The 72,089-nt window shown below is 38.5% G+C and overlaps 1 protein-coding gene across 2 annotated transcripts; it reads left to right on the top strand.

The window, feature by feature from the left end:
- The first annotated feature begins 13,987 nt into the window (after window positions 1-13,987).
- On the top strand, window positions 13,988-62,700 carry LOC105034138 (uncharacterized). 2 transcript variants are annotated; one of them, XM_029261512.2, is made up of 5 exons: window positions 13,988-14,227; window positions 31,279-31,372; window positions 31,460-31,564; window positions 42,562-42,588; window positions 62,119-62,700. In XM_029261512.2, exons 1-5 carry the CDS (start codon window positions 14,082-14,084, stop codon window positions 62,386-62,388), a joined length of 642 nt encoding a protein of 213 aa, XP_029117345.1. In that variant the 5' UTR covers window positions 13,988-14,081; the 3' UTR covers window positions 62,389-62,700. The 2 variants fall into 2 exon arrangements, with proteins under 2 accessions (XP_029117345.1, XP_010907489.1); XM_010909187.4 differs by lacking the exon at window positions 42,562-42,588 and having other exon boundaries at window positions 14,011-14,227.
- Window positions 62,701-72,089: the final 9,389 nt, after the last annotated feature.

The raw sequence follows: 72,089 nt of genomic DNA, 5'->3' as shown, positions 1-72,089 counted from the left end.
TGAGGTACAATCTCTTATTTCTTTAAAAATCTTGCTAATAGTCCTAATCATTGTCCCGTCTCAGTATATCTACCATAGTACTCACCACCTCTATCGAATCTGACTATTTTAATCATTTTTTTATTATTTCTCTATCTCTATTTTAAATTTTTTAAAGGCTTTAAAAACATCAATCTTATCAAACAAAAGGTATAAATAAATATATCGTAAATAGTCATCAATGAATGTAATGAAATACTTTTTACCCATCAGATATACGAAAAAAGGTCCGCATATATCAGTGTGAATGATTTCTATTTTTCACTCCTGGAACCCTTTTTGGATGTGTGTGTCTGTTTTGCTTTTATACAGTCAACATAGGTCTCAAAATTAGTAAAGTTTAATGATCCTAAGATTTCATCCTTCACTAATCTTTTGACCCTCTCTTCGAAGATATGTCCCAATCTCTGATGCCAAACATAAAGGAGTTCTCATTAATTCTACCTCTTTCATTACAAAAAGAATTAGCAAAGAAAGATTGCTTAAAAGAATGATGTAAAGATAACTTATAAAGGCCATCACATAATAAACCAAAACCAACAACTTTAGAGTCTTTTATTAGATCAAATTTAGAATTTTCAAAAGAAAAATGAAAACCAACTTTATCCAAAACTAGAACAGAAACTAAATTTTTAAAAAAAAAAGGAATATAAAAAGTCCTATCCAAAATCTAAGACAAACCTAGAAGTCAAGACTATTCTATAGCATCCAACTATCTTAACATGTGAACATGCTTGATTCTGGTGACAATAGATCATTCGGTTTTAGTTGGAGGCCTTTTTAATAAGAAGTCCTACAGGTTGTTGGTGATGTGCATAGATGCACTAGAGTTAATCCACCATGTAAAAGTAGGAACATTCACTAAATTGGATTCAAAACACACAAAAGAACAAAGGGTATCCTTTTTTGCAGCTATTTTTGATACTTTATGCAGCTTTTCATCGGGTGTCCCTTCTTTCTATAAAAGAAGCATTTAACGACTTTATTAATAGCTTCACCTCATGCCACAGCTAATGCCTTCTTTCCTTTTGTCTTGAGTCTATCTTTTTGTTATCTATTTTCCCACTTATCTGATGTGAAGCTAAGTTCACGTTCTTTGTCTTCTCCCCTCTTAATCTCTCCTCCTCTTGCACACATATGATCAGTAATTTGTTAACTGTCCAATCCTCATTGTGTGTATTATTGAAGACCTTAAAGAGATCATATTCTGATGGAAGAGAAGTGAGAATAAAATGGACCAGGAATGCATATGATATAGAAACATTAATATCATTTAACTGCACTGTAATGTCCCTTATCTCCATAATATGTTCATATATACTAGATTTGCCTGTATATTTTGTAGAGACTAATCTCGTCATCAGGATGCTAGCCTTTGCTTTATCAGAGCTTATAAATTGCTGCTCCATAGCATTTAAAAAATCTTGTGCCTTTTTACATGAAGAGATGATCCCTTAATGTGCTTAGCTACATTGGGTTTCATTAGGAGCAAACTTAGGCAATTGGAATGCTCCCATTTTTCATGAGAACTCTTCTGTTCAAATATACTTTCATCCATAAGTGGTGAAGGTTCATCCACTCAGAACACTAAATCAAGATCAATACATCCTAATGTGAGCATTATTCTCTCTTTCTATTCCAAGAAATTTGATCCATTAAGAAAAAAAATTTTTCCTATACTGTTATCAATCATTGTGGAAATTAATGCTGTAAAAAATTACATGCTCACATTATCATCAAATAATGAGATCAATAAACTTTATTCAAAGTAAATAATTTTTTTAATATTTAATTTTGATGGACAATCGGATGCATCATTATGTCTCTCTTTTGGGTGAGTGCTATAACATGCTAATGGTTATACCCGTTTAGTGATATATTATATCACCAGTGAATCTAACTGGATATATACATTGGGTACAAGAAAATACTATATTTTTGAATATAAAAATATTACTCGATCCAACATACAATCCTACTATTTCATCCATCTAAAACTCAAATATGAAGATACTCTTTTGGAAGCAAATCAACATTTCAGTAGCTGAGACGCAATTATGACACTATTAAAAATTTATTGGATCAATTAAATTTATTCAGAATTATATTTTATAAAATATTTTTAATTTTTAAAAGTTCGTGGTCACTTTGATGATCGCACCAAAACAATCAAATCAAAAACCTTCAATTTTTAATAAATAATATCAATAAACTTTACATACTAAATACAGCATGAATATATTATCAAAAATATGATAATAGACCTAAAATACAATATTTACATATAAATAATTTAAATAGCATAAAAATATATATAAAATATAACTTTTTGGATTTTTATGCCATACAACTAGATGGCAAAAACTATATCATGATTATTGAGAGATTTTTATGTACTAAATTTTATTACAGAAACTAAATAATAATCTAGAGATCTTTATATAATAAAATCTATATAAGAATTAAATACAATTTTAGAAGGGCTCTTATGTGATATATTCTTTGTCAAGGGTTTTTATGCAAAAGTGTCAAGGGTCTTCTTCCTCCCATTTTCCCGATCAAAACCCCGAAACCCCATGGCCGGCCGGTCAATTCCTTAATTCACTTCCACCGGTGGGTCACCGGCCCTTCCCAACCACCGACGGCCATCACCCGGCCACTGGCATGCCGGCAATAAGCCAGTTTTCATGAAAATCGGTGGAGAGGGATCAAAATCCCAGAGCTCCTCCCCCAAAGACCGGTCGGCGGCCGCCAGAAAAGCTTGGATCGGCAGACCGCCGCCCCCCAGAGGCTCTCAGTTGATTTTCGTCGGGGATCAAGAGGTGGGACCCCGGATTAGCAAGATCCGGTGTCTTTCCTATCCTTTCCCCTTTTTTATTTTGTTTTATGGGTGGCGCTGGCTGGCCGGAGGTCCGGCCATCCTAGTCGAAAGACCGGTGAGTACATGGAAGCCCGGCCACCCACCGTGTGAGGAGCAGGACACACGATCGGCCCTATTCCTCCCCTTTTTTTATTGCTTCAACGGAGGAGATTTCCCCGACGCCGTGACTTCATGGGACTCGCCGTCGGCCTGTGCCCCCAGCAGCAGGAGTTCAATCGAAGTCCGATCACCGTGATGGGAGGAGGAGGGCCTCGGGCTTCTCCTTCTTTCTTTAATTATTTATTTATTTATTCAAACAATATATTAACCTTTTTAAAAAATAAACAAATATGTTGTAGATCTTTAAAATAAAAAACATAAATTCTTAATGAAACCTTAGAACGGATCTGGACTCTAATATCATAATATAAAAATTTTATGAGATAATAAAATTTATAGAAAGGTGAAGCCATTGAAGATTGTTCAAAATCTCTCTTTCAATCTACAACAATTTGCAGCTAATCAGCCTGCAACAATCTACAATTTGAAATCAGTAAAGAATCAAGCTGGAGACCAAGTAAGAGGTGTCCTTTTATAATGTGTCTCATCTATCAAAGATAGTATCTGAATCAATCGCAAAAGACTGAAAGATGGACGTTATCCATAATAGTTGTATAGAGTTCAATTTTATCAAATCATCAAAAATATCTTTATTATTTTATCAGAGATTTATCTTTAGTCAAAATTCAGATCAATCTAAAATATGTAAAATAAATCCCGATGCATGTTAGCGTGGGCCACCGAATAGGTTAATTGGATAAAACTCCAACATACCCAACTCCATAGTATAAAAAGAAGAAATTATAAAATTATGAAAAAATATATATAAATAAATAAATAACAAAATGATAAATATTCTAAAGTAAAAAAAGTATAGTTTTTAATGCACCATTCCTTTTTATGCATAGAAAATATGATTAAACTACCCATATATTTGGTGATTCCACCATCTTTCTCTATCATCCGATTCTTACGTGCAGCTTCTGATTTATCCTTCTACTTTAAAGAATTCTAGATATTAATTAATTTATTTCAAATATCCGATGCAAACCAAATAGGCTCATAACCTTTGGCCTCAAAAGTATCCTCTCTGTCTCCAGCTTTCTTTAAAGCATCCTTTCTTGTTTGAATAAGCATATAGAAAATTATCTCTTAGAAGTCTACTCCCATACATGCTTAACCTTTAAAGTTGAGTCCTTAAGCCATGTACGTTTGTTCTGGCAAAACTCAAAAAGATTTAACTTTAGAAAAATTACCATGAAAAAAACTAAATGATTACTTTATCCAAATCTAAATTGACTAAGTGATCCATTGTTTCATGAAATTCTAAGAGAACCTCTCCTAAAATATAAATATTTATCCAAATTTTAAACTTACATTACAATTAACATAATACTTTCAAATTAATTTTTCAAACACAACATAATTTTACTAACCCAAAGATTATACATTCATATCCTAAAGATTACACATTCACATCATATAGGTCATCTTCCAAATCAAAATGAAAGACTTCTCCTAATATACAATTATTTAGAGATATTACCAAATTCCATCAATATTTTTTCATTTCTTTTTCTTCTTCTTCTTCTACGCCGTCTTTTTCTTTTGCTCTTAAATTGTAAAAGATTATCTAAATTTGTTGCATAAAAGGTCACGAATCTTTATTAGCACCATCATTCATTTCTCTTAAGATTGTGAGAAGTACTGCTTCATCATAACAACAATGGTATAAGTCATCGAAGGATCAATAAAGCTGTGAGAAATAGAGTTAATTATGAAATATAGTTTAAGATACATAAATTTATATATTAATATAATATATACATATATATATAACCAAATTTTAAAAATACATTCCATTCATCATTTCTAATGGTTGTGTGTTTGCAAAATTGATAGGTACTTGGGTCCTCTGATTTATACCTCTTGTTCTAGATAAGATCGATGGAATATTATCACCATCAACATGTTCCTCATATTGATCTGGAGAATTGCTTCCTTTGTATTCAAATCCCTTTGCCACCCTATTATTTATATATTTTTATAAAAATTGATTATATATATCCATTATAAAAATTTAATAAAAATTTATTATATATATATCTATATTTTTAATAAATTTATTATTTATTTATAAAAATCAATAATATATATATAAATATATAAAATTGATTATATATATATATTTATTATAAAAATTTACTAAAAATTTATTATATATATATTTTAGATATATATTTTTAATAAAATTATTACTTATATAAATATATAAAATTAAATTTTGATAGGAGGTATCTAATGGATAAATCATAAATATAAATAGATTTTAATTTTAAATTTCAAACTCTTTTCAAATTTTATAGGGTACTGCTAAATGAGCTAGAAATAGAATTGAGTATGGATCGAATCAATCAATATCTATATTTATCTTATAATTAATTAAAAATTTTAAATCCATATCCATCTTGTATCCATCTTAGATCAGATCAGGTGAGACTGAGTCGGGTCAAACTGAATCAGGTTGACTCGATAAGAGGGGTTGGATCGGGTTGGATAGGATTGAATCGAGTAGAATATATTATCAAAATTTTTATAAAAAATAATAAAAATATATAATTAGATTTGAGTAGTGAGTATTTGACGGACAAATTCTAAATCATAAGTATAAATTTCAAATCCATTCCAAATCAAAATAAGTTTTAATTTTAAATTCAAAAAAATATAAAAAGATATCATAGCTTTTCTTGATATAAATGGTTTTATAATTTTAATATGATGTAAGTATATATAATTGTCTTATTAGTTAAGATAGTGATTAGGCCATCCAAGAATTTGGGATTCAAATCCTTTCTACCCTATTATTTTTATATTTTTATAAAAATTGATTTGGTATATATACTTATTTGTTTTAAAATTTTAATAAATTATAAGAATATTGAAAAAGTTTAATAAAAATTTATTATATATATTCTAGATATATATTTTTAATAAATTTATTATATATATAATTAAGTTTCTATAGGAAGTATCAATGGATAAATTTCAAATCCAAATGAATTTTAATTTTAAAGTCCAAACTCTTCTCAAATCTTATAGGATACCACTAAACGAGTTGAGGACAGTATTTAATTAGTTAAGTAAGAATAGTTTTCCTAAAATAGGCATTACTAGTGTAAATAATCATGAAAAATAAAATCCTATAGGGAATAGATCTCGACTTTTATTTTCACTTTGTCTCTAACTAGTAGCTTCACAAAATTCTTCTCACATTAGGAGATGTACCCAATCAAATCTTTCTTGAAAAAGAATGTTTTGTATTGACCATCACATCTTGAGGTCTAAATATGAAATTTGGCCCTAATTGCTGGGTGCTCTACATCTCTAAAGGTGGTATAATGTGATCCAGGAGGATCATCAAACTCAATGTGGATTACTTTAGCCACTACGAGTGAAGATGGATAGGATCCAAGAACAAGATCCGCCGTAATAAGAAGCCAAATCATGTGTCAAATTTTAGGAGGTCATAACTTGATCATACAATATTAGATTGAGATGATTTTTTTAAAACTTAGATATCCTTTTGATATCTACAACTTTGGATAAACCTTTAATTGTGTTAAATTTGGATAAAATTCTATTGTTTGGGCTTCAAAATAGATTGGTTAAATCGAAATTTTTCTTTTCGAGAATATCTTCCAATATGAGAAGAATTAGATAGAACGATAGCAGGTAAAGTTGATGTACGAGTTGAGATCTATCTCTTATAAGATGTTAATATTTTTTATGCTTTTTTATATTTATCATTTTTTTAGAAACCTAATCCTGTTCAAACTAGGAAGAGGAGTTCAACCAAATTATTCAAGGACAAACATCCTTCTAAAACCTAGAAAGGTAAATTCGACCTAAGTTATGTGTAGGTAGATCTCACTATTATAAATAGGGGCTATGAACCTTAGTTTATGTGATGTGCAAAATCAATTAAAGAAAAAAAAGGGGATTTAAGCCGTACCTTCAATTTTTTTCTTACCTCTTCTAGTTTTCTTTTGCAAGATTCGAGTTGAGCGAACTAAGAAAAATCTTCCTTCTTTCTGATTAGATCAAATCGGTATCAGAGCAAAATTTCTTTATATCTATGGGAATAAGTTGGTATCAGAGTGTCGGTCCTCTATATTTATGATGCTCTTAGTTCATGATCCAAATGTATGAACAATATAAGCAATCAAGAGAAGGGCTATCTATGCTTCAAGTACCCTGAAGGATAAAGATGAGTGTAGCTATTAGTTCCTCCTCGATGAATGAAATAAAGGGATATCTTACACTAGATGAGAAGATTATCCAACTCACAAAAATTGTCTTAAGATTAGTGATACCTTCAATGCAAGCACAAGTATTAGCAACTTTTATTGTGAAGCTATCTCTTATGTTTGGAGGTGAAAATCTTTTATCCAATGAGGATAAGCAAACTAGAGATACATAAAATATCTCTCTTCAATTGTTTAAAGTTCAAACTTGAATTAAGATCCATGTATACGATGAGACTATTGATGTAAAAAGGCTAAATAACGAGCTAGATCAGTTAAAGACCTCCTTTACTATTTATCGATACTTTAGTATTCAGAAGGTAGCTTTGCTGCTCTCAAGATTTCTATCCATGCTCTTGAATGATAAAATTTGCACATAAAAATTAAGAAATAATTTAATCCAATTGGCTATGAGGAGGATTGATAGATCGTGGCCATTGCTATGATAGAAGTATGATCAATTCATCCAAACAACACAATTAAGTTTCATAAGTAAACAATCTTCCTTGAAATCTCCATTGATGATTATCCAGTTTTCATAAAGTATGTTGGAGGTATCCAAAAGAGCATCCAAAAGAAGTTACAGCTCCTTAATATTGAAGACATCAATAAAGCTAGTATTAAAGCCATGGGGCTTGAGAAAAAGAACCAACCTAGGGAAGGCAAAAAGGGCAACAAATTTAAGAAAACAGTAGAAAATCAATCCGAAAAGGGGAGCAAAGTAGGAAGCATATTAATATAACTCAAAAAAATTATTATGATCACTGCAACTTTCACAAATATATCAAGGAGAAGTGTTGGAGGTTTCACCTCAAATCAAAGCCGAAGTGGAAGAAGCTGAAGAATGACAATTCTAAAAAAAAAGAGAAAGCAATTCTTAATGCTATAAAGATTGAGAAATTATTCAAGCTCGAGCAAGCAGACTCTAAATTAAGCTTGATAGCAAAAAAATTCAAGACAACAACTAAAACAGACCTAGAGGCATGAGAGGAGATCTTTCACTTAAAGATTCAGGTGAAGTAGAGCATCATCAAGGCTATTGTAGATCTTAAAAGTCAGAAGAATATCATGTCTAAAATTCTAGTTCAAAAGCTAGGATTGTAGACCAAACCTCATTCTTGTCCTTACCCTCTCAGTTAGATTCAGAAAAATGTTGAGTTGAAGATCACCAAGCAGTATATCTTTAAGCTTACCATTATTGAGAGGTATATTAACAAGATAACTTATAAAGTAATTTCTTTGGCTATTTGCTAGATTATCCTTAGGAGCCTATACCCTTGAGGTTAAGATATAGTCTCCTACAACATCTCAAAAAGCATCAGTTTGTAAGGGACGAGAAAAAATTTATGACCAATGCCTCCAAAGCACAAGAAAATGTAGAACTTGTGATTGCTATTTAGGCAAAGCAACTTAATAATGCCTATATCAAGTTTATGATGATGGTAATAAAAGCCAATACTACTCATGAGAGGTCAAGCTTTCATCTGTCGGTTCCATCAACCAATCAATCGAGATTAAGATCGAGGAGGACTCACCCTAGTCGCCTGGCTCATTGACCAACCCAAAAATTGCACGAGCTTAACATCCCTACATGCATCTCGGAGCAAGGCAAAAAATAAAAAAATAGAATTTCCTCTCATGCCTCACACATGAGACAGGAGTAGACTCCATCCAAGAGTTCATCTTCTTCTCATGACTCCATCGGGCATAAGGACTCTAGGGCCTGTCAGAATCCTAGATTAAGTTTATAAAAGGAACCCCTTTCTCTCCCATAGGCATCGATCCTCATCCCCGATCCACCCCAGTGAAATCTATAGCATTTCCTTTTTTACCCATTGAGCATTGCTAGTGAGGCATCATCCATTTTTGATGGGCAAGAGAACCTATGTTGCTGGAGACTAGGTCTGACCCTAAACCTCTTTTCTTTATTTTTTTGGTTCTAATGTCATTATCATCGTCTTGTTTGGAATCGGAGAATCATTAGATGGACATGGAATAGGGTATCTCCTATTTTGCTTCTCTTTTTTTGCCAAACACCACCACCAACCACCTATTAGGGTTGGTCTTCATTGCTTTCCAGAGTGCTTTGAGGCCTCATAACGAGGCAATGGTCACCTACTAATGAGTTTGCCTTGAATTGAAGTTGAAATCCCATATTTTCTTGTTTTTCTCTTCTTCTTCCTCCCATCCGACCACCCCCCACCATAGTGGGGCATTGCCAAGGAGTCACTATCAAGGGATGCCACTATTGGTTGCCACCCACTAGCTACTACAAATGTCTATGGGCCTTTTCCATGTTTTGAGAAAGAGAGATAGGAGCTTTCTCCTATTTTGAGATGGAGGGAGTTCTCCCTCTTTCTCTCTCCTCTCTCTTTTCTTTTCTCTCTCTTCTTGACTCTTTCTCTCTCTACTCTCTCTCTTCCTTTCTCTCTTTAGATACCTTATGGACTAGTGGTGGGTCCAGAGATATCTTGCGATTCAAGTCGACCCTAGGAGCAGTCCGACTGGCATTATGTGATTAGGGGTCCAAAGCTAGTGTTGTGCAACTATTTGCACTATTCTTTTATCCTAGGCATTTATAATTATTCTGATAATAAGGCTGGCTCTATAGGTGAGCGGATTGCCTGAGCAAGACAATATTAGCAAAACACCTTGTCGCCAAGTTCATAGATCGAGTTGTAGGTCAGTGATTATTGTACTTGAGTTTAAGGCCAGTAGAAGTAATGATTCCTTTACGTAATCACCTATATATATGTGTATGTTTTTCTATCACGTATGATGATTTTTGGTTTTACATTAGTTTGTTTGTTGTATAATTGCATATATGAATATATAACTTATGATTCTTAATTATGTGCATGTATCACATATTGCTTGCTTGGAATAAGATGTTGGTTGTTTTAGAATTTGGACAAGAAATATGGTATGAAGACATAAAATTTTATTTAATAAAGATAAAATTGAATGATTTGATGATTGAGTAAAAGGATCTAGACTAATTATGATATGGATTGCCAATCATAGGCTGAATTGTGACATTTTGAAATGCCAATCATGAGTCATATTATGACATCCTAGTTTGCTACAATAGATCGAAGTCCAAATATTATGATTTACCACCATAGATTGAAGCATAGTTATTATAATTTGCCACCATGAACCGAAACATGAATATTATGGTATCCCACCATGGGCCAAAGTGTGGATATTATGATTTGCCACCATAAAACAAAGCATAGGTTATTATTTATTAGTCATGGGCCAAAGTATGATCATGGTTAATTTGAAGCCGAAAATAACTATTAATGGATCCAGATCGTATTAATAAAATATAGATGATAGATCATATGGAATTACTGATAATATTTGTGATGGATTTGTGATGTTACACAATATTTGTTATATGTGTAGATCATGGTTTGAGATATATTAGATACTTAATATGAGATTTATGATCTATATTTTCACTTTGATATTGTTTATTTATTATTTTCAAATTATATTATTATTTTGGTATAGATGTGTGAGAATTCTTCTTTGGCACATTATCTTTTTCCTTTAAATTTCAAAGTCACAAGATGCGTAGTCTCAACTTGGTTGGGCATAGAGTTCAAGCGACAGAGATTAGTTAGTTAAAAAATTTATTCATCTTAGACCTCGCATGATCTTTATGATGTTACTAAGATTCATGTAACTATGTCGTATGATCAACCTAGATGACAAGTTTAGAGAGTGACATATTCTTTCAAATTCTATAATTCAAATTCTCTCACTTATTGCTTATATGTCACTTAAGTCAAGCTAACTAGATGAAAATGGAATACTCTACTTATATTCTTTTTATCTTCTAGAGCTTTTTTCCCCTCAACTATTAATTGACCACTTAACCCATGTCTCTCTATTATTGGCCCCTAACACAGGGGTGCAAATGAGTTAAGCTACTCACGCTCAACGTAGCCCAGTTATTATCGAGCTTTAGTCAAGCTCAAATAACTTAAATAATTTTTTGAGACAAGCTTGAATAGAAAGATACTTGACTCGAAAGCTCATGAGTCTATTCGAGTTTATATATATTTTTAATAATATTATTTTTATTTATAATATATATTAATATATATTTTAGTATACTAAGGCTCAAATTCAAGCTCGGACCCGAGCTCGAGTATGCTTGGTTGATATTTGAGTTGAGTTGATCTTGAATATTATTTTTTTTCATCGTGTCGAACTCGAGCTTGAGATGTTAACACTCAATCAATCTTAAGTCAAGTTTCAAGTCCAAGTATTTTGAATCAAGTTGAACTCGAGCTTTTAGGTACTCTGGTTCGGCTTGATTGCACCCTTATCCTAGCAGTCGACCCCCAAGCTACAAGTGGGCAGATTAGAGAAAAGGAGTGAGCATGAAAAGCTAGGTCTCAAGTATTTTTCATTATTAAACCAAGAGCATTTTTATCTTTCTACAACCATACTTACCTTAACTATAATGTGGTCAATAAAAAATAGTGGAAGGTCCAATTTGCACAAATAGAGAATTTTATACACAATTTTTTGTAAATATGAGAATGATGGGAGTAATGCCTAAGAAACCTATGATTTCACTGTTGTGACAATTTCCTAAGAAAAGTGGTACCCATGAGAGATAGTGGGCTACTATAGGGGAGAAATTATTGCATGCAACAGGTGCAAATGAACTAGGGCAAATCCCAGAGCATATGCACGATGGATAGCATGCAATTGGGAATTGGTGAAATACACGAGGTAGCGTAGCGTGTTGTCCATCGTGAGATTTGACGTAGTCCAATTGCACCCGGATGCAATATAGAGGCACTACAATGGGCTGTCATTTAGCCTATCCAATAGTAATGGGCTTAATCTTTTGTCAGAATAGGCTTGGATCGGCTCAAATCCCACAGAAAAATGGAGAATTGTCGACCAAAAACCAACGTCGGACCAGATCGGTACTACATCATTCCTCACCGACACCTCACTCTCTTTCTTCTTTATTTATATGATTTTTTGATTAATTCTATTAGGTTGCATTTGGTAGCTGGTAATCTATCCAAATTACTGATAATTTAAAGTGGGCACACTGGATTGTTGCATTTGGTATATTTTTTGGATGGCAATTCAAATTGCCTCCCATGAGCCAATCCAGATTGTCTTGAGGAGGTATGACTCTCCAAATTATAACATCTTTGATAATCTTGCAATAAAATTTTTAAATAAAATTATCCTTATCAAAAAAATCAAACAAAATCCAAACCCTTCTTTTTCTTTTCGTGAAGCCGTTCCTTTTCTCCCCTCAATCTCTTGCATCACAAACCCTAGTCACCCAAATCTCCACCTCTCACATCGCTTCGATCAAACCGCCACCGTTCAACTCATTGCTGGTGACCATTCTTTGGTCAGTAAGTCATCTTTTTCTTTTTTTTTTTGTCACTATAGCATGTCTTTTTTGGGGGTGGGTTGTCTCCGTGAGTCGGTGGGTAGCAGAGCTAGATCAAGTGGTGCTGGGGTTTGAGCTTGAGGAGGCCCTGATGGTGAACATGGCATTTGTGCTCTTATGGTTGGCGAACGAGAGCATCACCTCGGCGAACCCCTGCGATGAGCTCCTCCATGGTATAGCGGGTAGAGCTCGATGACGATGGAGTAGTGATTGGAGAAGTCAATGTCGGGAAGACGAGGAAAAGACCAATCGTGGCCTCTGTTCCATTGGCGATTAGGCAGTGGATGTTGGGGGCGACGGTCTTGAACTGATAGCTGAAGCAGAATCCATCGGAGAAGATGAGAATGACGATGGGGCATGGGAGCTTGGTGAGGGGTGGTTGTTGAGATGAAGGTGGGATTTTTGTATTGAAAATGGAAGAATGGCGGGTAGAGGCGAACGAGGAGGAGGTAAAGAAAAGGAAGGCGAAGGCAAAAGCAGCAGTGATAGCGAGGCAAGTGATGAGAACCAAAAAGGAGAAGAGGGGGTAGTTGGAGATCGACGAGAAGAGAAAGTGGATGAGAGATTGAAAAGGCGAGTAGTGGTGGGGTTCGTGCGGTCTTCATCCGTTCCTTTAGAGGGAGGAGGAGGAGGTGGCGGGGATGATATGGAGAAGGAAATGGAACCCATCAAAGTTCTTTTCTTTTCTTTTTTTTTTTCTTCTGCTTCTCTTATGAATCTTCTAAGTCCAAGAGGAAGGAATAGAGAGGGGGGAGAGAATAGCGGAATCTGGTTTTCAGTTTTTTTTCAACTTAGTGGAGAGGTTCAAAACTTGGTTGTATTAAGGAAGGATGACGTCTTTGATCAAGATTTGTGTTATTAGATAAGAGATGGCGAGAGAGAAGGATATGATAGGTGGTATTATTATTGAGTGTAAGTCATAGTATATGAATTTTTAATAGATTTAACTTAAAATTTTTAAAAATTTGATTTCACAATACTGATAATCTGATTGCCATACTAAATATATCAATCAGAATTTTTAATAATTTTACTGTAATATTATCTGTATATATCAAATATAATAATTAATATTATTGATAATTTAATGATAATAATTTATTTTAAAGATAATTTAATTTATCTTTTAAAATTGTACGGCGATACCAAATGCAGTCTTAGATTAGCCGGTCTGGTAATCCTTCCTCTTCTGTGATCCAAACAGGGTAAGATTATTCGCTTCAAATATTTTTGGTTCCTGAATCCGAACCCGTCCCAAGTCTAAGCAGGTCCGGGCTCAAGGTGGTCGAGGGCGGGCAATAAAATAGCCAGACCGAAAGCGAAGCCCTGCAAATAATCGGGTGGAGAGTTATCTGAAGTAGAGAGAAGAAAGGGAATGGAAGTTTGCGAGGGAGATGATGCGAGAGGCGAGGAAGCCATGGACGTCGATGGCGGCTCGAGGTCGGCGAAACTCGTCGATCTCCTTCGAAGGTTTCTCGGAATCCAGCAGAGGAGAGCAGAAGCTTACGCAAAGCTACAAAGGTACTTTTATTTTTTGATCGCTTTCATGCTCTCTTCCACCTTCTTTTTCATCTTCTTCTTTCTCTAGATGGTGAATTTGTTGTTTAATTGCTTTTTGGAAAGTTAGGAGTTTTGGTTCTTGAAGGCTGTGATAGATTTCGTTTTGGCTGTTAATATCTTCTGATTGAATCCATCGAAAAGACGCCCCTTTTTATATCTTTACTTTATCTTTGTTTAGATGTGGATTTGAATTCGATTAGCTTGATTAGCTGTCCTTGTTTCTGGAGGAGAATCTTTGTATTGGTTTTTCTTAAAACATTAATAAATTTGATGACAAGGGTGTGGATATTGGATACTATATGTTGATTTAGACACATTTAGTGTATTCTCTTTAGTGTTTTTTTCCTTTTGCTTTTTAATCACTTATGTGGTGCTCTCAACTGCTTTCTTGAAATCTATGGACATGCGTGCTGAAGGTATCGTGGGAAAATGATCCTTTCTTCGGATTCTATGTCAAAATTTATCATATTTATGATCCGAAACAAAGTAGGCAAAATTTGTATTATGATGAGATGTTGCCAATTCATATGTTAGAAGATTCATTGTATTTGCCAATTTTAAATTCTTTTAGTGCCAAGTGCACTCAAATCATTCTGTCATTTTCTAATACAACTCACAGGTCACAAATACATTGAATTCTTATATTTTTGAGGTTAAATGGCTATTTAATCATTTGCATATAATTAAAGAATGTTATTTATTCTATGTAAAAGAAGATGTCATATATTTGAAATGTCTCTTATTTAGTTGTCCAATATGGTCTTGTGAGATGCTGTAGCAAGGGCCTTTTTAGAAGCCTCATCCCATCAAGGTTGTACTCATTATCTTTTTCTTGTTTTGACTCTAGAAAAAATGAAGAATCATTAAAAATTAATATTGTATGGCCTATGCACCAAATAAATAAAAACATGATCGCAACGTGATTGTAAACACCAAAACAATACTCAAGAAAAGGCATCTATAGTTAGTTTTGGTCAGTTTTCAGTTGGAACTGGCTAAAACTACTGTTGGGTATAAAATAACCCCAGCCGAAGTTCGTAAAAGGCTGACCCTTCCAGGACTCTTCCGGCTTCCGACCTTGTGCAGCATTTTTCTGAACTCCCCCGACCGTCCGAGCTTCCATAATACTATCCGGACTTCTCCGATAGTGAGCTCCTCCATTCATCTACCAGACTGCTCCAAATGTTCTCTGATCTTCACTATCAGCCGATTTTCTACACTGATCGTCTATTCTCCGAATCTCTTCTAGACTTCTTTCGGTCACGAACGACTTTACTCCGAACTTCTTCTGGACTTCGTCAATGTCCGAACTTCTCCAACAGCAGGACTTCTGCAGTAACCAGATTTCATTCAAGTTTCTACGGCGGCCGATCGCCTTCCGAATTTCATCCGAGCTAATTTCACCTGAGCTCCTATAAAAGTCGGATCCCAGACGAACTTCTACGACGGATAGGCTCCACCGGATCTCTACTCCAAACTTCTTCTGGACTTCGTCAATGACCGAGCTTCTCTAGCAGCGGGACTTCTACAATAAGAAGTCTCCATCCGAGCTTCCACGACAGCCGGTCTTCGTCCGAGCTTCTACAATAAGAAGTCTCTATCTGAACTCCTACAAGAGCCGGACTTCGTCCGAACTTTTACGACAGAATTGAATCCCGGACTCCTCCAATGTTCGACCTTCCTTGGTGTCCTCAAGACTCCTTCAGCGGACGAATCTCCACAGCGCCATTCGAACTCCACTGTCGGACGATCCTCTGTCGGATTCCTCATGAAACTGGATCTCTCCGGCGGACAATCTACAGATGAGCTTCCACATCAGGCAAATCGCAGACGGGCTCTCCTTGCAACTGGACTCTTACCGGACTTCTCCAACAGAAAGTCTCTGTCCGAGCTTCTACAGCAGATGACTTCTACCTGCAGCATCAGCGCCCAATCAGCACCCAAGGCATCCGATAATAGTGGATTCGTCAGCAACCTCGGAAACATCTGAGCTTTTCTTAGATTGCAGAGACAGAGAGTCATTCCACTCCATCAGATGTCCCAGCCAAGCTTCAGCTGTCAGATCGAACTCTCTGGTAAGTCGCGACAATGGCCACTACCCCACTCCACTCTCTGTAACAGATTCCACGCGGCCCCACTACTCTCTGGCAAGTCGCGACAACGGATATCACTCCACTCTCCATAACAAACTCCACGTGGCCCTGAACGGCCCCCTGACGCCACTACTCTCCGTAACAAACTCCGCATGGCCCTGAACAGTCCACTACCAGGCGGTTACAGACGTCGCTGTCAATCAGTTACGCTCTCCGTCTATAAAAAGGGACCCCCAGATATGTTCTTCTCTAAGCTCTAAACTCTATCTCGAAATTCTGCTAAAATCCCATTCGAGTGCTTCATTTCTGTTGAGGCAGAGTACTGACTTGAGCGTCGGAGGGTCTTGCCGGAGCACCCCCAACTCCGGTTTAGACTTTCCTTGCAGGTTCCGGCGGCGGATGCGATCCCCTCGACTCCAGTTTCTCTGATGTCGGTGGAATTTTGCACCAACAGAATTGGTGCTAGAGGAAGGGGCTGTGTCTTCGCAGTATCCTTGTTCTTAAATGAGTACTCAACGGGATTGTCTTCGGTCATCTTCCTCGACATTTTCTCCTTCTTCTTCTGCCAGATCTCCACCTGATGCCTCCCCAAAAGGCATCCACCAGGCGATCCACGGCCTCCGCGGCCATATCTCAGTGAGACCCGCAAGCTCCGACCTCGTCTCCAGTTTCCCAGGCTCCTCTTCCTCCGGCAACGGCAGTCGGCATGGAGCAGTTCGACTTGCTGGTTCAGCAGGTCAGGAGCCTCACTGAAGCAGTGCAGGCCATGCAGCAGCAGCCGCAGGCATCGGTGCGACTGGAAAGAGCATCGCCGGAGTTCCAGAATCCGGCAACCGGGTGGGCCACTTGGGCCAGTCGTCCTGTCTTCCCCGGAAAGGGGAAGCAAAAGACGGAGAGCCCTCCATCTGATCACGATTCCACCCCCGGAAGGTTCCTATCTCCATTCCACTAGAAGATCCTCGAGACTCGCAGTCGAGAGGACCTCTTGGATCAAAGATTTTAGGAGATGAACCGACGGATCGAAGAGCTCTGTCATGCTTCCACTGCTTACGGTGAGGACATCTGTACTGACCATCCTTTCTCTCAAATGATCATGCAGGAACCAATCCCGCCAAACTTCAAGCTCTCCCAATTCGAAAGCTACGATGGGACCTCGGATCCGGTTGACCACCTGGAGGCCTTCCGGACAATGATGCTGCTCCATGGCGCGCCAGACGCCATCCTGTGCCGAGCTTTCCCATCCATCCTGAAGGGAGCAGCAAGAAATTGGTACTCGGCATTGAAGTTGGGTACCATCTTCTCCTTTGATCAGATGAGCCACCAGTTGGTGGCTCATTTCGTCAGCAGCCGACGTCACCGGAGAGGTTCGGAGTCCCTCATTAACATCAAGCAAAAGGAGGGAGAATCCATCCGAACTTACGTTAATCGTTTTAACGCCGCCGCATTGGAGGTTCGGAACTTAGACCAGTAAGTTGCAATGGCCACCCTGAAGAGCGGTCTTCAAAAGAATGATCTTATGTTTTTCCTGGAAAAGAAGTATCTCAGAAACTTCGCTGATCTGCTGGCTCGGGCCGAAGGATATGTCCGAGCAGAAAAAGCCTTCAAGCTGAAGGACGAGGAGGCCGCGAAGGAGCGGCAGGCGGGTGACTCCAGCAAGCTCGCAGTTGAAAAAGGACCGAGTGAAGCTCGATCACGTTCTCGAACTCCCCCCGGACACAAGCGTGTCCGCACTCCTCCCCGGGCTCGTAGGCAGAGAAGCTCGGACCGCAGGGTTCGACGTAGCTCTCCCCCAGGAAGATTCTACAGTTACGCCCCCCTCAATGTTCCAAAAGCTCAAGTGCTGATGGAGGTCAGGGAGCAGCTGTCAAGGCCGGAAAGGATGCGCACACATCTCGGGAAGCGCAATCCTAACAAATTTTGCCTCTATCATCGTGACTACGACCACGACACGGAGGAGTGTATTCAGCTTCGAGACGAGATCAAGGAGCTCATCAGACGAGGTCGGCTCGACAGGTTCATTCGATGTAGGCCTGAAGGTAGGAAAGATCGACCGAGGGCCCTGCCACAACCGGAGCCACCGAGGAGGGAGGAACAGCTTGAAGATCGGCCTCCAATCGGGATCATCAATACCATCTCTGGAGGACCCCGATGGAGAGTAGATCTTCCGCGACTATGGGATTCGAAAAATCTACGAATGTATTACAATAATTTTGCCTTAAATAAAAGTTTCTTTCATATTCGCATATCTTTTTTCTTGGCATGAGCTTGTGACGATAGGGAGTAGCTCCTTCAGACAATTGAAACTAAATGTGTCAGGAACAAGAGGAGGACCTCGTCCCGACACAAATGAAGGCCCGATTATTTAGAGATCGGATGGGGGGAGAGGTCTTTGCAACGGCTCTTATGCGCCCTCACAGTCATGTTAGGAATAGGAGGAAAACTTCATCCTAACATGAGCAAAGTCGAAGGCCTGGTTATTTAGAGATCGGATGGAGGGAGAGGCCCTTGCAACGGTCCTTATACGCCCCCACAGCCATGTTAGGAACATAAGGAGAACTTCGTCCTAACATGAGCAAAGTCGAAGGTCTGGTTATTTAGAGATCGAATGGGGGGAGAGGTCCTTGCAACGGCCCTTATGCGCCCCCATAGTCATGTTAGGAACAGGAGGAGAACCTCGTCCTAACATGAGCAAAGTCGAAGGCCCGGTTATTTAGAGACCGGATGGAGGGAGAGGCCCTTGCAATGGCCCTTATGCGCCCCCACAGTCATGTTAGGAATAGGAGGAGAACTTCGTCCTAATATGAGCAAAGTCGAAGGTCCGATTATTTAGAGACCGGATGGGGGGAGAGGCCTTGCAACGGCCCTTATGCGCCTCCACAGCCATGCTAGGAACAGGAGGAGAACCTCGTCCTAACATGAGCAAGGTCGAAGGTCCGATTATTTAGAGACCGGATGGGGGGAGAGGCCCTTGCAACGGTCCTTATGTGCCCCCACAGTCCTGTTAGGAATAGGAGAAAAATTTCGCCCTAACATGAGCTGAAATTGACTGCGTCAGGAACAGGAGGAGAACCTCGTCCTGACACGAACGAAGATCTGATCGTTTAAGACCGGATGAGGGAGAAAACCTCCTCAACGGCTCCTTTACACCCCTACAACCCCGTTAAGAGCAGAGGGAAAATCTTCACTTGAACAAAAAAAAAAAGGAGAGAAAAGGGAAAGCGACGAGCCACGCCAGTGATAAGGGAAAAACAAACTACATCGAAGACACAAAGAACCTCGTCTCAACGAAGAAGGAGACTCTTGTCAAAAACCCTCAGTCTCTAAGAGGGAACCCAACACTGGCAGGAGAAAATCGACTTCCTCAAGGTAACGAGAAGTTCGGACCCCCAAGCTCGAGCATCGGGAGGAAGTGTCAAACTCGAGTGGTCTCGAAAAGACCTTCAGTCATGAATAAAAAGAGCAAATCAGCACGGCGACGATCAGGAACCTTCAAATGATGTCGACATTGAATAAGACAAAAGACGAAGGAAGCTCGGTAAACAACAACTCAAAGCAAGAATAGACAAGGTAACGAGAAAATTCCTTTTCATTTCATTAGTAAAGTGTGCATTACAAAGCTTTTGAAGACCAAAAAAGAAAAACGACAAGAAAAGAAAAGAATACATGGAAGAACAAAAGGTAAGAGAAGCTCTAAGGAAGCTCGGCTTCTTCCGACTTCGAACTCTCGATCTCAGTCATTGTCAGGGATTGCTTTAAGTTTTCAACTTCTTCCAGTTTCTTCTTTCTTAAAAGCATCTCCCAGTACATCTGGTGGAACCGTCGGCTTTTGCCCTTCGACTCTCGAAGCCTCTTCCTCAGAACCTCGGACTCCGCCTCGGCATCCCTGATCGTCTGCCACTTGTAGGCCAGCTGAATCTTCAGCCGCTGCAGTTCGGCCTTCTCCTGCCCAAGGGCCACAGACAGTTCTTCCATGGTCCCCCTCAAGGAGCGGAGCTCGTCGGAGCCTTGTGCAGAGACGGCCTGGACTCTCTCAGATAACTGCCTCTGAAGGCGGGCAACCTCGTCGGTCGCCGTCTTGAGCTTCCTTCGGTAGTCGTCTATTTGCCCGCACTAGCCGACTCGGTAGGCATTGTAGGTCGCCTCGGCGTCCTGCAGCTGCTTCTGAAGGTCGGAGAATTTCTTCGACCAGTCTCGGTCGTGGTCGGCCTGAGTTGCGAGCCAGAACGAGCTCCCTTCCAACTGGTCAATCTTCTCCCGTGCAGCCGCCAGCTCGACTTCAAGGGAGCTGATCTTGGAAGTCTGAGTCCAAGATCGGTCGCTGGCACGTTTTCGGAGTTCCTCAAGCTCCGTTACGAAGTCAGCCTTCCTCCAGGTGTAGTCCATGAAACCCTTTTTGTGGAGGTTTCGAAAGCGAGCAGCCTCCGCAGTGACTTTCGAATGGCTCTTCCTCAGCCGGTGAAGTTCGTCATCTAGCTTCTTTGATTTCTTCGTCAAGTGACGAACTTTCCTTCTGAGGTCTCGGATCATCGACTTCAGAGGAATCTCCTGTGGTAGGGGAAGAGCTTCGGTAGGGCACTGTCGTTGGAAGACGAGCGCCACAACACAAATTAGTGCAAGAAAACAAAAGAGAAGAAAAAGAATGCAGAGTAAGACAAAGGAGTTCTCTGTAAAGGAGAATCCGATTTCATTGATTAAATAGTTCTTAAGTATAAGAAAACGAGAAAAAGTTGCAACGCAAAAAAAAAAGAAGAGAAAAAAATACAAAATTAGAGGTTTTGGATCTCTGGGGCAGAAGTGGGGGAGCTCGGCGCCCCCGGAAGGTCGGCCGCGGCAGTGGAAGAAGTCTCGGCTGGAGGAAGATCGGCAGCAGCTTCAGAAGGCCCGGCTTCGTCATCGGACGCCTCATCCAGGAAGCCGAGGTCCAGCTCGGGATACTTCCCGACCACCTTCTCTTGGCAAAGTTCAAAGCCCTTGATGAAGGCGGTCTGGCCGAACTCGACCTTCAGATCCCTTATCTCGGAGGAGGTTTTGAACTCCACTGCTCGGACCATTACCTCCGAGACCAAGGTCGAGATCTGTGCCTTCAACTCGGAGATCTCGGCCTTTGCTTTCTTTCTCTCCTCCTCCAAGGTGGCCCTCAAGTCTGTCGAGATCTGCCCCTCCTTCTGTAGCGCCTCTTGGAGACTCGCGACTTCGGCAATCTTCTCCTTGAGGCGGGCGGCCTCGGCCAGGCGACCTTCCTTCGCCTGGGCGGCCTCCTTCCTAGCATCATTCATCATCTCGATGTTGGCGATGAGCTGGTGTCCAATCTGCCAGAGCGGCCAGGGAGTCAATATAAAAATCGAGGAATAAGCAAAGTAAAGAGGTAGGAAGGAGTAAATTGACCTACCTTGAGAAAGGATCCCAGAGAATCCCAGACCCGCTGCTCAGGATCGGCGTGAACGATCTTGTGGACGATCTCGGGCAGGATGCACCCGTCGACCAATCTCTTTATTAGATCCCTATTGTTGAAGGGATTCTCCTCCGGATCTTCTTCAGAGCCATCGGCCCCCTTGATGGCAGTCCTGCTGCTGCCGCTCCTTCGGGCCAATGTCTTCTTTCTCCTTCTCCATTCGACCCCCGGTACTTCCTCGGATCGGACCTCTGGAGCGGGAACCTCGGCCGGGGGCTCCTTGAAGAGGCCCGGGGGACTGCGGGCTCGATGTCGGAGGAAGCGTCGACGGCAATGGCCGCCTGGGCAGGTGCGGCCGGGCTGGTCTCTTCTGCCCTTGCCCTCTTCGCCGCCCTCGAGGATGCTGCGCCTTTCCTTTTGTGGGTCTTGAGACCCTGGGCTAACATTCGAGCCGCGTCGGCATCCATATTTGCAGTGAATGAGGATCGATACAGCTTAACAAAAGAACAAGAAGAAAGGGGAAGCAGCGAACGACAAAGAAAAAAAAAAATATATATATAACAATACCGGCAGGGTTGAGAGGGCTTAGGCCGACGTTGAACAAGAGTTGTTCCTTCAGGAGGTTGGAGAGAAGAGGAGCTGGATAAGCCTCGAGTTTATTGGAGGCTTCAAGATCGTCCTGTCCCAGGCTAGAAGCCCGACGGACGGAATCCCTCAGGGAGCCCCAAGGAGGCAACCCCAACTCCAAGGTCGGGCATCGAACGTAGAAGTACCTCTCCTTCCAGTTATAGATAGAAGAGGGGGCATCTTTCAGCAACCCCTTTCTATCAAACTGAGGGGAGAAGTACCACCAGTCCTTTGCCGAAGGATGACGCTTGAAGGTATAAAAATTCCTAAACAAAGAAAGGGTTGGCCGAACTTCAGCTAAACTACAGAGGGAAAGAAATCCTATCAGAAATCTAAAGGAGTTCGGTGCTACAGAAACTAAAGAAATGTTTAAGAAGCGAAAGAGAGCAATAACAAAAGGTGGAAGCGGAAGTCGGAGCCCGATGCGGAAAGCTTCTTGGTATAAACAGAAGAAGTTGAGGGGAGGGGCGCTAGCCCGGCCAGTCGGTCCGAGAAGCTCCAGCTCGTACTCCGGAGGAACCCCGTACTGAATCCTAATCAGTGAGAGTTCCTCCGGAGTGAGAGAGCTGGAGATGGTGTCTGGTACAAAGATCGGACGAGGTTCATCTACAGAACTAAGATTTTGGGGGTTGGAATGGACGAACTCCTAGAACTGCTAGAGGAGGAAGTGTTGGAGGACATTTTGAATCAAGTGAAAACCCTAAAAATCCCAAAAAATTGAAAAAAATAGGAAACGGGACGCTCGTGGAAAACCGAACAGGCGGAATGTAAAGGAGGAAAGACGGAAGAAGAACAGCAAGAAAAAAATATATAGGGGGAGAGTTCTGGAACTAACCTAGGCTGGTCCGAAGGATGCAGAGATGGGGACGACTCGAAGAACGCCTAAGGCCGAGAAGGACGCTGGGGAAGAACGAAACTCTCAGGAAGGAGGAGGGACCGAAGAAACTTCCAGACAAAGTGAGACCCCTGAAGAAGGGAGGCGGGTTTAAATAAGCGATAAGGTCCAGCGCAGTAATGATTGAGGATCTCCTCTGGTCGATTTACAACCGCCACGTGTCCCACTCACCATGACAGGCGGCTGAAAGCGGCTGACAGCTGACAGAACCATTATTGCGCCGTATCTAGAGCAACGCTCTAGCGGAAATTCTGAAAAAATCTTTTTGGATCGCCTCGATTTGAAAAGGCTCCAGCACCAGTGCGCCAAACGTCAAAATATCTGAAAACAACCGAGTGCGGAAATCAAGGGAGGCAACTTCGGCTTTGAAAATTTCTCTATACTTCCTTCATTCGGAACCCGAACTCGGAAGTAGGGGGATTGGTGTTGGGTATAAAATAACTCCAGCCGAAGTTCGTAAAAGGCCGACCCTTCCAGGGCTCTTCTGGCTTCCGACCTTGTGCAGCGTCTTTCTGAACTCCCCCGACCGTCCGAGCTTCCATAATACCATCCGGACTTCTCCGATAGTGGGCTCCTTCATTCATCTACCGGGCTGCTCCAAATGCTCTCTGATCTTCACTATCAGCCGATTTTCTACAGTGATCGTCTATTCTTCGAATCTCTTCTAGACTTCTTTCGCCACGAACAACTTTACTCTGAACTTTTTCTGGACTTCGTCAATGTCCGAGCTTCTCCAACAGCAGGACTTCTGCAGTAATCAGAATCTATCCAAGTTTCTACGGCGGCCGACCGCCTTTCGGATTTCATCCGAGCTAATTTCACCCGAGCTCCTACAAGAGCTGGATCCTAGACGAACTTCTATGACGGATAGGCTCCATCGGATCTCTACTTCGAATTTTTTTCGGACTTCGTCAATGACCGAGCTTCTTTAGCAGCGGGACTTCTACAATAAGAAGTCTTCATTCGAGCTTCCACGGCAGCCGGTCTTTGTCTGAGCTTCTACAATAAGAAGTCTCTATCTGAACTTCTACAAGAGCCGGACTCCGTCTGAACTTCTATGACAGAATTGAATCTCGGACTCCTCCAACGTTCGACCTTCCCTGATGTCCTCAAGACTCCTCTAGCGGACGAACCTCCACAGCGCCATCCGAACTCCACTGTCGGACGACCCTCTGTCGGATTCCTCATGAAACCGGACCTCTCCGGTGGACAATCTACAGACGAGCTTCCACATCAGGCAAATCCCAGACGGGCTCTCCTAGCAATTGGACTCTTACCGGACTTTTCGAACAGAAAGTCTCCATCCGAGCTTCTACAGCAGATGATTTCCGTCTGTAGCATCAGCGCCCAAGGCACCTGACAACAGTGGATTCATCAGCAACCTCGGAAACATCCGAGCTTCTCTTAGATTGCAGAGACAGAGAGCCATTCCGCTCCATCAGACGTCCCAGTCGAGCTTCAGCCGTCAGGCCCGAACTCTCTGGCAAGTCACGACAATGGCCACTACCCCACTCCACTTTCTGTAACAGATTCCACGTGGCCCCACTACTCTTTGGCAAGTCGCGACAACGGACATCACTCCACTCTCCATAACAAACTCCACGTGGCCCTGAACGGCCTCCTGATGCCACTACTCTCCGTAACAAACTCCGCGTGGCCCTGAACAGCCCACTACCAGGCGGTTACAGACGTCGCTGTCAATCAGTTATGCTCTCCGTCTATAAAAAGGGACCTCCAGATACGTTCTTCTCTAAGCTCTAAACTCTATCTCGAAACTCTGCTAAAATCTCATTCGAGTGCTCCATTTTTGTTGAGGCAGAGTACTGACTTGAGCGTCAGAGGGTCTTGCCGGAGCACCCCCAACTCCGGTTTAGACTTTCCTTGCAGGTCCCGGCGGCGGACGCGATCCCCTCGACTCCAGCTTCTCCGGCGTCGGCGGAATTCTGCACCAACAACTACCAAAACTAGATGAAACATATTAGTGTCAGCCAAAACTAACTAAAACCTGGAAATGAGAATCAGTTTTGACTGGGTCTTGGCCAAAATGGATGGTTCCAACTGAAACTTGAAACCTTATTGTCATCTGTAAATTATTAGAGCATGGTAGTTTGCTTGTTTTCCTTTTTGGCTCATCATTTCCAAAATTTTGGAGGTCCAAACATGTTTTATTATTTGGATAAGTATTTGATCATGATTTTTCTGGGCAGTAATCAAAAAATTCTGAGATACTTGTAGAGTCAAACAGTTTCCACAAGTGTTAATGGTTAAGTTGTTGACATCTTTTTCATGCAGCAGCAGTGCCCAGAGTCCATGATCACATGATATGATAATATTAGAATTTAGAAAAAAGGAGCTAAGGTGCATTATGTCTAAAATTGCTGCATACATAGAAAGTTCGATAACATGTGCTAGTGGAACTTAAACTAAACTGCCTCAATAGAACTATGCATGTGTATACACAAAAATGTGACAAGTACTGATAATGACTTCTAGATGGATGCACGATAGAAAGGTTAAACTTCATTGAGATTGTTGGGTAAGTTGACTTATTATGAATTCCTTTATGCATATCTACTTGATAGTCTTTATGTTACTCTTTGGTGACTTGTCAGCTTTCTTGCTTGTAGAACCCACACTCAGGCAAACAAATTTGTTCCTTTAACCAAAATAGGCTGATGATCCTTTTAAGTCCTCATCATTGTTGCTATTTTTTGATTATAAATTATTGTCTTTCTATGACACCAATATAGTGTATCTAGTCATGAAAGAGCAAGATAGAGACTTGTTGGGTCAGTTTTGACAGTGCTATCACATGTCATTACCTAGGCATCTATATGGTCTTGTCTAGGCTCTTGAACAGCTCAGGTCCAGGCTCTTGAGCAGCTCATTTGCCCTGGCATATGCTGTACCTAGAGGTACTAGGCAAGATAGTCATCTAGATGCTCACAATGGTGCGCAGTTCCTTGGACCATGGCCAATTAGGTAAAGTCAATCAGTTAACCTAACAATGTGCATAATAATGCTATTTTTTCATCCTTTCCACCGTTCTTATCCAGCCATCTTTACTTTATCCATTTGCCTTATCTTCAGCCCTTAAGGATGCAATTATTCTAGCTGTTTTACTTAAAAAAACTTAGGTGTTTAACTTATCTTTCTTTAATCATTCCACTCAAGTTTTTGCCACCATATATGTCTACTGTAGGAATTTCTTTGCTGCACAATTTTGTTATTCCCATCTGATAAATTCAGGGGGCAAACATTTTCCTTGGATCTACATCTTGGACTGCCTTTAGGAACTTGTAATTTCTATGAAATATAACATCACCAACCGGCCTACAACTTCCGTGTTTTCTACTTGATGTAATATGATCTTTATTTACTTGATCTAAAAGGCATATATTAACATGTGAACATGAGTTCCGGTGCATCAAATATTTAATATCTTTTGAAGCAGTTTACGGACATATTGCTTGTCATCCAAGATCTCTGAAATATTTGCTGCAACATCTGTAGAAGATTTATAGCCTCTTTCCTTCTTGTAAGCTCACATGCAACATGATGACAGATAAAAAATTTCAATTCAAGGTTTTAAATTTAATCTTGGTTTGGTTTTGGTCCCCTAGATGTTTTAGTTTCAATAGTTTCAGCAGATTCACTTCAAGTTTTAGAGTTTTGGTCAAAAAACTTTGATAAAAGAAAAAAGACAAGCTATTGGACATCATTTTCTTGTGTTATGAGTTATTGCCATCATCATTTACATAGCATGATTAGTTTTTGATTGAAAAGAATCATTTACCCATGCATAGTTTCTCTCTTTTTTTTTCCCCTTTTCTTCCTTGTAAAGTTTCTATTGGATTTGCATTCAACCTAGATTTATGTTTCAGTACAAAGTAGTCCAACACTACCTATCTATTCGAGTAGAGACTCCAGACCATGTACAAGCCCTATCTCTAGGATCTTTAATCATGATTACAAGTAGCCTTTTCTTTATCAATAATTACATCCTAACAACAGAAAAAACAAAAGCTAGAGATGAAATAACAAAAAATATGTATTTGGAGTTGCCCTCTCCCCGCCCTACTCTCTTTTTGTTTTTTTCCTATGGCACTTCTAAGTTGTTGCACAATGTTTCAAGTTTGACAACATGCAAATGTGTTGATTATTGATTCCTGAATAGATAGATGTATTATTAAATAAACATATTAATGAATACTATCAATGATTTTTTTGAACTGAATTTCAGTCATTTTGAATGTCTTGGCCGAACTATTTTGGCTGAAACTTGATATTTGGTTTCAAATCATATTTAAATGGTCCAAACTACCCAAAAATGAAAGTAATTTAATAAAGGAATGATGATGTCACGTGTGCTAAATATCAATGAACATGTTTTAAACTAGAGTGCTGTCAAATTAACCCTGGCCAAGGCTATACTTTCTATCTAGGTTATACATGGGTTTCTTAAGATCCATGGTTGACTTGGTCAAGTTACAAGTCCACTCAATGAGATTTCATGCTGAAGCACATGACAACACATCTTCCTCTGAGGTGTCGTGTATGAATATATGAACGTAAATTGCCTATTCATGAATGCTGTCTTGAAGGAAGGTTTGTTTGAAGAGCCTATGGTTAAAGTTTGCTTTTTGCCATTTATAGTGTCATGTAGACACTTTGCATCTATGCCAAGTTTCCCTATGTTTCATAGATATTAATGAATACTTCAGCCTCTGTCAAACTGAACAAAGTATGCAATACATATATCTAAATATGTGATTGTATCAAAACTTGTTGACAACTCGTCTAAATTGACTACTTGTATCTTTTCATGAAACAAACTAATGTTTATGTCATATTACAAGAAAGAAACAAGAAAAACTTGTGAAACTTCGCTATTAAGTGTATAATTTTTTTTATAGTATTAATACTACCAGTATACCACTTAGTTGAAAATTGAAGTCATATGTATGTAATGATGAGAATTCTAGTTGATGCAATAACAGTCCATTCTTCAAATGCATGGAGTTCTGTACCATGTTGTGTTGTGGCCAGATGTCCAAAGTGTTTATGTGTTAATCTCTCAAAAGTTTATCTAGGTAGTGTTGGTATTCCTGATGTCTCTTATTTGCCCTTTCCCTCTCTCTCATTTCAAGTCAATTCAATGTTATTTTTCACTATAATCAACAAGGTTCCTCTCAATGCATTAATATGCTTAGTCTGCATTGCTATCAGAACTACTTTTTTCTGTCCAACCATTATTGAAATCCTTTGACTGCAAATTAAGATTCCTAGGGCAGACTTTGTCTTTGTGCTTGACAGAACCATCTCGACTCATTCTCCATATCCTTCTATATATGTGATATTTTTCTTTATATGTGAAATATGAAATCTTCATTTACCTCAAGAAAAAAAGTTTCATATAATGCATAAATTTGAACTCCAGCCTATTTCCACTGTCCTTTTTTAGCACACATCTGCTCCTATGTCCTATTTTTTTAATTTTTTCCTTTTTTCCCCTTTTCCCATTGTTAAGGAAACTCGAGCAAAATTCTCTTTTGTTTTGCAATGGAAAAGATGTGGAAACACCTAGAACATGACACTGCATGTTGATGGTAAAATAAAATTCATGAATCAACCTTTAATAGATAATGTATGGATGGTAAACTAAAGTTTATTTTCCCCCTAGTTTGTGAAGAAAATCCGGTAGCATGCTAGATAAAAATTTAAAAACGCAGAGGAAAATAAAGAGATTAAAACTATTTTAATCAGACAAGCATGCAAGAGATCGTATCTCTAAAACGTCAGGATCCCTCATAGTTAAGATTAAGATTAAAACAAAAGAGAGAAAGATCTGATCTTCACCTTATGCGGGTAGATCTTCACCGCAATTCAACGATCATGGATGTCTTCAAGGTTCTTTTGAAGCCGCACACGTATCCGGCCTCTACAGATATCTACGTTAAGGACGATCTGATCAGGAGATCCTGATCTCACGGGGGTATTAGCTCTCTTGCAGAGATTGCTCCTTGGTTGTTGAATTTTTTTTCTTTCTTTTTTTCTCCTTAAGAGAACACTAGAGATCTAGAGGAGGAAGATGGGAGAGAAGATATGAGTATGGAGGCCTCGACGTCCAATACCTTGGACGTGTATTTTTGAGAAAGAGGGAGGAGCGTCCAATTTGATTTCAGCACCCCACTTTTCTTCTCACGCACTCAAACCCACGTCGTTCTCTCTTATTTTCAGATCTTAGGAGGTGCCACCCAATATCTCCACACCATTTAAATCTCAACGCCTAGGGTTTTGATAAGAGTCCTTCATTGGGACTCTTTGGTATGGAGTATTGGAGTTGCGCCCCAACTCCTTGTGGCGCTACATATCTCCACGCAAAACCAAAACATCGTTAATTAGATGGTTGGTGTGATCTCTTTTGGGGTGTGATCTCATCTTGGACCAAGTCAAACACTTGGTCCAAGGCTTGGTCAAATGAAATCTGGTTTGGGTTTCCTTTTAAGTCAAATACTTATTGAGTCCAAATTCTTTTGGTCCAATGAAACCCAATCTGACTCAAATTTAGATCAAGTTCAATCAAATTAAATCCCAATTTAATTTGACTAGGATTCAACCCTAATTATTTGATCAAATAAAATAATATAGCAACAATTACAAATAAGTCTTATAAGTCACTAACTATTAGCAAGCCCTCTCTTGTAATTTTTACAAATCAGTCCAATCATCAATCATGTTGATAATCGGATCCTACAGCAATTTGAAATCGTAATTCAACTATCCAATTAGATAGAACCTCTTATGTGTGTGACCTCATAGGTTCTATTCTGTTTGGTAGTGAGATATATTGTAATCTCTATCACAAATATCATTAAAACTCCTCTCAATAAATTGAAATAATTGTAATTCATCCAATGAGAATTATTGATCATCAAAATAATTTTCGGTCTCATAATCTACCAGTGATGCATAGCAGCATATAGTGGCAATCCAGCAGAACGGAAGGAATTAAACCTCTAGGTGTAGTTACTGTGCGATACAGTTCTTCTATTGTGAGTCCCAATAAAATAGAGGTTATGGAAAACTCGTTAAACTCCATCATCTATCATATATAAGATTTATTTAACTCGAGTTTATACGGTAAAATTTTATGAAAATTTTTTTTCATTATTCATACTGTCATGGTCATGATCTTCAGAATTCAATTTCATAAATCATATAGGACCATTTCTTATCTATCAAGATCGATAGATCCTATCTAGGTACACATCCTACTTCTACAACGAACCTACTGCAGCTAACATACACTGCAAAGACTCATATGGCTGGAGATCAAGTGTATCTACAGTCAAACTATAGCAACCTCATTATGAATAGTCGAGGCACTGCAGATTAAAGAACCAATAGATCGAAAAAGTTACTGATGAGTGAGTAGACATCCAAGTGACCTCATATTGGTCATGCTCGGTACTCTTGTTTTCTATCAACCATCTGCATTCTCGCTCCAGTGTCCCTACACTGTAGACTCGAGACTCGTTTATCCAAAGAAAAGCGATCTATGTATCAATCTCATCAGATCAATCATCATTTTCGTAATGATCCATCGATCAAGAGCAATTTAGGAATTAATCATCAATGACACGTGCTTCAAATTTTCAACTTTTGAGAATATGTATCATCATCTTATTAATTCTCTGAACGATTATGGATACATACCTAACATGAATGGAAATAAACTGTCCAATTTTATTAATAAATAATAAGGTTAGTACAAAACTATGTCTTAGAAAGAATAAATATGTCAGCCAGATTGGTTTCTAGGGCATACATCTAATAGTTTATTCGTTTCATTAGTGATTGGGGTGATTTCTTTATTATTGGTGGATGTTCTCTTGCAAATAGATTTATGAGTTCAAGAAATCATCTAGAATTATTCTATGTACCTTATCCATAGTTAAAATGGCAACATACCATCAGTGAACAAGCTTGGATATTCTGGCAGGGGGTTTTCTGAATATATGACCAATGGAGGAGAGTTGGCTTACCAAAACCTTTGTGGGGAGATTACAGCAGAGTTCAATGATTGTTCAAAACAGGTAAGTTACGTTATTTGGTTGTAACTGATTCTTCTTGTGTTCGTATATAGAATATGGTAAATAAGCTGAAGTCCTTTTGTTTGATAGGTTCTAGAAATGGAATCACTGCTTTTGATGCCAGATCTCTATCGTGACGACCTTGCTGGCCTTCTAAGGGCTGTTCAGGAACAAGAAAAACAAAAACTGCATTTGGTAACTAGATCTTGTTGCACATTTCTCTCCATTCTCATGGGCACACTTATCTATATTCTTAATCTGTTTACTAGATTTTTAGCTAAGAAAATGAAGTGAAATGATAAAACATGATCAGTGGAATGAACTGTTTGTTCCATATTTGACTTGGAAATGACTGCTTAACCCATGCAGGTGGTGCATAATTTAGTGGAGCTTACATGTTGTAGCTTCAATTGCAGCATTTTTCATGTCTTCCAACCTTAACTTTAAACAACAAGCCTAAATCCCTGTATGTGGTATCAACTTCAAAGATCAAGATGTGATCCATTAGAGTTTGACCTGAATTTTTGAAGACTGGCACCCAAGATCAAAATGCTTAGGTGGCCCTATGTGGTGGTCCCTTAAATGCCCAGGTGAAATGCCTTGGCGGCCAGATGGGTGCATAGAGTTCAAAAATCCCCAAGAATTAATAAAACTAGTATTGTAATATTCTACAATCAAATTATTAGATATACATGTATATGTTTGTAGAAAATGCTAAAAAACATCATACTCATAAATAATGGTTGTTAACTATGTTGACCTGAATCCTGCAGGATTTATGGATTCTAGGGATAAAATATCCATTATAGGTCATGTGGACTGTTTGGACAGCTGAACCTCAGGATCAGAAGGCGATGTGAAGCTGCTGATCCAGCAGGAAAATAACGTTCTTGAGACTTGAGGGGACATTATTGATAATCCTGTGATTGTTGGGCTTTCTCGCCCTCTTTCTCTCTCACGTTTTTAGGGTACTTGATGCCTAAGCCTTCGATCATTGCCTCTCATCACCACCTTCAACCTTCAATTGCCATCTTCAGCCACTTCATCTGACATCCAGCCACCACTTCCAACCTCTGATCTTGGTGTCCAGACAAAGTAAGCCCTCCCTCTCTCTCTCTCTTCGCCATCCACTCTCACCTCCCTCTCTTGATCTCACACCTTGGCTGCTGTTCAAACCCTTCTCCTCCACCTTCCTCAACCCCTCGCCCACCTTAATTGGCAGTTGGCGAAGGCCCATCTACCTCTCACTTTTCTTATCTCTCAGTTTGTAAGTTTGTTTTGCTTGCATTGCCAAGAAGAGAAATAAGTAAGCAAGCATGATGAGTTTAGAAGTTCAATACCTATGATTAACGAAAGAAAATTTGTCTATTATTCTTTTCATGATACTTATTGTTCTAGACTCCAGAGAAGGCTGTGGACAGTTATTATGCCCACGATGGTGAATTCATTGTCCCATGATTGCATAAATAAAGGAAACAGTCTGAAGGGTTCTACTAGAATTATTACAACACAGATCGTCAGCATATGCTCGAGGCTGAGATCTGTAACAAAAGACCGAGTACATGATCCAAAGAGGCAGGTCGGTATATACCTGAGGTCGAAGGACTTTCATATTCCCATAACACTTGCAGCCCGAAGAGATATTTTCACTTCGGGCGAATGGAGTATTCATTTCAACCTTGGTCATCAGTACATGGCTGAAATCGTGATTTCATGATGTCGCCTCAAAGAATAGAAGGTTCTTAAGCATTATTCGAGGCGTCGCCTCAGGTTTGGCCATCATTTAATGTGTTGTTTCAGGGATCACTTTGCAATGTTGACTATGCAATGTTGGGGCACAGCAATCATGGCAACGCACCGCTCGAATAAGAAATGGTGATTTAGGAGATCGTGCCTTGGTCTCTAGTCGCCATGTGACAAATGTTGATTGCTTTTAGTTATGACTGTGAGGATCGGGGTATATGGCAGAATCAGAGATTGATGCACTGAAGAGTTGTACGATTTGATTTTATAGATGTATGCCACACTATAAGATTTGGAGAAGGCGTTGTAACTAATGCATCGATCTCGGCCGTTAATGGGTAGTATAAATAGGGCACTGTCGTCTTTGTTCGTCTCCTTCATTTGTCCCTTTGCTTACTCTCTCCAAGCCTGAAGCAGCTGTGTTCCCACCCAAGCATTGTCGCTAGAGTTTGCCATAGCTGCTGCCATCACCCTTTGTGGCCGCCATCTTCTCCAGCACTAGTACGGTCTCGGCTCTGGTTCCAGTGGTTCTGCTATCTTTCCTTTATCTCTTCTTCTTTTAGACTTTTCTATTTTCTTTAAGATATCAAGTCGTGGTAGAGAGGCTAGGGATAGAAATCGGTTAGGCGATCGAAGCTACCAATGTCCAGGCCTCTGGCCGCTTCCAAGGAAAGACCTCGGAGCTTTATCAAAGTGGGTTTCTCGTTGAAACCCACACCTCAAGACTCCTGACGCTCAGAGAGCCCGGAGTATGAGTTGGTGAGGTTTCCCGATCTGGAGAACAAGAGATCTATCATGACTGAGTTCGAGCTGGAGAAGCTTTGGATCCAGTATTTTATTCCAAGTTAGTACCATCTGGAAGTCCCTGGTCGGGATGATCGGGTGACCCAAGCTTCTGATGGGCACCTTGCTATTTACGAGGAGTGTCTTATCCTTTCATCAGCAACATTCTCAATTGCTATTAGATTGTTCCTACCCATCTTGCTTCTAATTCCATTCGCATCATCTATTTCTTTATTATCATGTGTGACATTCTTGAGATTCTTCCGAGCTGCTCTCTTCCGTGTATTCTTCTTGTAGAAGAGGCAGTCTCGAGAAAGGGGTTGGTGGTATTTTGCTCCTTGAAGCAGCCTCCAATTTATCAAGGAGCTGCCCTCTTTAGTGCAGATTGGAAGAAGAGGTTCTTCATTTTAGCCAACCATCCCTGGGGCTTCAGCCATGTGTGGCATGAGCCCTAATCATATCTAAATAAAAATGCCTGCATCAACGCCGAGGACGAGGAAGATTATCACACTGCTCAATGTCGAAGTCGGAGTAGCTAGAGCTAATAATCGAGCAGATGTTGTATGACGTAGGTCTGAGCCTGACAAATCCTCGGGGTACAAGTTGGCTTTTTTGCTTTTGCTCTCCTTTTTTTAATGCTTTTTTGTTTTCAAGGTAGTTATGACTACTGAGTCCATCCATAATGCATTCTGGAAGAGGTCGAGCTTTTTCCAAGGAGAATCTTCTCAGGGGTCCTCAACCTCGAAGAGATCGAGGATGGAAGATCCAAGGACCTCCCTAGAGCCAAGGGCCACTCCACGATTTGCCACTCCTGGGGCTTCAAGCTCGGAGCCTTTGGAGATTGACGATGAGCTAGATGTTGTTGTGGCAGTCCCGCTCCAAGTAGCACAACCACTAAAGGGCCCAAGCCCGACACAGAGTCTAGCCCCCTTGTCTTGGCGCCAGCCAACACCTGAGCCGGTTTTGGTCACACCAGTCACATAGGAAGCATCCTTGGAGCCCGCCGTAGCCAACATCCCCAAACCCTCATCTCGAGTCGACAAGGAGACTTTCACTTTGGGGATGAGAGTTTGGGTTAATGATTTCGGGCTCAACCATCAGCTTGCTAGGGAGTTGATGAAGATGATCGTATTATCGGCCGATTGGTCAAAGAGAAAGTCTTGTTCATTGGACGAGATTCTGAATATTAGGTTACTCTCCTTGGGGTAAATTTTAACATCTGTTGATGCTTCTTTCGGTTTTAGACTAACCTTTTGACTTATTTGTTTTTCTTTTGTAGCCGGTGAATGAGATAACCATCCTGCGTGAGGGGCTAGTCAGTTTCGGCCGAATTAGCCACTCAAATAAGAAGGCCCTAGCAGTTGAGGCTCGGGTCAAGGCCACAGATGAGGCAACCAAGGTGCCAAGGAGCGAGTAAGGGCTGCCGAAGAAAAATTGAACACAATTGAAGAGGCATCTGCATGGAATGAGTTCGAGCTTACTATCGCCCGGGAGATTATTGAGACAGCTGAAGCTCAGGTGGCCATGGAGAAAGCGGCGGCTGATGTGTGTCGTCAGCTAGTTGTTGAGCTCCAATTGGAGCTTGAACTTAGTGCAATGGCCATTCAAAACACAAAAAAAGAGAAGGCCTTTGTCGAGAAGAAGGCGGCTGATGTAGAAATAGCTGTTCGGGATGTCGGAACCCAAACAGTCGAAGAATACAAGGCTTCGGAATTTTTTGAAGTTGTAGTCGCTGAAGGATTGGCTGCTGCTTGTGGCCTCGGGTTCGAGGATTGTAAGGCCGTGGTAGCATAGCTCTTTTCTGAAGTTGACATTAGTCGACTTTTTGCAAAAGGTGGTGGCGGAGACTCCGATGGGCATCAAGCTATTGTTGAAGCTGTGCCATTGCTGCAGAGGCCAATCCTGAAGACACCACCAAAGCTGCTCTTGAAATGAGCCTGACACTTGGGTCCTTTTTATTTCTTTATATAGTCTTTTTGTCATCTTTTTGTACTCAACTCACTTCTGGGTTTTTATAAAAACTTTCATCAATGAAAGGCTTGCTTTGTTAAGTCTTCTTTCATTAATATTTTCTAAGTCATGAGCTCGTGGCTTTGCTGAAGTCGATCCTTAAAGCATGACATGATTAAGGTAGCCTAACACTAGTACTCCATTAAACTTGCTTTGAAAGAAATTTTGCCAAGTCCGAAAGTCGTCAATAGTCCGACATAGATAGTTGATAGTATTATAGCTCATTATTGAGTTGAGATCATATTAACAGCAAGATCATCACCAAACCAAAGTCGACACTTAAAAAATCCAGCAAGGCCATCATAAGGTGGTTTTGAGCGATGCCATAGCCAGCATGGTTGGACTTGTCGAGTGTCGAATCAGCACTCATAGATAGAGTCGGGACATACCCGAAAGGTTAACATTCTTCTAAGTCAAATAAGTTTGAGCTAAAGCTTGTATATTTGTAAGGTCGGTCTTTATCTGATCAAGTTGAACATATTTGAGTAGGAGTTGCTTACTCTTTTTAGGTCATTTCTCTTTGGACTGTCACATCCCCGACCCAAGATCGCGCATCGAAGGTCATGGCAACTGCCGCATACTCATAGGAAACTTTCTCCACAAGCATGCAAGGCATCTTATCATGCTATCTCAAACAACAGTGGAATAATTAGTCAATAATTTAAATAAAAAATATAACAATCTAAATTTCTTCTTTAATATCTCAAAATTACAACAATGTTCAATAGATCTTACATCAAATTCAATATGACTTTCAATCTAAAGTAAGAGTATGGAGATTCTGTTTCTAATCACTTTTCCGTTCATATCTTGTCATCTTAATTCCTCAACATCAGTAAAAATGGTAAAAATAGAAGGTAATGTGTTAGACAGCCCAGTAAGCAATGATCACTCTCAATAGATTTTATCAGGCAAAATAGTAAATAATCATTTATAGAAAATAATGCATATAAAGTTCATCAACTTCAATTATGCAATATAATTCATGCTAAATTCATTTTTTTTTAAAAAATTTAAGTTTCTTTCGAGATTTCAATTTCTTTAATTCTTACGTTCTTTTAATCAACCATGAGCTATATTCACATTTTTTCTGTGGCAGGGTCATAATACCGCGTATCTTCTTGCAGTGAGCTGCGAATTATCTGGCAGCAAAGTCTTTCAGAATCGCTGGTCTCGCTGGCGGTTTGTCACTGGTCTCACTGGCGACATGTCACTGATCTCGCTGGCGACATAAATCCTCAGGACAAATCAATTGCCAACGTATATACTCCCATTGGCGGGGTCCTTTACATAGTCAGGTTGTCAATTCATATTATTTTTATATTAAAATTCTTCATTAGTCATATCTCTTTTTCTAATTCGATAAGAAAATATATAATCATGTGGTATCGAAATCAATCAATATAATGCATAACGAAAGCAATATGTTCAATCATGCTTCATCATAACATATCAAAATAAGATATTTTTCATAACAAAATATCATTCATCCAAGTCATGTATTATTCCACAAATCATGCTAGAAAAATATATTATAATTTATCGATAAATCTAGAAAAAGTGAAATATTACTTATCTCATATGCATTTCAATAAATCCACATAATTCTATAAATTTTCTTTCAAAATTCTCTTTTCGTAGATCATATCGCGATATCCAATGATCAAACATCCATAATCTTATACAGGATCAATTTCAATAATTAGAAAGGACGTGAATAATTAAGAAAGATAGAATTGATGGACACCCGTATCCCATCGTCCAGATTGGTCCGATCATCTAATTTCATCTGGTCAAAATTCAATTAGAACATAAATGATCCAAAGTTTAACTATCAGATCAAATCAAATTTTCAAAGTGATAGGATCGAGATTTTTTTATTGGATTCATCAACCAAGTAGAGAGAAAATCAGAGAGAGAATTCATGAGGTACAATCCAAATTAATCAGATGCCATAGTCCAACATCTCGATTGGTATGATCAAAATAATCTAATCAAGTCATAGTTAAATCGAAATCATGGATGATCAAATTAAGAAATATCCGGTCTGATCAAGACGAGTACCAGTACGCTGCCCGACAATCATGGATCAAGATTCTTCATTAGAATCAGATTAGAAATATTAAAAGAAATTCTTCATTGATAAATATTTTTAGAGAGAGAAATCGATCAAGAGACTATTTTAGAGAAAATTTTAGAGAGAAAATTAATCTTGGACACTTTAGACGATATGATTCAACAAATCCGATCGATCAGATTAAATCATGCTGAAATTATCATATGGATAATTCAATAAAATCAAGAGAAATAGAATTTTAAAAAATATTAGGACTGATCAAGGTGGATGTCGGTATACCGTCCGACGATCACTGATAAAAATTTATTATTAGGATCAATTTCAATTCATCATCATTCTTCTCAAAATTTTAGAAATCTTAGGAGAGATAATATAGAGAGAATTCTAGAGAGAGAAAGTTGAGAGAGATTAGAGAGAAAAAAGAGGGAGAGAGAGTCTATTTATTATTTTTTTTATTTTTCTTCTTTTTTTCTTTTTCTTTTCCTTCTTCTCGTGGCCTCCTTTGGGTGAAACAGGGGAACGTGTGGTCCCCTCCTTTGGTCGGCCGATCAGCGATGCGACCGGCACGGTGGTGGCCGACGGCGAAAGGGCGACGATGGGACGGCTCGAAAGAAGTGAATCCGACGGTTGGCGGGGACCATCGGCGTCGGAAAATCAAAGAAAAAGGGGCGGAACAGTCCGAAACAGGGGATAACCTTTTTCAAAAGAAATTCGACGATTGTCGGTCGAAAATTGGGATTCAAAGGCTGAGGAAGATGGTCGGAGGTGCGGCTCATGGCGGCGAGATCATAGATCTTCGATCCGACGATCAACAGCGACGGACGACGTCGGAATCAAATCAAACACGGAGAGAAAACAGGGCACTTGAGATCCAACTTTTTCTTTCCAAAATCAGCAAATAAATCAACTGAAATCCATCTTAATAATCACAAGAACTTGATGAAGGGCTTCCTTAAGGGATTTTTACCTGATTTCGATGATGCTTAGCCCAAAATTCCTCGAACATGATGATCATCCGAAACAAAAGAGATGAATAGGGGGAGGAAGACGGCGAGAGAGGAAGGGGGCTCAGCTTCTTGACGGTGGATGTTCATGGAAGGGAGGGAACGAGGGTCTCCTCTTATAGAGGAGCCCAAGAGTTTGATTCAAACTCCCCTTCATCGGAGAAGAGGACTCCTGTCGAGAGTCTTCTTCCTTTTTTTTTTTTTTTTCAATTGGGCTTTGTGGGCCTTTAGGCTGGGTTATAACATTCTTGCCCCCTAAAAGAAATTTCGTTCTCAAATTTTTTTTTGCTTAAGTCTTCAAAAATTCTTATTTGGAATTTATTGTTAAAATCTCACCCACAAATATTTCAATATTCTAATTCTTGATGCAAATTCATTCTTAAATCATTTCATAAGAAAAAAGTCAATACGTCAAGTGTTGATCTGAAACAGAACCATTCATTTTTTTATCAATAACTCAAAGATTTTCAATTTTTAAGATTTCAAAATTATGATCTCATTTCCTATAAAAATGAGGTTCAATACCTCATGACTAGATCAAAATCAAACCTATCTCTTGTAAATAGAAAAAAATTAATATCTTAATTCCTGAATAAGAATTTTATTTTTTTAATCAAAATACTAACTGCTCTTAATTAATCAATCCATCATAAGATAGGAAAACATACTTATGTGAATCATATGATGACATCCTAATCAGTTGAAATTTGAAAATATTTTCTCTTAGTGTGCTTCCAAAGGTTGGAGATTCACCATGTTAATCTCATCCTCAAACTTTTGATATTTTAATTTTCTATGTAATTTCATCATTAAATCATTTCATAGGAAAATATCAATATCACTGATGTTGATTAGAATCAAAACAACTATTTTTAGTCATCGAAATTTTCTTACTCAAGCCCTCAAACTCTTAAATATTCTAATTCTTGAAGTAATTTTATCATTAAGTCATTCCAAAAGAAAAATCAATAACTCAAAAGTTGATCTAATCAAAATCATTTTTTTTTCTTATAATCGAAATCAATGTCTTTATTCTAAGTATATCAATTTTCTTTATCTAAACATTAACTACTCTTAATTAATTGATTCATTATAAAATTAAATATAAGATTAAATTATGAATAACTTCAATCCATCTTTTGTAGAACAATCGTCAATATTAATAGATAACCTCAATCTTTTCCAATCAGTCAAAGGAATAATAATGATAAAAAAAGTTCAAACTTCAAATTTTATTATACTCTCTGGAGATAAATATTTGAGTATAATAATCTAAGATCAAAATCAATGTTTGATAAACAATCTCAAATTCTTTCTAATAAATAAAGATTATTATAAAATTCAATTCTAAGATAAAGAAAATTTATCTTTAAATATTCTAAATCTAAAATCAAAGGTTCACTCATTCTAGAATTAAGATGCTAAATATTTTCTTAGCATAGTGGATGGAAGCGCTACTTTTGAAAATCACATTAGGATATCTAAAATAATCCAAAATTTTAAAATATTATTCTTTCTAATATCAATAAATTTTTTGTATCAAATCATATCATCTATCATGATTCTTTAACTCAAAGAATCAATATTCGTGATTTAAAATAATCCAGATCACCATGCTTTTGCTGCGCATTCTGTTTTAACAATAAAAAATTTCTTAGGTTCATAAAAAATTTTTGAACAAATTATTTTTATCGTATCAATGGAAAAGATCTAAAATTTCAAATTTCAATTGAAGCCAAAGATTAACTTCTGATTTTCATTCATACTTTTTCTGGTATACAATAATCTTGATTAACCCTTGAGTTCAATATCACATTTAAAACCATCATATAGGTTTACTATAATCCAATATAAATCAAATCTTAATTCTCGTATCAATTGAAGTAAATAATTCCAAATCAAAATTCTATAAGTAAAATCAATAAGAAAATCCTTCGATACTTCATCAAATTAGGATATAATCAGAATGTATACGAATTTCAAATCATTATCTTTTCTAAAGTTTCTATCATCAAGATTCTTAATATCTATCAAGTATCTTTTCATAATAATCATACAAGCCTCAAAAATCAAATTTTCATTTAATAGTAGATTCAATCAGGGACCTCATTAACAAAAGCAAAGGAACTTCATATCAATTCTTAAATCCAAAATTTTAAATTGCAAATTCACATAGATCTCATAATCTCGAATAAATATAAATCGGATCTTTTATCTTAATCTAAAGATAACAGTTTTTCATTAACAACCTCAACAACAATATCAGAAAATCCCTTGATCAACTTAGATACGAAATCTTTAAATTGAAATTTCATACACATCATGTAGTCTCCAAAAGACACAAATAAGATCTATTATTTAGATCTAAGGATGATAATTAAAGATTCCAACACAATGAATATCTTACAATCTCATAATCAATTTCATCAATAAGAAATAGACTTCTTTGTAATATCTTCAAATATGTATTCATCCTAATATGACACTTTATATATGATCTACATACTAAGTTCAATTTCGATAAATATTCTAATCAAGTATCATAAAAGATTTTTTTAGTCCATCCTGGAACAATATTTTATCATCAAATCTTTATCTTACCAGTAATAGTCAACTTCTCATTAGAAGTAATATCATAGTATTATTCTCACATCAAATTTGAGCTTACGATTCACTTGAATAATCAATGATCAAATTAATAACCATAATGCACAATAAAATTTCATGTCAATCCTTTTGTAATTACTTTCAATCAAAATCTAACTAATCATGTCATGATCCATAGATCATCTATCATATTTCAAACTCTATATGTCATAATCTCTTGTGATCCTTTCATATATAATCTCAATATTTAATCAAAAATTATAAAGATTTCTCCCACTACAATCATTAAAGATCTACATCATAATGTCCCTAGTGTCTATCCATTGACACTCATTCTATACATATCTTAGTTCATCCACTAATGCTCTGATACCACTCTAATTGTCACGCTTCCGATCCAAGATCGCGAACCGAAGATTATGGCAATCGCCGCATACTCATAGGGAACTCTCTCCACAAGCATGCAAGGCATCTTATCATGCTATCTAAAGCAACAGTGAAATAATTAGTCAATAATTTAAATAAAAAATATAACAATTTAAATTTTTTCTTTAATATCTCAAAATTATAATAATGTTCAATAGATCTTACATCAAATTCAATATGACTTTCAATCTAAACTAAGAGTATGGAGATTCTGCTTCTAACCATTCTTCCATTCATATCTTGTGTCATCTTAATTCCTCAACATCTGTAAAAATAGTAAAAATAGAAAGTAATGAGCTAGATAGTCCAGTAAGCAATGATCACTCTCAATAGATTTTATCAGACAAAATAGTAAATAATCATTTATAGAAAATAATGCATATAAAGTTCATCAATTCGAAATCAACTTCCATTATGCAATATAATTCATGCTAAATTCATTTCTTTTTCAAAAATTTAAGTTTCTTTCGAGATTTCAATTTCTTTCATTCTTACGTTCTTTTAATCAATCATGAGCTATGACCACATTTTTTCTATGGCAGGATCATAATACTACATATTTTCTTACGGTGAGTTGTGAATCATCTGGCAGCAAAGTTCTTCGGAACCGCTGGTCTCACTGGCAATTTGTCGCTGGTCTCACTGGCGACATGTCGCTGGTCTCGCTGGCGACATAAACCCTCAGGACAAATCAATTACCAACGTATATGCTCCCATTGGTTGGGTCCTTTACATAGTCAGATTGTCAATTCATATTATTCTTATATCAAAATTCTTCATAAGTCATATTTCTTTTTCTAATTCGATAAGAAAACATATAATCATGTGGCATCAAAATCAATCAATATAATGCATAACGAAAGTAATATGTTCAATCATGCTTTATCATAACATATCAAAATAAGATACTTTTCGTAACAAAATATCATTCATCCAATTCATACATTATTCCACAAATCATGTCAGAAAAATATATTATAATTTATCGATACATTTAGAAAAAGTGAAATATTACTTACCTCATACGTATTCCAATAAATCCATATAATTCTATAAATTTTCTTTCAAAATTCTCTTTTCGTAGATCATATTGTGATATCCCATGATCAAACATCCCATGATCAAAATTCTCCGGCAAGATCCTCCGACGCTCAAGTCAGTTCTCTGCCTCAACAAGAATGGAGTGCTCGAACGAAATTTTAGCAGAGTTTCTAGGTAAAACGAGAGCTTATGGAATAACGTATCTGGGGTCTCCTCTTTTATAGGCGGAGAGGACAACAAACTGATGGTGACGCCTGTAACCGTTTGATAGTGGGCCGCCCATGGTCAGGTAAAGTTTGTTGCGGCTAGTAGTGGGGTGGACTCGTGGCTATTGCTGGGGCGTGCGACGTGGAGTCTGCCACGAGAAGCGGAGCGGCGTCCGTTGTCGCGACTTGCTAGAGGATAGGAGAATCGCGCAGGAAGTGGAGCAGGATCGTGGCCATTATTACGGCTGTCAAGGAGTGATGGAGCCGCGTGGAATCCGTCGCAGGAGGTGGAGCAGGGTCGTGGAGTGATGGAGCCGCGTGGAATCTGCCGCAGGGAATGGAGCAGAATCGCGGCCGTTACTGCAGCGCGCCAGGGGGCGAAGGTCTACCGGCTGAAGTCCGGCGGGAGTGTCTGGCGGAGGGAGGTAGTTAGCCATCTGTCCAAGAGGAGCTTGGAATCCAGCTTTCACAGGACTTCGGATGGAGTTTCCCTTCAGTCACATCAGAGGGCGGAGCCCGGCTCCCGTAGGAGTCCGGACGGAGTCTTCCTTGCGGTCGGAGTCGTGGACGGAGCCCGGCTCCCGTAGGAGTCCGGGCGGAGTCTTCCTGCAATTAAAGTCAGGTGCGAAGTCCGGCTCCCGTAGGAGTCCGGACGGAGCTTATCAGCAGTCGAAGTTGGCGACGGAGCCCGACTCCCGTAGGAGTCCGGGCGGAGTCCTTGCGGTCGGAGTCGTGGACGGAGCCCGGCTCCCGTAGGAGTCCGGACGGAGTCTTCCTGCAATTAAAGTCAGGTGCGAAGTCCGGCTCCCGTAGGAGTCCAGACGGAGCTTACCAGCAGTTGAAGTTGGCGACGGAGCCCGGCTCCCGTAGGAGTCCGGGCGGAGTCCTCCTTGCGGTTGGAGTCGTGGACGGAGCCCGGCTCCCGTAGGAGTCCGGGCGGAGTCTTCCTTGCGGTCGGAGTCGTAGACGGAGCCCGGCTCCCGTAGGAGTCCGGGCGGAGTCTTCCTGCAATTAAAGTCAGGTGCGAAGTCCGGCTCCTGTAGGAGTCCGGACGGAGCTTACCAGCAGTTGAAGTTGGCGACGGAGCCCGGCTCCCGTAGGAGTCCTGGCGGAGTCCTCCTTGCGGTTGGAGTCGTAGACGGAGCCCGGCTCCCGTAGGAGTCCGGGCGGAGTCTTCCTGCAATTAAAGTCAGGTGCGAAGTCCGGCTCCCGTAGGAGTCCGGACGGAGCTTACCAGCAGTTGAAGTTGGCGACGGAGCCCGTCTCCCGTAGGAGTCCGGGCGGAGTCCTTGCGGTTGGAGTCGTGGACGGAGCCCGACTCCCGTAGGAGTCCGGGCGGGGCTTACCAGCGGTTGAAGTTGATGACGGAGCCCGCAAGGGTCAATCCCGCTGAGAACTTCGGCTGTGGGTATTTTATACCCAACAGATATAAATGATCCAAAGTTTGATTATTAGATCAAATCGGATTTTCAAAGTGATAGGATCGAGATTTCTTTATTAGATTCATTAACTAAGTAGATTGAGAAAATCAGAAGAAAGAATTCATGAGGTACAATCCAAATTAATCAGATGCCATAGTCTAACATCTCGATTGGTGTGATCAAAATAATTTAATCAAGTCATGATTAAATCGAAATTATGGATGATCAAATTGAGAAATATCCAGTTTGATCAAGATGAGTATCAACACGCTGTCCGATAATCATGGATTAAGATTCTTCATTAGAATCAGATTAGAAATATTAAAAAAAATTTCTTATTGATAAATCTTTTTAGAGAGAAATTGATAAGAGAGAGAAACAGTCTTAGAGAGAGAATTTTAGAGAAAAAATTCATCTCGGACTTTTCAGACGATATGATTCAACAAATCCGATCGATCAGATCAAATCATGCTGAAATTATCATGTGGATAATTCAATAAAATCATGAAAAATAGAATCTTAAAAAATATTAGGTCTGATCAAGATGGATGTCGGTATACCGTCCGGCGATCACAGATCAAAATTCATTATTAGGATCAATTTCAATTCATCATCATTCTTCTCAAAATTCTAGAAATCTTAAGAGAGAAATAATCTAGAGAGAATTTTAGAGAGAGAAAGTGGAGAGAGATTAGAGAGAGAAGAAAAGAGGGAGAGAGGAGAGTCTATTTATTATTTTTTTATTTTTATTTTATTTTTATTTTTCTTTTTCTTTTGCTTCCTGTGGCCTCCTTTGGGCGAAATAGGGGACCGTGTGGTCCCCTCCTTTGGTCGGCCGATCAGCGACGCGACCGGCACGGCGGTAGCCGACGGTGGAAGGGCGACGATGGGATGGCTCGAAAGAAGTAAATCCGACGGTCGGCGGTGACCATCGACGTCGGAAAATCAAAGAAAAAGAGGGGCGGAACGGTCCGAAACAGTGGACAACCTTTTTCAAAAAAAATCTGACGATTGTCGGTCGAAAATTGGGATTCAAAGGCTGAAGAAGATGGCCGGAGGTGCGGCTCATGGCGGCGAGATCATAGATCTCCGGTCCGACGATCAACGGCGACGGACGACGTCGGAATCAAATCAAACACAAAGAAAGAAAACAAGGCATTTGAGATCCAACTTTTTCTTTCCAAAATCAGCAAATAAACCAACTAAAATTCATCTTAATAATCACAAGAACTTGATGAAGGGCTTCCTTAAGGGATTTTTATCGATTCTGGTGATGCTCAGCCCAAAATTCCTCAAACATGATGATCATCCGAAATAAGAGAGATGAATAGGGGGAGGAAGACGGTGAGAGAGGAAGAGGGTCGGCTTCTTCTTGACGGTGGATGTTCATGGAAGGAAGGGAACGAGGGTCTCCTCTTATAGAGGAGCCCAAGAGTTTGATTCAAACTCCCCTTCATCAGAGAAGAGGACTCCCGTCTGGAGTCTTCTTCCTGTTTTTTTTTTTTCTTTTCAATTGGGCTTTGTGGGCCTTTGGGCTGGGTTATAATATGGACCAAGTCGCATTATCCCGACTGGAGCTTGTACTTTTCATTAGGTCAGTATTTAGTCGACCAAATCAAATCGTCCTGGACTAGAGCTTGTGCCGTTTGTTAGATCGGCGTTCAGCCGACTAAGTTGAATCATCCTGAGTTAGAGTTCGTACCTTTCGTTCAGTCGGTGTTTAGTCGACCAAGTTGAATTATCTCGAGTTGGAGCTCGTACTTTTCATTAGGTTGGTATTTAGCTGACCAAATCGAATCATCTCGAGCTGGAGCTCGTACTTTTTGGTTAACTTTCGCAATCCAAATTGGATTTTGATCATTTTATTGTAGTCAATTGTGATCTAATGCCAACCATCTTTTCCTTAATTGCTTTCATTTGGGATTTGCTCAAGACTCGGAGAATAAAGACTATTTAATGACTACAAGATCAAAAAACTTACTGATAATAAATTCTCAAATTTTCGGCATTCCAAGTCCGAGGAATAGGAGTTCTACCAAGATCTTAAACTTTTGGCATTCTGTAGGGTCCTCAATTTGGGGATAGCTTGCCTTGCTCGGTTGGTCTCAATACTTCTGCTCGTCTCAGTACAAGATTGCCGGTTTGGAATATCTTCGTCTTTACCCGAGCATTGTAGTAACGGGCTACTTGTTGTTGGTACGAGGCCATCCTGATTCAAGCTCGTTTTCTTATTTCTTCTAACAAGTCAAGGTCGACATGAAGAGGATCTAAATTGCTTTGTTCATCAAAATGTTCAACTCTGGTTATCATAAGCTGATCTTAACAGGGATCACCGCTTTGATCCTGAATGCCAAATTGAATGGGATTTCTCTGGCTGTGATCGAACGTGTTTCTTGAGTTCTTCAAATGCTATTTGGCATTCTTCCAATCAAGTGAAATCTTTAAGTTGTCGCACGACCTTGAAAAATGGAAGACATCTTGCTGCCAATCTAGAAATAAATTGGCCGTGGGTCGCCACCCGACCGCCAAATGCTATACCTCCTTGTGGTCGAATGTCGCATCTCCAGGATTGCTTTTATCTTCTCTAAATTTATCTCTATCCCTCGTCTTGTCATCATAAATCTTAGGAATTCTTTCGAGGTTATATCGAAGGCACACTTGCTTGGATTAAGTTTTAGTTGGTGTTACCTGAGCGCACCGAATGCTTCCTCCAGATCGATGATGTGGTCAGCTTCTAAGCTCTTTAGTAGCATGTCATCAACGTACACCATATTATGGCTGATTTGATCTTAAAAATACTTTATTGACAAGATGTTGATACGTCGCACCAGCATTTTTTAACCAAAAATCATGACTTTATAACAATACAGATCTTTCTCAGTAAGAAGGTTGTTTTCTCCTCCTCGGGCGTCATCCGAATTTTATTGTAATCCGAGAAGGCATCCATAAAGTTCGGCAACTTATGCCCTGAGGTAGCATCGACAAGTTGATTGATCCTTGACAACAGGAAGTAATTTTTAGGACAAGCTTTATTGAGGTTAGTATAATCTATGCAGACTCTCCATTTGCAGTTGGCCTTTTTCACCATCACAATGTTGGCTAGTCAATCGAGATAATGGGCTTCTCAGATCAAGTCTGTCGTCAAAAATTTGCTGACCTCTTTGTCAAAAACTTCATTTCTTTTGTCAGACAGGTTGGTGCCTTGGATCAATGTTTAACATGTGTACCATGGTATTTCATATCGGCCCAAACTAATCGGCACACCTCGTACCATATTGTACCGATGGGGAATTGGTTTGGTTTAGATCAGTTTTTCGAAAAATGGCCTGAACCGGATCGAACCAGTCAGTTCGGTACGGTATCGGCCCAAATCGCTTGATATCGGCGGTTTGATTTGGTATGGTGCTGTACGGTATTGGTTTGGTCCGGTTCGGCTTGATTTTTTTGATCATTGGATGGGATTTTTTTGAATTTTTTATTGTCGGTAAAGTTGGGTCCGGTACAGTATGGTATCGATTAGAAATTGGTACGAACCTCGATATCGATTTCTGAAATCTTGATGTGCACAATAACATTACTGGATATACCTAGCATATCTGAAGCTAACCAGATGAAGACATCGTCATTCTTTCGAAGAAGTTCCACCAACCAGTTGCAAAGGTCGGTGGTTAGAAGAGACCCGACTTGGACGGTTTTGCTTGGCTTATGTTCATTCAATAGAATAGAGATTAGCCGCTTCGTCGATTCATCTCATTTCTCTTCATCTCAGAGGTCCAGTTCTTCAATAGGCAAAAGATTCTAGTGGTTTCTTTCCTTTAATTATCGCCATAAAACATTGTCAATGGAGCTACTGATCTCCTCGAACTTTATCGATCCCACGCCTTATTGGGAATCACATGAGGAGATAATAAGTTGACACTATGGCATGGAGCGCATTAAGTATGGATCAGTCGAGAATAGCATTATATGCAGATGGGACTCAGACAATAAGGAAAGTTTGGTGGATGGTAGTTTGCCAAGATTCTTGGTTGGTAGTAACTGGAAGTGTGATTTTTCCTTCCACTTTGATCGGGTCACCAAAGAATCTGACTAGAGGTGTGTTTACTTTCTTTCATCGGTCTACAGATAACTTCATTCGAAGAAAAGCATCGTAAAACACCACATTTGCCAAGCTCTCATTATCTACTAATTTTTTTTTACATCATAATTAGCTATCATCATGAGATGATGACAGCATCATTATGAGGAATCTGAACTCGTAAGTCTTCATCCGAAAAGATAATGACATCTTCGGTACACTTCTTCGGCAAGTGATCTTTTGTTTGACTTATTACCTCCTATCGTCGACTCGCTGTGCGATCATATTGATAACTTCGGCCATTGGTCGATTATTATTCTCCTCTTCGGTCGGGCGCAGAGCTGATTCTTCAATTGGACGATTCCCCCGACCTCGAACATGCTTCCTGAGGTAGCCTTGTTGGATCAAAAGCTTCAATTTCGTCATTGAGCTGGAGGCAATCTTCGGTGTCATAGCCATGATCTCGATAGATCTACAATATCTTTGCTTCGTTCGTCTGTCTGCTGGAGTCTTCATTGGTTGGGGCCTTCGGAGATATCCTTGGCCCTCAATCTCCATAAGGATTTGAGCCCGAGGAACAAATAAGGGGGTGTAGTTTTGAAACCAATGGAGAGGATTCGATCTCGGGCTATGAGGCCGACATGGGGCCTCCCTTTCAATGCGTGTGTTTTGCTTGGCTCCTCTCGAGCATGCTTTTTATTCGTGGTGGCTCTCCCACCCTCAAATCAACATCGATCAAATTGTCCCTCGGTGCGAGCATATTTCTGAGCTCATGTAAAGAGCTCGATGTAGTCCCTTGGAAACTTATCCAGAGAAAAAGCAAACATGAAACTTTGAAGTCCCCACTTTATAGCTGACATAGCGATCCCTTGGTCGAGGTCGTGGATCTCTAACGTGGTGGCATTAAACAGAGCCACGTACTCTCTCAAAGATACCGTTCTCTTTGCTGGATGGAGAAAAGGTTGTTCGAATTTTGTGGCTGTCTTATGCTGCTGCCTAAGTGTGCCACCAAGTATCTTCCCAATTGCTTGAATGAGTGAATAGAACCTAGTTGAAGATCGGAATACCATATCCGAGCAGACTTTTTGAGGGAGGCAGGGAAGGCATAACAAAAAAGGACATTAGAAGTCCCTTGAATCATCACGAGAGCCTTTTACTCTCAAGATGGTCGAGTGGATCCGAGGAGCCGTCATATGGCTCCAATTGTGGCATCTTGAATCAAGCTGGAATCGGTTCATCCATGATACAATGAGAAAATTGAGGGGGGGGGGTGCATGTCAAAGCTGATGTATCCACTTACCCCATATTGCTATCCTAGAGGGTTGCCGGCTGACTATCAATTTTTTTAAGCTTGCGATCAAGATTAGTTGCTCCCCGAGATTTTTTTCGACGGACATACCCCGGAGTTGAACCCCCCTTGGAAGACTCCGAGGAGTGCCAATGCTTCTCCTCTCGCCTTGGGCTCCATTAGCGGGAAGGTGCCTTACTAGTCGGGGGCTCTAAATGATGTACCGACCTATCTTTTTAGATCATATACTCAGTCTTCCTTGGTTGTTACTGGTCTTTGCCTCGGACATATGCCGATGACTCATATTTTAATGGTTCTAGTAGAACCATTTAAGTTGTTTCCTTTATTTACACGATCATGGGGCAATGAATTCACCATCATGGGCATAATAACTATCCACAATGGCTCATCATGGGCTTAATAACTACCCACAAAGGTTAATCATGGGTGTAGTGACGATCCGTGATTCCGGTCCATCATAATATTAATTGCACCCTTAATATCCAGGATAATGGCCAGTTTATCCCCCTCTATATAAAGAGGGGTAAGGGGAACCCTCAGTAAAGTCTTCTTGGAAGCATAATTCTCTTTTATCATTTTTTCTCTTTCAACTATTCTCAAAACTCTGGCGAGCAACCTCCAACAAGTGGACTTTTGGTTGCAAGTTCAAGAAACTGCCCACCTTGGACTCCCGATGAACATCTAGCTTGTCCTCTCACCGACCTCCAGCTCGTTCATCCACAGACTACCAGAGTTTAGCGGCAACAAAGCCTATTTTAGATGGAAGGTTGTATGCATCTTCCTACATAGGTAGATATGTAGCTATAAGTTAGCTTATTTTCTTTGTGCTTGCCAATTATTTGATAAAATGTCTCCATGGGATCTCAATGGGATAACTCTTTGGAACCAAATGATAGTTGTATTAGTAACAGTGGGATCATAAGCATGTTATGAGGTGTCTACTAGAATCGCCGCAAGCATCTTAGAATCTATAATTATGTATTCTTGTGATATTGTCTTAGACTTCCTGATTGTTGTTTTAAAAATTCGAGATTTTAGGAGATGCTCATTCAGCATATGATATGACGTCCAAGAGTGATAGATTCTTTAACATCCATCTAATTAGAAAAATTTGGGCTTTGCAGTTAGTTTGGCTTGTAGTTTTACCATTTGAGACATATGCATAATTGGTATCTATGGAATGGTAATCTAGAAATTAAACAGAGTCCTAGCTCCACAACTATGTTCTTTGCTACCATCCTTCTACCAAACTCCTAGCTCTGTCACTGCATATAATTGTGCATGAATTACCTCTCAGCTGATTGCTAGTTTCCCCACCATTCCACAAGGATTTCAGTTGGATTGATGCAATTATAAATTGCAGTGATTTATACAATTTTATTTTCTATTCGGTATATCGCATGTGCTCATGTATGTGTACCTAAAGAAGAGTAATGATTCATGAATATGTAACATTAAATTATTGAAAATGTACAATATCACTAATTAGATCAAAAAATAGTTAAAAATATTGAAAACCTTAAACTCCTTATAGTGTATCAGGGTGGTGGTTGCACTGTAAAAGTCCATGATGTTTGTGTGTTACCTGGTCCAGGGACCAATCACTTACAATTTATATCTTTAGACGTATAGTTTAACTGTGTCCTCTATAGTGACTAAACATTGTTAATTTAAAATTCAAAATTGCCAATGTCATGCATCAAATTCAACAAATAGTAGCTGGTAAGAAGGGATGGTTTTAGCATATGAACGTACAGACATGATATCCACTATTCTAGTTCCAAAGGCAACCAATGGTTAACTTTCCAAGGCATTTTAATTCCCATTTGTAGCACAGAGGCTCCAAAATCTTCTCTAGATGTTGGATCTCCACTGTATTCATAAAGAATTTTGCTATAGTAGTCTGATTAGGCATCCCCAAGCTGTATCTGTTTCATTATTCAATAATTGATTCAACTTTCGATCGATAGCGAAAGCTTAAAGCTTAATGTCAAATCTTTGTGATACTCAGTGTGCTTTCATGGCTGTTAAGTACGGTTGAAACACTTGCTAAGGTGTGATTTTCTTAATATTGTTCTTAGATCAGGAAGATTCCACCCATATCCAGCACACTTTGATCCCTCAATGATAGGAAGTTGTGGTTTCATATTGAATGATGTTTTTTAACTGTAAAGAAAAGCCAATCCTCCAATGCAAATACTTCTAAACAAAGAAAGCATCGTAAATGCTTGCTAACTGTTGGGACCATTACAACAGTGTTGTATGTAATTTCTTTTAAACGAAGAAATTTTTTCATGTATGTCCTTTTGTTGTTGCAATTATTGGTGTCAACTTCTACTGTTTATAACTGATTTGTACTTAAGCTTGACTTTGAAAATGGATTAGGAATAGTTCCCACGCTATGGCAATGCAAGAGCACGATGGGATTCATCTCTTGCAAGGGGTCTTTGTAAACTTTTTAATTGAATATAATGCTCCTCATTATCAGGGACAAAATTTGGGTGGACAACTGAAGGATGAAATGAAATTGTTGATGGCTTGAAGGAGTTCCCCAAAATCCAATCTAAGCAACAAGTCTAGGAGTATAATGGCCAAATTTAGAAGGATTACAAGACAATAAAAAACCAAAGAAATTAAAGTGGAATTGCATGGAACCATGTGAGGGGCATGTTGGTTACTAGTGATGAAGTTTGAGCATTGCTTGTCAAGGTTAGTTTTATGTGTGTATAATATGTTGAGCATCACATATTTTAATAGTGTTCTCTATTAGCTACATCCTATCAAGGTAAGTTTTATATCTTGTGTGTGTTTGTTGTTGTTTCTCGATAAATAATAATTAAACTACACACTATTATATTATGATCAAGCATCCCAATTCCTTGCCCTAACATAGTCTACTCACATTTCCTTTGCAATCTTGTCTCCTGTAATGTTGCCAACTTCTTGTTGATTATTCATTGATTCAACACCATCATCGTATTCTTTATCACCATCAGAAATTTCAATCGCATCATCTAGTCCAATATTATTAGATTGTTGACTTAGACATTCCTTGTCTTCTTTATAAATAGCAATAATCTTATGCAATACCACTGTTGCAGTGGCAGTCTTAATTTGAGCATCGATTGGATGACATTGCTTCCTTTAGAGCAGGAAATCACATTTTTATTGTACCAATTGATTGTTTGATATGATTTGAGATGTGGGACAAAAATGAAATATGATATTGCATCTAACAGTTGCTAATTTCTCTCTTCCAAATATGACATTGAATGCCGTTATATAGAGAAATAAAGGATGGTGTATTTGCATATCTTGCATCCACAAGATTGTATTACTCCCTGGTACATAAGAACCATTTTTCAAAGCTAATTCTAGAACCCTTGCATCAGAAGCTGAACCTTCCTATCCTATTGGAACATATACACGGCGATAGTCAAAAGCACATGCTAACATGATATTTTGGAATAAAACCTTTTGTTTTTCACAATATTCTATGCGTGGTCTGTCGTACCACCCCATACCATCCAGTAAGGAGCGTACCGTACCATACTAGTCTCATACTAATACAGTCTCATACCGTATTGTACTGTATATCGATATATAATAGGATAGTGCCTATATGGGATCTAGTACCAAGATGGTGAATCTTCATTCTATGACTCAAAGCTTTTTGTTTTTTATAATGTTCTACGAGTCATCTAGGCGACTAGCTTGACCCATCCGAATCGTCATCTGAAGCCATTGATAGGTTGGGTCACCTAGAATAAGTCTTACAATTAAACCATTTAACGTGGACAAGTGGAAGAATTATAAATGAAAAAGGAACTCTTGTTCCATCCCTTTGTTTTGAGAATGGATGGTTGTGCTCCGAGGAAGGAAATTGCCATTGGCTCCATTAAGGAGCCCCTCATCATCAGGTTTGTGGTGGAGCCCTTGCTGGATCCATGGAGGACGAGGTCATGGACATTAGAAGATCTATGATGGAAGAGCTTGTGAGTGCTAGATCAATGGTGGAGCTCATCATTGTCAAAATCATAATGGAAGAGGCTATGGTTGCCGGATTTCTAGCAAAGGAACCCATGGCTGTCTAATCAGCGATAGAGCTTGTGGCTTTGGAGGTACCTCACCTTAGATCCAATGGAATGGAGACGGTATTGTGATCTCCATGTCTTCCCTCTTCTTCCAGTTTTAGGTTTAACATAGAAAGAGACGGGTGGGGGGGGGGGGGATTGGTCTGATGTCTAAGAAGTCCAGAAGATGAGGGGAAAAGGGGACTGTGGCATCATAGGGGATATTTGAGAACTAAGTCGAGAACATGCAATTATGTTGATGGATGCCAACCCACCATTGAACTGTGAACAAACTAGAAATCTGTGACCAAGCTAACCTTGTAGGTTGGTTTGGGTCAACGGGTTGAGATTATTAGTTTTCTGATTTCAATGGGACGGGCATCTCAGATACAATAATGGGTGCATGAGTTTCATCTATGGTGTCAATACAATCTTGTGGTAATAGATAATAAAATAATATACTAACTTGCTAAAATATATAAAAGATGTTATATTTGTCATTGTAATACAATGTGCTATATCTTGAATTAGGTCCAATATTGAGGATTATTATTAATTTTTGGATGTGGTGGATGAGTGACATAGTCATAAACAAGTTTTGAAATTGTATTAAGAGCTGCTCGGAAGTGTCGATGAAATCACTTACCACTATGTTGAAAATGTTCTTACAATCCTTGATTACTCATATTTCTTGAAAGTATGTACATGAAGATTGTGAGCTGCTCTTCCATTATTACACCCCTTGTATCTCTTAAAAGATCCCTTTATAGTAGATGATTTGCAAGTGTTCAGGAAATATATAGATCCATGTGAAATTTGAACTTGCAACGATCTTCATAGCCTTCAAGAATTTCTTTAATCTACAAAGCACCAGTAAGAATTGAAGTCTGGCATGGTCTTTTCTTATAAGCTGCATTAAAGTATGATGTAAGATGGTATAACATCATCCAATCGTCTCCATCTCTCTCCTTGTTAACGTGCCATTGTTATTCACTAGTCCATGATGCAAAGTAGTGAAGATTTTTTTTTTTGCAAAAATGAGGACAAAATAAATTTAAGAAATAACTACGATGACATACTACATTGGTTAGTCATGCATGACACTTGCCTTGTGAATGCCTAGGCACACTTACAATGATGAGGTTAGAAAAGTGAAATAACAATATCTAAGTTATGTGGAGGGTACCATAGGAAAAGATAAGGGTTTTTCAATAGTTAGCAAATGGAACTTTATTTCCCTAACCATCAATTTTATGTGTTTGTTTGTTGACTTCATCTTACCTCATCCATCTTGCCACTAGTTTTAAGCTATGTTGTTCTCATATATAGTCCATGCACTAACTTTGGGATCTAAAATTATGTCAAATTGAGGCATCTACTTTTCTAGTTGCTGTGAACATTGAAAAGGACAAAAGAAGGGAAAGAGGAAGGGAGGTAATGCTATTCATTTGTCCTTCTCTATCCAAATATATATGATAGGATCGAGGATGCATAGTATTTTCTCCCAATAGAATTGCATATGTGATCGTATATGATTAGAACCTAGATCCCATCATTAGTTTTATCCTAAGACTATAGATCCTAGTATCAAAACATGCCCTTAATCTACTCATGGTATGATGTAGCATCAGTCAATATCTTTAAGGACACATTATAAACAGCAAAAGTAGTTAAAGAGAAGGCAAGTTGTTGGAGGCTGTATTAGATGGATGAGGGAACATTAAATATGGATGGCTATAGTATAGAAGTACCTTATTGTGCACGCAGACTGGCAGTTCAATCCATGATCCACGTTGAGTTTGCACCTTGTGGGAAGCAATGTACCCTAAGCCAGAGAATTGTGATTCAGTTTGCCAAATGGCATGCTTACGCTTCAGTCAGTTGCACCTACCGCATACCAACTCCCTGAAACTCCACTTCAGGCATAATTTCCATGATCAGCGAACCTTCTTTTGCAAACAATATGTTGCACTGCTAACCCCATATGTAAGTGCAACCACATCCTTTGTTCCTTGTGCACAGCTAGAAGCTTCTCTCTCTGTCTTCTGGCAGGGAAATATTATGAGATAAAATTAAAATGAGTATGGGATACTATAGAGACAAAAAAAAAAGGTAAACTGTATTTCTTAGTATTGAATATTGATAGATTAATATTTCTATTATGCTGAATCACAAGTTCATGTTTATTCCTATGACAAAGGGGAACTTTTACAATACCCATTATTTATTAGTTCAGAAACTATCTCACTAGACAAGATCAAGGAATGCCGTACCGGGCCGAACCGTCCGGTACGGGGCGTATCGAACTGGACCGGTGGCCAGCCTATCCGGTTTGGCCATTTTTTTCGAAAAATAGCTTTGAACCGCACCGAACCGAGCGGTTCAGCACGGTTTGACGCCATACCATCTGAAACCGGACGGTATGGCTCGGTACGGTTCGGTTTGGCGTTGAATCAAATCGTATCGACAAGCTTCACATGGGGGGGTGGGTGGGTGTTGTAGTGGGGTCTGGGTTGTTTTTCAGTGACAGCTCAGGTGGTTTGTTTGAGAGACCTGAGAGCTCTCTCAGAACTCCCAAGCTTGCCTGAGAGGAACACAAGACGCTGAAAAAATTAGAAAAGAGAAATTCTGTCAAATTGCAGCACTGGATCGAGAAGACGTTGATTTCTGGTCGGAAGTAAGATAATGTATTATTCTTTTAGTAAATATTTTATTTTTTATATTTTTGTTAAAAAGGATAAGAACGAAAAAGTATGAAAATAAGAGAAAATTATGTCAATTTTTTGATTTTGGTATGATTTGATCATATGTGATAGATCTTTGAAAGATTTACATGATGACACTAAAATCGTTAATTTTCATTAGTTATATATTTTTTAAATATTTATATATATTTATTCATAAAAAATTATTAAAAAATAAATTTAAAAAAATAAAAAATCAAAATTTCAGAATCATGTTTAGAATGATTCAAACTACTTAAATCTAATCTCAATTTTTTTTAAATTTTTTGAAATTAAAAAATATTTTTATAATTATTTAAGTAATAAAAAATGTTATCATATAAAAAATATGTAAAAATAGTGTTATATTTTACTTAATTTAAAAATATTATTTGAAGCATATAACATATTTTTTTGAATTTATAAGTTTTAAAATTATTATTAAATTTTTTTTGAATTTATATATAATATTTTTTAATAATTATTAAACTATCGTGTTTTGTTATATTTGTAGAAATTTGTAAGAAAAAAAATTCAAAGCATGACGTTCGTTGACTTTCATTAATTATATATTTTTTTTAAAAATATATATTTATTCATAAAAAATTATTAAAAAAATAAATTAGAAAAAAATTAGAGTTTCAGAATTATGTTTAGAATGATTCTAGCTATTTGAATCTAACCTTGAATTTTTTTAAAATTTTTAAAATTAAAAAATATTTTTATAATTATTTAAATAATAAAAAAATATTATCAAATAAAAAATATGTAAAATTAGTATTATATTATAGTTAATTCAAAAATATTATTTGAAGCATATAATATATTTTTTTGAATTTATGAGTTTTAAAATTATTATTGAATTTTTTTTAAATTTATATATAATATTTTTTTAATAATTATTAAACTGTCGTATTTTGTTATACTTGCAGAAATGAATAAAAAAGATTCAGAGCGTGACATTGGTTGGGATTATGGTGATCTCGGTTTGGCATCATTGGAGATTCAAATGGTACAACACAGTTCAAGGGAGGGGTGACTAGGTTGAAGGAGCACCCGACTGGTGGTTATCCTGATATGTCTGTGTCAGAAATGCCCACATGAGGTCCGACAGTTGATGAAGCACTTTGCTGATTCGAAAGCAGCGAAGAAAAGGACAAAGCAGAAGAGGACAGAAGTGGACCGTCGAGCTGCAGAGCCACCTTCTTATCACTCTAGAAAGTCAGAGGAGGCTTTCATTCCAGATAATGAGGCACAGATTGAGGCTACCATTCAGGCGAGCTTGACTGATCAGTACCGACAGGAGGAGATGGTCAGATATAGAGAGCGATTTAGACCATCATGCTACGAATTGGGGTCTAGATCAACGATCGGTGGGGGAGAATTCGAATTCAGGACTACCTCAGTTAGAGAGCCCGGTGGTAGAGGGAGCAGACACAGCATGCCATTTTTGTTGGGAGCTTTTGGCAGTAGGAGTTTCTCTAGAGATATTCCAGTAGGAGCCACCATCTATGATTTGGATCCACATATTTTTTTAGTAAAGATTCAAAGCAACAGAGGATTGATACTATGGTGAAAAAGGATAAGAAGAAGAATATGTGGTGAGCTATTGGATCATAGTTTCATTTCAACCATATTCTAGCAAATGTAGCAGGCAATCCTTACTATCGATCTGCCATTTCAGTTATAAAAATTGCTGGTCAGGGTTTAGATCCGTCAAGACCTAAGGACATCTATGGTCAGCTTTTTGATAGTAACAAGGAGGATCTGTAGAGATGGATTGTTTCTTACAAGAATAAATGGCCTACATACGGACTGATAGTGGCATGATGGTTAGATCGGTCCTACTAAATGGAGCATCATTAATTTCTTGATATATTGTGATGGAAAAATATTTTATCACAAATCAATTGATGCTTCAGATAAGATGCACGATGCCACATATATCCTTGGTCTAATGGAGGAGGTGATTGATTCAGTGCGTGAGCAGTATGTCATGTAGATCATCACAGATAATGGGTTACAATATAAGGTTACTGGAGAGTTGTTGATAGAGCAGCGATCACAGATATATTGGATCCTATGTGCTGCACATTGCATTGATTTTATATTGATGGATATTGAGAAGATTCGTAGGGTGCAGCAGGTAGTGGAGATTGCCCAGACTATTACTAGATTCATTTACAATCACACATGGGTCCTTTCATTGATGCAGACATATACTGGAGGGAGATCTTAAGACCGGATATCACATGATTTGCTACCAAGTACATCGCACTTGATAGTCTTCTTCAGAAGAAAGCAGTCTTACGTCAGATGTTTGTCAGTGCAAGTGGCAAAAGAGCAGATATGCGAGGGTCGCACTGATAGAAGTCATATGGAGAATTTGGTGATGAGTCATTCTGACAGCGGGCTGAGAAGGTAGTGAAGGCTATTAAGTCATTATATGAGGTGCTTCACGTCATGGATAGTGAAAGATACCTCCAGATGGGCTTCTTATATTACATGATGGAGAGAAAAAAGAAACAGATTAGTGAGAATGATCCGAAACATGCTCAAGAATTCATTAACATCATTAAGCGCCGTTGGGACTATTAGATGGGTAGAGATTTGCATCTAGTCGGTAAGCACGGATTCAAAAATATTTTAAAATATTTTTTTTTATGCTTGTAAAAGTGTACTTAATCAATTATGAAATTTATCTGCAGCTTATTATTTGAATTCGAGATTTAAGTATACCATTTTTGAGATAGATATGGATAACGAGTTTCTTGCTGCTCTTCATAATGTGATATATATAAAATGATGTCCGATCCAAAAATCGCATCGTTGTGTCTGTAAGAAGTATGCTAGTTTAAAATAGATATGATTATTCAACTGAATTCGATCTGTGCTCAACGATATATTTATAAATTTAATAAATATATTTTTTTTGCAGTCGAAACAGTTTAGAGAGGGATCAGACAGTTTTTGGAGTCCCATCAGCTGTCGTAAGCAAAAAGCAGATGAATCCAGATAAATTATATATCAATAATGAACAGCATAGATTGACATTAAATGTCTAATAATATCATAAAATTTGATATGTAATTTTGCTTTTGCAATTGAATGGTGGATTCATTTTGGAATGTCCGCAGAACATTTGAGAGGTGTGGCTGTCCGCATTCTTTCCTGGACGGTCTCTGTTAGTGGCTGTGAGCGCAATTGATCGACTTTCGTCTTTATCCACAGCAAATAGAAAAATCATCTGACATAAAAGTATCTCAATGATCTTGTATATGTTCACTATAATCTGAGGTTGAGGCTAAAATGTATTCAGAAGGAAGTACACTGGTCCGACACTAGATGATTATGTTGAAGAGAATGACGGTCTGGTCATCGGATGGCTTGCAGGTCAGTAGCAGGATCCAGAGCTTGATGAGCCAGGGTCCCCTTCACGACCAGCCAGTGTGGTAGCTAGGGAGATCATGGTGGATCTAGACCAATGGGTAGAAAGAAATATTTACATAAGATTCCAGCTGATCAGCCACAGCCTAAGGGGACACAGGGCTCATTATCACATGACTCTTTATCCGATACATTCTCGCAGAGGTTTGAGCAACAAATGCTAAGGCGAGATCTGCAGTCAGCAACAAGACATCTATCTTCTTAATCACAGGAAACTCAGTTACAGAGGAGCACAAGGGGGGAAAAAAAGACAGTTGCACGTGCACCACTCTCGAGAGTATAGGAGCTATCTGGCTCAGATTCGGAGATCAGGAAGAGTCATGATGATACTAGTAGTAGTTATGGATCTGATGATTAGAGAGGAACTAGAGGACAGGAGATCACTGCTTATGAAACAGTCGCAGGGTGATATTCGATTCATCGGTGAGTTTCAGTTTACACATGCCACACAAGATAGGGACTATGGTGGACGAGTCGGTAGAGACCATGGGGAGCCGATTTCATTTAGACAACGGGCTCCTAGAGGTCGTCCAGCATACGATGCAGCTGTAGACGATCTTGCACGTGGAGTAGGATCCATGGATGTATCTAGATCATCCTCGTATTATGGATCCTATTATCTGCAGCCACCTTATGATTCTTATGGATATGGTGCATCCGAGGCATCGTCTTCTAATGGTTACTATCCTATGCAGCCTGGAGCATCTTATGGATTAGATTTTGCTATCGACATATTCGGATGGGTTCCTCCACAGCCATACCATCATCCTCAGGATACTTTTCAGAGTCAGAGTTTGAGTGAGAGATCGGAGATGTCTTACAATCCAGAGAGGATGCCTTATGGGATGAATATTCAGGAGTACAGTGCATCTTGATTAGAGGGTTGGATTGATGTTCCTCCAGATTATGCCAATGATCCAGATATCTACGAGCGTCACAGACACTCGACGAGATATTAAATGCAGAGCAGATCTTGAGGTTAGTATATCATTTTTTGTACTTTGTACTTTAAAAGGTTAGATATATTTTAATTTACATTTATATATTTTTTTTGTAATTTTAGGATGTTAGAGTTGTAATATAATGTAAATAATACATATTTGAAATTTTGGATCAAGAGTTTTTGTACCGTTATCGAACTAAAAAATTGAACCCAAATATGTCAATAATATGTATTATAATATAATTTTGAGGTTGTATTTATGAATTAATAACTTGGAGATCTAAAAAAAAACAACAAAAAAAAATTATACCGGTACCGAATTGATACGTCGGAGCGTACCGTATGTCGGTACGGTATGGTACCGATACCGTACCATATCGGTCCGGTGCCAGTACACACTCCGGTACTGGTACAGTGGACCTTGGGCAAGACAATTGGATGGACATGGATGTTGAAGGCTTGAAGATTAAAGCACGATCCTGTCAGTCCAATCTAATGAAATTATCTCTGAAGACCTATCCATTCTCCTTTTGGTAAGAGTATATGTTGGTATGGTTATAAGCTGGAACCATGTTTGGTCTTAGAAGGTGCTGTCTATGCAATCTTGAGGGTTGAGGCATTAGTCCCAGGTCTGGCATAATCACAATGTGATTTATGTTGCATATACATACATGCATATGTCCATACCTAGTATGAATATCTTTTCTTTCTGATGTGCTTCCTTATAATAATTTTTCATGCCTGTTCCTGTCCTCTCTCATTCTTATAATAATTTTTTCATGCCTATTCCTATCCTCTCTCCTTATAATAATTTTTCCTGCCTGTTCCTGTCCTCTCTCTACTCTTACATACCAAAAGACAGCGAGGATTCAGATCTTAAAGAAAGCCGGTCGACCCTCAGAGCGTCTGGTGAGCCATGAGCACTGCCGGTTTGACCAGCCACAACAGCATGAGTGTGTGCATGTCCGCAAGATAACAGAAGCTGCTGGAACTGAGGATGCTGAAGCTGATGCAGAGTATGATGGTGCTCTCAAGGAAGCCATCCGTGGTGTCCAGGATGCAGTGACCAGCATAAATGATCATCTGGAGGAGATCCGCTATGAGATTGAGGCTCTTGAATCAGTATAGTTGCTGGACTATGCATAATAAACTTAAATCCATCCGTCTCTGGCCTCACTGAATCTGGAAATGCTTCAGCTATATTTTAAGTGCAGGCTTACGGAAGAATGTAGAGAAGGATGCATTTTCTTAAATACGAGTCTATGTGATTATAATATGATTGGTTTTCTGCAGATGAAAATGGCTATTGTACGTTAAACTTATGCTTCTCCGGTGCCTGTTTGTTGTTTTTGACCTCGAGAGAGTTCAAACGCAACAGAGAAAAGATTGAATTTTGTGCTGAATGACATTAAATCTCAAACATGATGTGTTCTGTGGACAGAGGTCTTTGGTTCACTGAGGGATTCTTGACCATTTTCATTTTCCACAACTAACCCTTTTTAGCAGACCGCTAGATGGCTTTGCGGAGGAAACACTTCACGAATGTGGAACTGACAATGTCTTGATATTTTGAGCTTTAAGCACTGATGGTTAAATATGCTGCATGACATGTAAAATACAAAATTATAGTTAGTAGAACTAGAGATAAGTTGGAGATGTTGGTTCCTTTAGTAGACTTTTGTGTTCCATCTTAAACAAAAATAGAGAATGGATCAAGTATGTTATTGTACAAACATTGTGCCAAGGTTTTTGTCTTGTTGTATTTATTATTTCTGTGAGATAGCATCAAAAATTGTTCCTGTTGACATTTGATCAAAGTTGTTACTGCAAGTCTTCGGATCAATGTGGATGGAATCTGGAGTTTGGTGGTGTTTTAAGAACTAGTTCTCTTTAGGAAATTTGAAAAAGAAATCCATACTCATTAGAGGTTTTCTAATGGAGGAGTTTTTGATGTTTAAGGCAGTCAAAGTTTGAGAATAATTGAAAAAAAAAAGAAAAAAAAAAAGGAGAGGATAGATGCTCTAGCCCTCTTTCAGAAGAATTTACTTGAGGATCTCCTTAACTTATCTTTATGTAGGGGTGAGTAGTCATATATTACCTCCAAATTCGATAATGAAAATAGAGAATCAGTGCCCACTAATCTGAAAATTATGAGTTATTAGTTATAAGCGCATTTGTCGGCATTAGATACATGATTTTGGCTCATGTGCCCGGGATTGAAAGGAACCATCTAGAACTTTAGGAGATTTCGTCAGATTGATTCTCCCTCTTAATGGCCTGATGGTTTGGAGTTCAACCTGTGTTGTCAATATGGATCCAACTCCAAGGTTGGTGTGCGTCCAAGGTGAGTGCTCATTCGCTATCCAAAGTAGGGGAGGTCAAGGTCAGAAGGTTAATTTTTTTTGTAACACTTTCCTTCCACTTTCGAGCCTGAAGTGACCTCATTGCTTCAAGCGGTAGAAGTGGCCGGCTTTCATATTTGACCCAACCTTGACTCCCTGCACAATTTATGGGTCGGAGTATTTAATTTGCATTAATCGATAGAGAGATGTCGAAGCTTTATTAATGCATCATTCACAAATCTTACCGCAATAATGAGGTGTGGGTGGCCCGAAACATCGTGGCATAATGATTTGAAATAGTGATCTCAGTGGTTATTTTTGGGCCTATCATGACACGCCACATGGCAATCATCGGAAGGCTCTGAGCTTCCCCCTGTGGATTTGCCTATGTGGTATGATCAAGGGGCTGGTGCAGTGAAGAGTCGTGCAATCCAACAGCAGTGAAGAGTCGTGCAATCCAACACCATTGATGCTCGCCACATAACAAGATTTGGTGCTATGGTGCATTGATTCGAGCTATTGGTGGGCAATATAAATAGACCCTCTCTTCTTCTCTTCTCTTTTCTCGGTCGGATCTTTGCTGCTCTATTGTCGCTACTGTTGGAAGGGTGCCCACCACTGTTTGCGCCACCATCTTCTTAGGCTCCATCATGCTTTTGATTTTTTGAAGCAAGGCCCCTTTCTTCTGATTGGTTCTCTTTGTTTCTCCCTTATTTTTTTCTTGTTTCATTCATTCTATTTTTCTTTCAGCTTTCTTGTTTCATTTGTCATTGTCTTCTACTCTCTCCCCTCCTTCATGACCTCTGATGGCAATGAGGCAAGGTGAGAAACTCATCAAGGTGGTGGAAATCCTCAGTCACCTCTCCAAGTTAGGTCTGAGGGGAATCCTTGGACCGGTAATGAGTTTGGCTCCTCATCTAGGTGCCGATCTCCTAACCCATAAGACTCAAGTAGTCTCGTGTTGAAAAATATGTCCCAAAATCAATTGTCAGTCTGTTGATGATTGTGCTCATATTTATAATTGTATATAAATTTTTATTAATAAAAATTATTTAATTTTTTCATCATATTTTATCCATCTTATTTGAACTTCTGTATTGTGATGAGTCCTTAGGACTATATTTAATCGACAAAGAAGGATTTATCGCTTAGTCCTTAAAACATGTTTGTGACCGAATGATATGTTGTTAATAGGACGATAGCAATATCAAGTATAGGTCGTTGTGTACCATATGAGTTAGTTGTCCTCTTAACTAAGGAGTGTGGAGACATTAATATGGCATGCAGGTGGAATGTGGGTGTATATTCACACCGGACGTGATCATTTGTCGAGCACTCTACTGTCAAGAATAGCTTGTGAAGGGTTTGGGTATAAGTGTCCCTCAGACCTAAGATCACCACGGTGACTTGTAAGCAACTCACTGTACTTTAGTATCGAACCATCTGAGTTTCTAATTCAGTGATAGAAAGTTATTGGGTGCAGTTATGTACTTATCAAGTCGGTGTGTGTCAAGATGGAATTGACCTCTCTGAATTAGTAGGAGATATGCATCAGTGTATTTTAATTTAGTAAAATCTTGATTAGGATAATCCATGTGATGAATTTGAAAGGTTGAAATACAATGTGATCGACTATATTAGGGTTGACAGTTAAACCCTAGGTCATCTTGAGCATTAGGGTCAAAGAGATAAATTATATGGTAACCATACGCTAGTAGATTCTAGAATGCTACTTTACAATCTTTCGACCTATTCGGATGTCGAATCCCATTACTAGATGGTACATCGATTAGTAAAGAAAGTCATTCCTATGCTACCAACTTAGGTTCAAACCTATGAGGTCACACATATTAGATGATTTGATCAGATCTGATGGCTGAAGAGTTCAATTGGATTGTGACTCTGGTGAGGAGTCCCACTGAGATTAGAACTCTGGAGGAGAGTCCCACTGGACTGAGACTCTACTATTAATAAAAAATTAATTAGTAATTAAATTAACTCAATATGATTGAGTAAAGAGCTTTGGATCAAGTCTAATTGAATTAGATTCAGTTTGATTTAGATTGGGTTTGATTTGATTAAGCCTGATTGCAAGAGAAATTTGATCCTGATTCGATCAAGACTTGGGCTTAGCTAATTCCTAATTGGGTTACAAATTTATTGAGATAATTAGGCTCCTAATTAGATTAGGTTCATTTCTATCATTGGGTTCAAATTAGATTTGATTTGCTTTAGAATTAATTTGAAAATGAAGAGTCCAAGCCAATAGGGACTCTATCTCTTTATCCTTGCGCCACCCTGGACCCATCCACTGGATCTCAATGCCCAATTGGATTTGGCTTGAGATTTTTGACATGATGAGAGTGGGCCCAGTAAGGGTGGGCAGCAAAGCATGATGAGTCATGATCTCATCTCCTGCCTAATTCGAATGCGATCCGAATTAGAGATAAGAAGATAAGAAGGAAAGAGATTTTTCAAAAAAAGAAAGAAAGTATGCACCAATTGAATTTTTCCTAAATTTCTTTGAGGAGTTTTTAGGCATGTGAGACTCCTGATGTCCTTCCCCATGCCAACACTTAATTTTAGAAATTTTGGGATGCCCAAAAGGTGTTTGGCGTGGACTTTATTGGCACCCTCCTTTTGACCTAAACCCCAATCCCCTTGTTATATAAAGGGGGCTCCAATAGTGGATGCCCCATATTTCTCCTTTGCAAGTTTATTTTTTTTCTAGAGCTCCTCCTCTCCTATTCCTCCTCTAGATATTCCCTTTCTTTGGATCATCCAAGGCTTTTGAAAAAGAAGGAAGAAATCAGTCTCAAAGATCCTTACAAGCTAGCACTTCCAAGGCGCCTGATCTGTGCCGATCTTCATATGAACTTTTTGTAGAGGCCGGATGACTTCATGTGGCTGTGAGTAACCTGAAGGAGTGCCTATCCAAGTGTTGGACTAGCAGAGATCATCAATCTATAGTTCGGTAATGATTTTTGAACTATTTTGATTGTTTGTTATAGATCTAACAGTTAAATCTAGATCGTTGCATCAATTAGGTCGATGCAAATTTTTATTTCAGATCTTATGAGCATGTTAAATCATATTATAGATCTTGTCATGGTAGTTTAGATTAGATCTTATATATATAAATTAGGTTAAATTATTTAATCTGATACTTCCACTGCATAAATTTTTAAAATTACATGCATAGTACTGCCATATATTTCCTTCAATTGGTATCAGAGCGATGTTCCTTTATGATATAATTTAATATATTTTTAGATCTGATAATATATCTTTAGATCTGATTATTTACTATTTAGATTAGATCTAAATATATTTTATTTTCAGATCTATTTTTTTGTATGTTAGATTAGATGATCTGAGTAGCAAAGTACTCGAATTGGATAATCATCAGGCCGTTCGATCATAGGAGCACGTAAGGTTACATGACCCTCTCTTTCTATTCAATGGGATGCTCTTATGGTATGTAAGGGTACCACTGTGAGATCCCATAAAAAAAAAGTGAAAAGAGAAAAACTTACTTTCTTGTAAAATCTTAGATTTTGAAATTCTAGGATTTGTTAATGTGATGCAAGTTGCATAGAAAAGTAGTTATATCTAATCTTCATAATCAAAATTATTTTGATTTGAAATCATAAAAATTTAGATGTGATCTAATAGATTTTATGATTTAATATAAAAAATTTACATAAAAAATTATTTCAAAACCTAAACCATGTTGATGCTAAACTTAATTAAGAATTAAATGTTGAATCGATTAGATCTAGAATTATGATTTAAGATCTAATGACATTGCATAAAACATAGAGCATGGGTTAGCTCAAATCAGGTCCTTTTAATTGGGTTAGACCTAAGGTTAGAATCAAAGAATTAATTGACCATGTAGAGAAATTGATTAAGTCTAACCAAATATTGAATTAGATTAAATCAGGATTTCTCTAATACAATAGTTGTAAATGATCAAGTTCATATCTTTGATTAGACCAAATAGATCTTGATTATGGCTCAGTGATTGAACTAGAATCATTAGGTTAGTCAAATTAAAACTAATTAATCAATTGGTGTCTAAGATAAGTTTGGTATTTCGACCAGTGATTTTTAATTGGGAGTGACTTACTTGCCCATTTCAATGGTATATAAGGTAAGCTTAGCAGACCCTTCCATCAATCTCACTTAGCCAATTTGATGAATTATGTTTTGATTAGATCGCTAAGTGATTCAAGTTAACTCATGCCATTAAGATTGATCAGTGTGACTGATTTAGGTGCCAGATCGACCAGCATGACTTTAATCCGATTTAATGACTTGACGAAGTCAGTAGGAGGATTATGGTTTACTGGTTGATCTCTTCTTTTCTCTTTTCTTAATTCATAAATTAAATCTTCTAAATTATTAAGTTTTTTAAATGAGATAGTTATGGTGATAACTAAATCATAGCCTCTCATTAAGTTGGGTGATAATGGATCTCATAGTATGATATTCATTGGAGGTCTAAAAGCTTGGTGCTCATCTGTTATTGAAATTATTATTCATAATATGATAACTTAGTCGAGTCTCTCTAGCTAGTGGTCAGGTTAGCCAGCCAAAGTCGGACCTGATCATTTGATAGTTAGATTCACAAGTATAATCATGTTAATGGTTGGACCTAACTAGGGCTTGCAGAGAAGATCAAAGTCAATTGAAAAGTTACCTGGGGCTAAACCAAATACTAAAAATTATTTGGTGAAACAATTAGTTAATGAACCTATCCATGGATGCATATGGGTGAGTCGACCAAAGTTAGACTTGTGTGCAGTCTGTGTGGATTCTAATATCCGCTAAGGAATTAAGGTAATTTTTTGAGTTGGAGATAGAGGCTGCCAATTCGTATAAAATAGTGGGAGAACTTTTAGACTAAAGTTTATATCTTTAGGATTAATTAATTCATATACTGATTAGGTTTTGATTTTTTTTTTTTATGCAGATATGGCCTCAAACTTGTCGCTCTGATCATTATTGGACAGTAAGAAGTTGACGAGATCCAATTTTAATAACTGATTTTGAAAACTTAAAATCGTATTGGAGCACGAGTGGATCTTGTATGTTATTACAGATCTGACATCTGAGGAGCCTGCTCCCAATGCTTATAGTATGGTTCGAGACACTCATTTGAAGTGGCTCAACGACCGCACCATAGTGCGTTGTATAATATGGGCTTCAATGAATGACGAGTTCACCCAAAAGTTCAAAGAGGCTCGGCCAGAGGACATGCTCATGGTGTTGAGAGAGTCCTTTAGTACTCTTGATGATATTGAGTGGCACAAGACTAGTTGCATCATTTTCAATGCTCGGATGAGGGAGGGAGCATCGATCATTGATTATGTATTATACATGATCGAACAGATCGAGTGACCGAGCAAACTCGGCTTCTCTTTGCATGAACAGCTGCGAAGGATGCGATCCTGAACTTTTTACGCAAATCCTACCTATCATTTCTCAATCATTTTAGAATGATGAAGCCTGTAGTCAACTACCACGGTCTGTTGGGATTGCTACAGATTTTTGAGAAGGATCACCAGGTCCACAAGGAGACAGTGAATGTAGTGGGAAGATCTTCTTTAGGTGGGCATTGTCTCTTAAAAAAAAAAAAATGAAAAGGTGCAAAGTGCTGGGAGTCAGACTCAAAAGCTCAAGTTCAAGGCCGACCAGAGTTAGGCAGAGTGCTTCTATTGTAAGAAGCAAGGTCACTAAAAGAGAAATTATCCTCAATATATAGCTTCTTTTGACCCTAACAGGCTAAAGAAGAAGAAGCAATCGGTTGCTGGACAAGGTACTTATATGATAACACCTTGTAACTTCTCAGTTTTTGATACAATAACTTGGGTATTGAATACCGATAGCCCTATTAATATTTGTAATTCATTGTAGGGTCTTCAGGTCGTAGGAGATTTGGAGACGGTGAGAGATTCTTGAATGTTGGAGATAGAAGATCAGTTCTAGTTCTAGCTTTAGGAATTATCAAGCTTGTATTCGAGTTTCATTTTATTGTTCTAAATAAATATCATTACTGTCTCAATTTTTTTTTGAATATTATTTCTGTAGGTCTTTTGGCCAAATCAAATTATAAAATATCAATAAATTTTTTTTTTTGTGATATCATTTTAAATGGTGTTACTATAATGCATGGACAGTTGAACAATGAGATCTATGTTGTATCATGGCCTAATGTAATGAACACTTCTAATAAACATCCTAGAATAATTGATGTCATGGATGCCTACCTTTGGCATTGTAGGCTAGGTCATATTCACAAAAACAGGATGAACAGATTAGCTCAGAAAGAAATTTTTAATGACAATGATTATGAATCATTGCCAACCTGTGAGTCCTGCTTATTTGGAAAGATGACTAAGTCATCTTTTATTGAAAAAGGTGAATGAGCCAGTGATGAGCTGGGTCTGGTACATACTGATGTATATGGACCCATGAGCACAAGTGCCAGAGGAGGGTACCATTATTTCATTATATTCATAGATGACCTATTTAGGTATGGGTACGTCTACTTGATGAAATACAAGTCTGAATCGTTTGAAATGTTCAAACAGTTTCGTAATGAAGTAAAAAAATAAACTGAAAAGAATATTAAAACTCTTCGATCAGATCAAGGAGGAGAATATCTTTCTGATAAATTTTTGACATATCTTAAGGAGAATGGGATTCTCTCTTAATGGATACCTCCTGGAATGTCACATCACAATGGTGTGTCAGAAAGAAAAAATCGAATCCTGTTGGATATGGTTCGATCCATGATGGGCTTTTCTACTTTGTCGATATTCTTTTAGAGATATGCACTCGAGTTGACTTGTTATGTGCTTAATAGGGTTCCTAGTAAATCTATAAGTAAAATACCATATGAGATATGGATGGGATGTAAGCCAGGGCTCTCTCACTTTAGGGTTGGTGGTGTCCAGCTTGTGTCAAACATTTGAAAATAGACAAACTTGAAGTCAGGTCTGATAAATATAATTTTATAGAGTAGCTTAAAGAAATTAAGGGATATTATTTCTATCTTGTTGATGAACAAAAGATATTTGTCAGCCTTAGGACAGTCCTTTTAAAAAAAAAATTTCTTAGGAAAGGGATTAATGCCTCTAAGATTGAACTTGATGAGTTCAACAGGTAGAATTCACATAATCTAATGAACCCACAGAATCGAATTTGATGATGTCAAATCTGAAACCTATTGTAGAGGTACTATTAAGGAGATTCGATAGAGTATTGCGTCAACCAGATAGATACTATGATTTCTTGATCCAAGATAGAGATTTTGTTGAACTCGATGAGAATAATGAGGATCTGATCATCTATATGGATGCAATGTAGAGGTCCGACTCTGATAAATAGGTTGAAGTTATGAAATCTGAAATAGAGTCCATGAAGATCAATGATGTATGGATATTAGTTGACCCACTTGAAGGGATTAAATCTATAAGGTGTAAGTGGGTCTTCAAAAAGAAGAGGGGCACAGATGGGAAGGTGGAGACCTATAAAGCTCATTTGGTTGCCAAGGGTTATCGTCAATGTTATGGTATTGACTATGATGAGATATTTTCTCCTATGGTAATGCTTAAATCTATTCAGATTATGCTTGCGATAGTAGCACACATAGACTATGAAATTAGGTAAATAGATATGAAAATAGCTTTTCTAAATGGAGAGCTAGAAGAAAAGGTGTATATGATCTAGCCTGAGAGTTTCACATTTACAGATGAGTTCAAAGTGTGCAAGCTTCAGAGATCCATTTATGGATTGAAGCAAGCATCTAGGAGTTGGAACATACATTTTGATAAGCTTATTAAAACGTATGGCTTCATTAGGAATGGAGAAAATCCTGTATTTATAAATGGGTAAATGACTCTGTTGTTGTATTCTTCATTCTGTATGTGGATAATATTTTCTTAATTAGGAATGACATCCCTGCATTACAAAGAATAAAATTTTGGTTATCATCTCAGTTCTCTATGAAGGATTTGGGAGAAGCATCCTACATCCTTGGGATGAAGATTTATAGAGATAGATCGAAAAGATTGTCTGGATTGTCCCAGTCCACGTACATAGACATCATGCGGAAGTGGTTCAGCATAGAGAATTTCAAGAAAGGCTATCTCCTGATAGATCATGAAATTTCTCTCTCAAAGAGGGATTGTCTGATAACTCCTCAAGAGAGAGCGTATGAGTAGAGTTTTATATGCTTCGACAGTGGGTTCTATAATATACGCCATGACATGTATAAAATTAGACATGGCATACTCACTAGGGGTAGTGAGTAGATAACAGTCTGATCCAGGAGAGAACCACTGAAAGATCATAAAGATCATTCTTAAGTATTTAAGAAATACTAAGGACCAGTGGCTTGTTTATAGTGAAACTGACTTAAAACTAGTGGGGTTCACTGACTCCAGCTTTCAATCAGAGTATGACGATAGCAATAGT

The sequence above is a fragment of the Elaeis guineensis genome, chromosome 11 (genome assembly GCF_000442705.2).
Source record: "Elaeis guineensis isolate ETL-2024a chromosome 11, EG11, whole genome shotgun sequence".
NCBI lineage: Eukaryota > Viridiplantae > Streptophyta > Magnoliopsida > Arecales > Arecaceae > Elaeis > Elaeis guineensis.
The sequence above is the reverse complement of the archived record's forward strand: the minus strand, read 5'-3'. Positions and strand labels throughout refer to the sequence as shown.

Bases quoted from the DNA above. Each gene is read 5' to 3' on its own strand.
- LOC105034138 (XM_029261512.2), top strand. From the start codon at position 14,082: ATGGAAGTTTGCGAGGGAGATGATGCGAGAGGCGAGGAAGCCATGGAC. The intron at 31,565-42,561 runs GTAACTAGATCT...TTTCTATGGCAG, and splicing joins AAAAACAAAAACTGCATTTG to GATCATAATACTACATATTT. The intron at 42,589-62,118 runs GTGAGTTGTGAA...ACATACCAAAAG, and splicing joins ATACTACATATTTTCTTACG to ACAGCGAGGATTCAGATCTT.